General features: G+C 40.4%; 1 protein-coding gene and 1 long non-coding RNA gene across 6 annotated transcripts in view; one reads left to right on the top strand and one right to left on the bottom strand.

Annotated features, from left to right (window-relative positions):
* The window catches only part of FOXP2 (forkhead box P2), a 557,737-nt gene extending 536,443 nt beyond the window's left edge, over positions 1-21,294 (bottom strand). For 3 of the 5 annotated variants that reach the window (XM_041727433.1, XM_041727435.1, XM_041727432.1), the window contains exon 1: positions 20,953-21,294. The gene's annotated coding sequence lies outside the window, so the exon portion shown is untranslated. Of the gene's footprint in view, positions 1-5,087; positions 5,170-19,736; positions 20,901-20,952 lie in introns of those variants that run through there. The other 2 variants (XM_041727434.1, XM_041727437.1) reach the window with 2 other exon arrangements.
* Positions 21,295-45,462: 24,168 nt separating this feature from the next.
* On the top strand, positions 45,463-50,197 carry LOC121475121. Its single transcript, XR_005983625.1, has 3 exons — positions 45,463-45,548; positions 46,634-46,749; positions 50,153-50,197. It is a non-coding gene; the product is annotated as an uncharacterized LOC121475121 (long non-coding RNA).
* Positions 50,198-72,089: the final 21,892 nt, after the last annotated feature.

Below are 72,089 nucleotides of genomic sequence, written 5' to 3'. Positions count from 1 at the left end.
CGAGGGTCATCTTTTTTTTTTTTTTTAAGATTTTATTTATTCATTCATGAGAGACACAGAGAGAGGCAGAGACACAGGCAGAGGGAGAAGCAAGCTCCGTCCAGGGAGCCTGATGTGGGACTCGATCCTGGGACCCCAGGGTCACGACTTGAGCCAAGACCTGAGCCAAAGGCAGACATTCAACCACTGAGCCACCCAGGTGCCCCTCCACAGTCATCAGTGAAGAGAGGGCATCTACTGTCTGTCAGTAACTATGTGGGGATCTTTACAAATATTATTTTTAACTCATACAAATAACACCATTAGATAGAATTTTCACCCATATTTTACAGATGAGAAATTTAAGTTCAGAGATCAAATAATTTGCCCAAGATCACACAGCCAGCATGTGGCTGAGCCTAGGATTTGCTCTCCATCTGCCTAATGCCGAGCCCTCCTCTTGCCATGGTGTCAAACCCACATCTCAGTTGACAAATATTCCTGCTGGGCCTCCACTGTGTGCACCCATGCTACAAAGAACCACAAAAGGAATAGAAGACATTGCTTTAGCCCTCCATGCAGTTACCATCTAACAGGCATTCTGAAGATTCAGATGCCCAATCTATGAGAAGTAGTGTGGTATACACAGAGGAAAGAGCACCTGTCTAGGGAAAGGAACAGGACTCACTCTGGGCTTCACCATTTAGTGGCTACATAACCTTGAATAAATAAGAATTGCTAGTGTTTTCTCATCTGCAGGGATCTTGTAATATAATATCTGCCTTAATTATCTTACAGAATTAGTTTAATGATCCAATTAGATAATATAAGAACCTTATTAGCTATAAAATGTTTTGCAAATATGAAATGCTAGTACTGCTATTCAAGTGTCCATGGTCGGGTCATTACAGAACTTTGGATAGATATCTGGATTCAGCAATAAAAAGATTAGCAGACCCACTTTGTTTCCCCATGTTTTTGTTTTGCTTTGTTCTTGCTTGTTAAGAGAGTTCATGCTCTAAAAGTAGAGGATTAACCAACTGGTTTTTGCCCTCAATCCCTGCCCTGCCCAGGCAGTCCAGCTAGCTGTATTCTGAAGATGGCATCTGTGACCACACCACTTTCCCTCGCTACGGCTGCATGCCACGCATGCTTACTGCTAGGCAAAAGGTAAGGTAGCTCTGTTTCCCTCTCCTTCTCCCTTTGCCTCCTTTTCCATCATCTTCATCAGCCATCTTACACATCGAGAACACCACACTCAAGAGTCTAGCCCACCCTCAAACCCAAAGCTGTGCCTCAAATTACAAACTCTTGCTCTCTGTCAACTGTATGAGAAGACCCATTTCCTGAGGGAAACTGGGAAGAACTAGGTTCAGAAACCAGGTGATTAAGACATTCTCTGAGGAGGTAGAGAATTTGCAAAACAAACAAACAAACAAAAAAACAGCCTTTAACTGGCTGGGATGTTTCACGAACTAGGTTAGGCTGTACCAACCACAAACATTTAAAATAAATATGCTAAATTAATTCTCTATATTCAATACAGCATTAGAACACAATTTCCTATCAACTTTCCCATTGCAAATTAATCAATATTTAGAACATTTCTCTTTCTGCGGTAAGAATTATTCCCAAACCAAAGAGCCAACTGACAAACTTTGGAAGGCTGATTACACTTCAAATACTTTTTTTTTTTTTAATTTTTATTTATTTATGATAGTCACAGAGAGACAGAGAGAGAGGCAGAGACACATAGGCAGAGGGAGAAACAGGCTCCATGCACCGGGAGCCCGACGTGGGATTCGATCCCGGGTCTCCAGGATCGCGCCCTGGGCCAAAGGCAAGCGCCAAACCACTGCACCACCCAGGGATCCCCACTTCAAATACTTTTGATTAAAAAAGACTTACTGAGATACTTTAGAAAATCTTCATTTTATTTTCTGTAATTTTAAATCAACCACTATGATAATGCATAACTTGAGCTCAGTAAAGAGAAAAACCAAAAACTTTAACTGAAATGTCACAGAAACAACTTACACACAACTCGACAAACCAGTATCTCAGGCTTTAAACACACACAAAACCACCTCTGTCTATATTTTTCTCTCTCTCTTTCTCCTTTCCACATCACTTGTCTCTTATTTTAAAGGAAGCTAATAATATTCTCTCCTTTCTACAATTTGTTTTCTATATGTGATATTGAAGTTTTTTAGATTAGTAACAAACTCAAAATGCTCACTGGATCAATAAAAATACTGGAAGTAAAAATTTGTTAGGTTTTTTAAGATTATTAATTTATTCTCATAGGAGTTAAGTTATATATTTTATATTCTAAATCAACTGGATTTCTGATGACCAGTGAAATTTGGGTTTTATTTCAATTCCCTATTTTCCCTAAAAAATGCTTTAGAAATGCCATGTAATATTTTACTCTGGTGTTTCGAAAAGTGTGGTGTTCATACCACCTTATTAAATTTCATGTTTTCTGGGACGCGTGGATGCCTCAGGAGTTAAGCATCTGCCTTTGGATCAGGATGTGATTCCGGGTCCTGGGATCAAGTCCCACATCAGGTTCCCTATGAGGAGCTTGCTTCTCCCTCTGCCTGTGTCTCTGCTTCTCTCTCTGTGTCTCTCATGAATACATAAAGTCTTTTTTTTAAAGATTATTTATTTATTTATTTATTTATTTATTTATTTATTTATTTATTCATGAGAGACAGAGAGAGAGAGAGAGGCAGAGACACAGGCAGAGGGAGAAGCAGGTTCCATGCAGGGAGACTGACGTGGTACTTGATCCTGGGTCTCCAGGATCACACCCTGGGCTGAAGGTGGCACTAAACCGCTGAGCCACCCGGGCTGCCCTAAAAAGAAAATTCATATTTTCTAAAAATGCAAACTCCTGGCCCGTCTCCAGAGCTACTAATGAATTAGAGCAATCCAGGTTAGGCCTGGAAATAAGCATTTTAATAATTTTCCCCAAATAATTCTTATAACCAGCAAATTATCACAGATGAATTTTTCACCTATTTCTACTTAATATTTTCCCTCAACAGCATCATCTGTAACATTTTATAAACTATGTTAAAACATTAGATCTCTTTAAATAAATGTTTCTATCTTCTAGCAGTAAAGATAATTTCTTCAACTAATAATATATCTAGCTTGGTTTGTCGTAATTTTCATAGATATTTTCCAAAGGAGAATTCAACTGCCACATCAAAAAACTCTAAATTTGGGATCCCTGGGTGGCGCAGCGGTTTGGCCCCTGCCTTTGGCCCAGGGCACAATCCTTGAGACCCGGGATCAAATCCCACATCAGGCTCCCAGTGCACGGAGCCTGCTTCTCCCTCTGCCTGTGTCTCTGCCTCTCTCTCTCTCTGTGACTATCATAAATAAAAAAAAAAAATTAAAAAAAAACCTCTAAATTTACTTTGACTTTTACTACTACATATTGAAATTAAAATTAAGAACTAGTTAAAATGACTAAAAGTTCTTGTTGAAAATGCGATTAAAAGCAACAAATAACAGTATGGGCTCTTTACAGAAATAAGGGCTACAAATAGACATATTAATAGGTTTCAATTAAGTCTTTCTTCAATTTATATCACCTATGTCATCAAACAATAGTTTTTTTTTTTTTTACCTCTAGTTGTATATCCTCCTTCACTATTAACATTTTCAAAAAAATAAAAAGAGCACTTGGCTCCCTGAGGAAGACCAGAACAGTTCATTAGTGATGCATATCTCAGCAGCCCCCATACCTGACTGCATTAGGTCTTTTTGCACTTTCTGTTTTTTAGGTCACACAAATACTGTAAGTAATGTAATGAAACCACAGGCTTGTCTGTATTTTCTCATACAGCCAAACCCTGACTCATAAATATTTCATTTATTGTTGTCTTAACTCTAACAGAGATTGGCCTGTATTTTTCTTGCTTTATTTGAAACCTCTCTCTTCTGAAAGTGATTTTGATGATGACTTTGGTAAAGTAACACATACTACAATGTAAGGACTCTTGCTCAATACAATGGTAGCCACCTAGGCCAATGAACCAAAAATGTTTAATACTCAGATATATAAAATTCATATAATTCTAAACTAAAATATTTCACGAGAAAATTCAATATTATATGACAAGAGGTATGTTTTCTGAGGTTTAAAATGATAAGAAAAGAGTTCACCTAAGTACCTGATGTCAAAAAAAAAAAAAAAAAGGAAAATTCAAGATGAGTTCACAGGGAAAAGTTAAGAGGAATGGGTATTGTAAGTTAGGTGGGCATCAAAAAATCACAAATTGCTTATTCAAAACATTGAACAGTGGAAGCAAAAAAGGATTAAAAGTCCAAGGGGGAAAAAAAAACAGAAATGCTATTGTTCAAAATACAAATCTTTCATATGATAAGGTAACAAATGCTACCTCAAAACAGGCCTCCTGTCAAAAAGAGAGAGATATATTCTGAAGAGGAGAAAAAGAGTCTAGTTAGCTGAGTATCGTGGATTTGCCCACAGCAAGAAGAAAGAACATCAAGGAAAAGAACTATTCCTCATTCTTAGTCTTTTCATCCATCTCCCCATCTCCTCCAGCTGAGACTATATAATCTACAAAGTTTACATTAAAAATAAGAACAGAAACATTCCCCAAGACAGACTTGGCAAGATTGGCTTCAGTTAACTTAAAAAATATAAATAAAGAAATACCAGAACACATAAACAGAAAAACCTAGCTACAGGGTCACCGTAAGCAAATACAGTAGGAAATCCTCTTGACGCAAAGGCGCCTGAGCAAACCTAGTTAAACAGCCATCCGACTGCTGGAGAGCACTGATGTGACCAGTTTTCAAACTTCCCGTCCCAGCCAGGCACGTCCCTCATCTAATTGTACCGTGGGCCTCTGGTCTACCCATATCCTCACTCGCCAGCATGCATAAGAAGCTCTGAGTTGTGTCAAAGCTTTGACTCCTACTTAAAGTTGCCTCTGCTAGTTGTGATGCTTCAAGACTCTTCCACCTGTCTGGGGACCTTCCTGACATCTTTGTTTTGCCCTGACCTCTGGAAAACTCACGTGAAAGACATTTTTGGTTCATTACCTAGACCTCTGATGACTTACCTGATCATTGCACTTTATTCTCCAGATTTATACTGTGATATTCACAATGACAAAAGTTGTCAATTACTGGCAGGCAGATAATTTCTTCTCTCTGAAGGCTTAAGGAGCAATGAGGAGAATTACTACTTTGGCCTTAATAGCAGTAAAAAAGGGCAGAACTCTCATGAAAGAATTTGTCACAGATTTCTTAGAAGTCCGTGCCATTTTTAAGCTCATAATTCCAAGCCAGCGAACAAATGTGGATTTTAGTAACAGAAGTAAAAAAGGTATGTCTATATTTATACGAATATTTGTGTGTGTGTGTGTATGTGTGTGTGCTTGTGGCAAAATATATTCTGCTGGTTAAAAGCAGCTGACTGACTGATTTGGGATGATCTGTGAGGTAAGGATGGTTCTTATAGTTTTCAGTGAATAAAAATAAAAAAGTAATATTTTGTGAATATGAAAATTATATGAAACGCAAACTTTAGTGTCCATAAACACAGCTACCTTCATTCATTTAGGTCTTGTCCATAGCTGCTTCTAAGCTACAATGGCAGAGCTGAATAGCTGTGGTGGAGACCTATGGCCCACTGAACCGATATTTACTATCTAGCCCTTTACAGAAAACATGTGCCAACCCCTAATATATGATGGCTTGGCATGAAACTCCAAAATAAAAAATGGCCTGGGATAAATATCTATGAAATTATGAATAACTGAAAGCGAAATTATGATCCCGTGGCTAGCCTGAGAAGGCACTAAAAAGAAAAAAATTAGAAAGTAGCTTTAAAAAATCACAGTTACACGGGGATTATTTGACCTCAAAAGCAGTATCACACGGCAAGGAATAGTATAGAAACATGACTCAAAGCCTTAATAAATACTTAAAATGGGATGAAACAATCTCCTCCTCCCCCCACAAAAATCTAAGAACACTTCAAGATCTCATTTAGGTGTGGGCAAAAATATTAAAGAAGACACGAGCCTACTGTTTGGTGACAATGGTATAACAGATAACTGAGATGAATCTTAGGTGGTTTTTACATTCTCCACCAAAAAGGAAAGTGTTGAAACTGAAATGGAAAATCAAATTAATAAGAAAAATCAAAGCTCAGGAATTAATAACAGAACAATGAAACACTTTAAGTGCAAGTGTGCATGACCAATGGATTACAGTCTCAGGGTATTAAAAGTAAATGTTATAACAGAAAGATAGCTGATAACCTGGAAGCGTTACAAACAACAGGAGGGCAGACATGATACAAAAGAGGGGTAGATGCGGTTTTATTTTTTTAAGGTAAAGGATTCTAGAAAATGAAGATCAGTGATCTTGACATTATTCCTCAACAACATTCTAGAACAGGTTACTAAACAGATGGTTTGTGAGCACTTAAATTAAAAAAAAAAAAAAAACCTGCCATGGATTTGTTAAAAATAAGCCATGCCAAACCTTGTTTCCTTTTCTGACATGCTACTAGATGAGCGAATCAAAGAAATGCAAAAGCTGTATAATAGCTGGACCAAGAAAAGTAGAGAGAAAAGTCTCTCATGGCCAACTTGGGGTATGGCCACGTACTATTTGTGTAACTTTGGGGAAATTTCTTAACATCTGGGATGAGAGGCAAATTTCATGGGTCTCTCGTGTGTCTGCATGTTTTGTGAGCAAAGGCACTGGCAGCTTTTTCTCTAGACTGTCTTTCCACAAATGTTTGTACAGCAAATAGCCTTTGAAGACAGAAATAGTATCTCCCTATGGAACAAAGGGAAAGTTTACTTACAGCCTGCTATAAAAGATCTGGGTTCCTAAACTTGGCATTCCTTATCAGTGATACAACTCACTGAGTGTGCAGCAGGACTCTGAGCCACTCTATAGGACTCCTGTGGGTCTGGGGGACAGGGAGCAGGAAACCAAAAAGAAACAAGAAGCTCACACTGCTTGCTGCACCGGGGGCAATAAAGTCCAATGTCTCTGACCCCAGTCTTGTGTCTTCCACAAGCATCCACAAAGCAGTGGGAGCTACTACTTTGTTAGCTTGCAAGCAGGGTGAAATTTCAGACCCTTTGCAACTCAGCTTGCCATTTGCAAGTGGGGAAATAACAGTACCTCCTTATAAAGGTATTATGAAGGTTAAATGAATTAATGCACCAGATTGCTTAGAAAATTCCTATTCAAACCACCTACTCAATGAATGCTACTACCCATTATTAATTTCAAATGTATACAGGTAGGTAAACAACTACATCCAAAGGATTAACGACAGGCAAAGAATCTACGTTCACTAACTTCAGTAAAGCTCCGTTCTTAACTCTATTCTGCTCAATATATTTATAAATAACTGAACAGAGAGATAGAAATGTATTAATCAAATTATGGGTGACACAGTCTAACAGAGAATAGGATCAGGATTTTGTTTAGATCCTGACATGCTGAGTAAACTGTGAAAGAAGAATTTAAGAGACATACAAATTCCATTTTTAAAATAAACTATTCAAATTGTATATTCATAGCAACTCATATAAATTACAATTTGAGTAAAAAATGTAACATGACTAAAAAATGAATTGCTATTAGGTTAAAGGGAAAAAATGGAGATAAATTTTCAAGGTGTTCTGTGGATGAGGCTGCACTCTTGGTGTGGTATTTAGCTCTGGGTACATTTTATTTTTTTAAATTTTTTTAAAGAAAGTTTATTTATTTATTTATTCATTCATGAGAGACACACACAGAGAGGCAGAGACACAGGCAGAGGGAGAAGCAGGCTCCATGCAGGGAGCCTGACATGGGACTCGATCCCGGGTCTCCAGGATCAGGCCCTGGGCTGAAGGCAGGCACTGAACCGCTGAGCCACCCGGGGCTGCCCTCTAGGTACATTTTAAAGGGGAACTCTGGCAAACAGAAGCAATCCAGAGGAGAGTTATCAGAACTGTGAAGAGTGAAATAAATCCATATAGTATATAAAGGAAAAAAAACCTCTGACTTCTTTAGCTTGAAAAGGAAAGATTTATTGGAAGTGAAAACTTTCAGACATCTACAAAGTTATCAATGTGAAACACTCTTTGTAAACTCAAAGGGTAGAGCTAGAATAAGGCAGAACTTCCTCACAATTAAATTTTTTTCAAATGTTGGATGTTAAGATAACAAATTTTTCATTCATGCAAGTTTTTGAAAGCCACTAGCCAGGGTTATGGCCATGGTGATTACCTCCTTCACATTCGGATGTCTTTCGACTGCTCAATTCTTGTGTATTAAAAAGCCAACCCACTGGAAGTTTCTCCAGGCTTCTTGTCTGTTGTCACTCCTATCTTTTACTCCTGGTTTCTGTTCCCTTTCAGTCCAGCCACCCGTTCAAACTGACAATTTGTTCTTAGCAGCTCACCTGACTCTGATTTACCTCTTTGATTATTGCCTTTCCATACACTGCAGCCCACAGGCAATCTGACAGAGGCTCCGGGATAAGAAACCCTAGCCCCATCTCCCATGTGGCTTGGATGGGAGAATGGAAAATTAATTTCATGATCTCAAAGGCTCTTTTCATTTCTCGGGTTCTTCTCTTCTTCTTACCTCTTTTCCCATTTACAGAGATTGGTAAATGGTAAGTGAGGAATAAACAAGTAAATGAATGAATAAATGAAAAATATTATTCAACAATTGACGATAAGCTTCTTTCTTCTTTAAGAACTGGCTACCTGAATGAGTCTTATATGCTCCAAACAGATGACAAGGAGGAAAGAGACATGAACAGTAAATGAGCAGGAATGAGGGAAGAGAACTATGGTAAAGACCCCAAATTAATTTTTAGAAATGATTAACCAGTAAAGCCTCTTCTGTATAAGTCATGCCAATTTATAAGGTGAAATAAAATTTGAGGCTATATAAAAATATATTTGAATGGAAAAATGAGAGAATTCCAAACTTCTAAGAAATTATGACAGGAACAAGCAACTGCATTATTGCAGAGGAAAAAAAATGATACGCCACAACAATATAAATGAATCTCAAAAGCATTATGCTAAGTGAAAGCAGCCTAAAACTCCGAAGGCTACGCACCGTATGATTCTATTTAAGAGAAACTTGAACGTGGTATATGTATACCATGGAATATTATTCAGCCATAGGAAGGGAAAATACCCTGCCGTTTACAGATGGATCTTGAGTGCATCATGCTAAGTGAGATAAGTCAGACAAAATCAATTACTGTATGATATCACTATGTGGAATCTAAAAAAGTCACACATAAAAAACAGCAAGTAAAATGGTGGTTACCAGGGGTAGGGGTTAGCAATTAAGACTGACTTAATTTAAGGGTGCAAACTTGAAACTTGCTTGTATATAAGTCATAGAGGTCTAATATATAACGAATATAGACAATATGGTACCACAATTATGCAACATAATAAATATTGCTTCAATGGCAACCATGTTATCGTATATAAAAGTATCAAAGGAACACACTAAATGCCATAAATTTATAAAGCATAAAAACCTGCCTCCCCCCAAAAAAGAGAGAGAGAGAGAGACTTGAAAGGACAAAACTATAGGGCAAGAAAATAGATCAGCAGTTATCAGGGTCTGGAGGATTAGAGGAGGAGGTGACTAAAAACAACATGTAAACATTTTGTACCATGATGGGACTATTCTATATCTTAACTGTGGTGGTGATTACACAATTATATGTGCTTGTCAAGATTTACAGGACTTTACACTAAAAAGGGTGAATTTTAGCACATATAAATTATCTTTAATAAAAAAATGGAATGAAATTAAAGAGCTTAAAACAACTTTATAAAGAGGAGCAATTAAAATATGGTTTGTGACATTAAATAGACACAATAAAAGAGGAAATTACCAGAATCATTCCTATAATATAGTAACCACTATATTACTTTTTTAAAAAGATTTGTTTGAGACAGGGAGAGGGAGGGAGAGAGAGAGCACTTGCGAACAGTAGGGAGGGGCAGAGGGAGAGGGAAAGAATCCCAAGCAGACTCCCCACGGGGCACGGAGCTGGCTGTGGTGCTCAATGTCATGACCCTGAGATCATGGCCTGAGCCGAAATCAAGAGTTAGAAGCTCAACCAACTGAACCACCTAGGTATCCCCCAACACATTGTTTTAAAACGAAATGTCAAACGTATAGCCAAATACATTTTTAAAAAGAATCAAATATATTTTTACTATCTCGTGACTAGTTAACATGTAAAAATGAAACTATTCATTCCTATTCCATGTCTTAAATATCTTCTCATAAGAAACATAATCCTAGAAATAAGAAATGAACGTTAAATATTTTTCTTAGTTATGTCCCTCTGCCTATGTCTCTGCCTCTCTCTCTCTCTGACTGTCATAAATAAATTAAATATTAAAAAAATTTTAAAAAAATATTTTTCTTAGTTATGTATTCATAGCTTGTTACCATATATTCTCTTTCATTGTGCATCTGCACTTAAAATCTGATCTTATACAGTCAGAAAAACAAGTTGTCTCTCAAGATGAAAACAAAACTTATAATAACAATGTTCCTTTAATACAGCAATATGACTCGGCATGTACTCAGTCATATTTTAGAACCTGGCATTGTTAGAGCCCAGCGGAAATGATATATTTTCAGGATACAATTAAATGGATATCAAAGAGAACAAATTTGTAAAATCAAATACCAATTAGATGTAACAAATCACACTGCCTTTCTTCTGTTTGTGGAAGAGTATGAGTAATAGCCATGTAGGGTGAGGGACAGTTTGACATTTATGAAAATTACAAAAGAGCAAAGAATTAGAAGGATAACTTAAAAGTATACTTTTCTGGAAGCAAATATTATAAATTGATCGAAATTATGGATTTGACGTTATTTTATCTGGGACAACACAAAGTTAGGCTGTTCAATGGATTCTATTTTTAGTTACAGGAATATACATACATCCTCTATAACATATGACAAGGTAAGATGCATTGGAATGTGCATGTTTGCAAGCTTACAGCACTGCTAAAAACACCCACAACTTCCAATCTCTTACCTTCTGAGAAGAACTCTTGGCTGCTGTTCTCCTTGTCTGTCTGCATAAAGACAAACCTTGACTGCCACAAGAAAAGCAGCCAGAGGAAAGAAAGAGACCAGACTTTTCATGATGGGACGGCACACTTCACAGGGTGTGTACACTTGGTATGACTGTATGTGCTGCACATCTGGGGGATGGGGCACAAAGCAGGGAAGGAATGATCTAGATGAGGCTCTAAAAACTTTTTAGCAGTATCCAGGAGAAGAAGAAAGATGCCTCAAGAGATTTGGGGCAAAACTTCCTATGTGGCACACTGTATAAAACCGTGTCACTCCCTTTAAGCCAAACTACAGCAAAGATATGTAGTATTCCTATAGCTGGGAGTTGTTTTTCCTTTAATGCAGCACAATGCATAGGCTGGACCATGTGGCAGCCCAACATTTTATGTGGGTTCTAAAAATGTATGTCTGCGTGTGTGAAGTCCATCAAAAAAGGGGAGCTCTAATTTTAAAAGACAAAGTTTATCAAACAGCTTATCCAACTCCACATTTTATTTCTGGATTGGTGACACCTCGAGCTAAATATATGAATGAGCACAGGACCAAAGCAAAATTGTGAAGAAATTAATATTTTGGAAAGTTGATAATACGTACTTCAGGGGAGAGAATGCCAGGTGGTTATTCATTCTTCTTAACCCAAACGTGATCAACCCCATGTGCACTCTATCTTCTCTGCTTGCTTCAGTGTGCTGGTTAAACAAGGGGAGGCTCTATTCCCGACAGAGGAGAGGAGTGGTGTGAAAATACCCAGCAGGCTAAGATAATAGGAGAAAAATACTTTTGAATTTTAACTGAGTCCCCCTGAGCTGCATAAGCAGAGTTCTTTGCGGTAATTTTTGTTAGTTTTAATTGTTTCTGTTTTACGACGGTAAAGCAAAAACAGTTTGTTTTCATTTTATGAACTATCTTTTTCTTCCATTCATTCATTTATGTGTGTGTTTATGGCAGTAATAAGAGGACACGTCCATAGCTTCCAATTTGGTTCTGGTATCTCAAAAAAGAGTTCAACTGAAAATAACATAAAACTAATCCAGGCTCTTTTTTAATTTTGGAGGAAATAACCTACCCAACATCACACAATAGTTACAGACAGACCGAGTACCAGAATGAAAGTCCCCTGACACTTAACACAGAACTCTGCATAATAAACCAAACTGGCTTTTCTATTAGCTATAATAATAATTATACTTTCCAGAAGGATCCATCTTCATTCACATTCAAACACGAATTATTATTACCAAAGAAGTGCTTTAATACAAAGTTTCCGACTCAGAACAAGGGAAGGAGAATACATTGGGATAGCCAGGTGGCCATATGGAGGGCACTGGGTGTCTAAGGAGCCAAGGAAGAGTAGCAGAAGATGTAAGTTAGTAATTTTTTAAAAAGGGAAAAGTGGGGTAATTATGTAATAAAAGCCCACTTTGCCTTGTTTCACAGTTTTCCAAGGGCTACACATTCACTGATGGTATAATAGAATATCAGAGTGATTTTGAAAGATTTCATAATTCAGTCCAGAGGAGGGAAGAGGGAAAAAGAGAAATGAGAAGGGAGGCAAAGAAGAGAGCCCTCCTCCCTTATTATCAATAGAAAAGATTACAGACTCCTTTCTTTATTCTCAAGGTATTTAAAATAAAATTACTGAGCAAGTTAGTGCATATTTCAAAAATGGACATAATATGTGAGAGGGAGATCTACAGAGCATTAGGTTTATAAGAAAATAATCAATGGGGATTGAAGAGTGTACTTGTCGTCATGAGCACCAGGTGATGCATGGAAGTGTTGAATCACTATATCGTACATCTGAAACTACTATTACACTGTTAGCTAAATGTAAATTAAATAAAAACTTAAAAAGAAAATAATCTATTTGCCTGATGTCTTATGGAGAGTTGTATCACCTAGTCATACCCTAGTTATAGGTATCCGAAAGCAATGTGAGTAAGCTCAAGAATGAGATTTTAAATTTGGAGAGATGGACCTTCCATCAAATGCCAAATCCTCCATCTGCTCTGTTTAAGGATAGATACTGAAAGAATGAGACACAAGGAAAGTTGTAAACTTATGGGGTATGTGCTAACACAAAGAAGGAAAGCCATCTAACTCTAAAGATTTTCAGAAGAGACTTTGGCTTAACCAATTCCCGCCCCCCCATCTTCCCCAAAGACAATCCCAGAAATAATTGGTACCGATGCGGCATTTGTAGCCTTTGGAAATACCTGTGGACTCTACTTATGCTATTCAGATTAAGATATAATTATGAAATATATGATTGTTATTTTGACTGTAGTAAGCATTAATACATTGAAGCCCTCAACTACTGAGCATTTGTTCTTGTCCAGACGATAAACATCCATTCACACCTTTCAAAAGTTAAGTGCAATACTGTGTCTCAGATCGGAATAAAAAAGAGATACAAAATATTGAACTTGAAGTATATCCACCTGAGAGCAGAGCCATATCTTGGTCAATACAGGAGTGAACAGTTTTCCTAAACGTGAGACGGTATAAAGTGTCAGGTGAAAATAATGTCACCCCAAAAGTGAGGCAATGATATAGAGAGAAATAATTTGTTGGACCTCCAACAACTCAACTCATTCATTCTTTCATTTAGTTTTAGAGCTTCTACCTAATACAAGGCACTATTCTAAGCTTTGGGTAGAACAATGAACAGAACCAAATCCCTGGCTCCATGGAATATACGTTCTCATCAGGACAACAGGTGATAAATAAATAAACAACTTTTTCAAATGTCAGTTGATGATGGGGCTGTGGGGGTGGGGTGGATTGTTACAAAGCAAGATCTGGGAGATTTTTTGTTTGCTTTGTTGTTGTTGTTGTTTTAAATACAGGACAGTGAGAGAAGTCTTCTCTAATAAGGACATGTTTGAGCAGAGGCATGAAAACCGTGAAGATACCCGGAGGTAGAGCATTTCAGATGGAGAACACAGAGGAGAAGCTCTGAGCTGGGAATCCGCTTCTCTTGTTTTGAGAAATATCAAGGAAGCCAGCATGGCCAGAGTTGACTGAAGAAGAGGAAAAGGTTAGGAAAGAACGTCGGATAGGTAACAGGGGTCAAAAAACATGGACTTATGTAAGGTCTTTGTCTTTTATTCTCAGAGACATAGAAGCTGTTGGAAGATTTATAGAGAAGAGTGACATAATCACTTATTTTTAAAAGATCGCTCTGCTGTGTCGAGAACAAACTGTGGAGCCCAGAGAGAGAAGAGGGGGGATAAATAGCTGCTGGAACAGCTCAAGGAGGAGATGATGGTCCATCTGATCAGACTGGTAGCAGTGATGGTATTAACTAGATGTATAAAGCAAGATTCCGTGGGGGAGGGCGGGGGAGGGGGACACTTAGCTAAACTAAGGCAGACCAAGAGAGGGGAAAAAATTTGAAGACAAAAAAGAAAGTAAAGAGTGCGCTAGAGGCATACAGATATAGATCACCAAATCCTGGAACATAACTTTGGGTGAAGTAATGGTGAGGAATAGTTCTTAAGGATGTTGGGGAGCTTTTTTTTTAAATGAGATGATTTTATGACAGTCTACATATGCTAAGATGTTAAGCTATTTGGATTAGTGTACTATAAGTTTCTCCTCGCTATCTGCCAGTGAGAAATTTTATAAATGCTTTCTCTGAAATATGTCTACCACTGATTTTTTTCCTACCCCCTAAAATACACTTTAAGAAAGTTTGTTATTTTCCTAAATCGAGAAAAAGTTGCAAAATGATGGCTGTAGTTGTGTACACGTACCAAAATGATACAAAACTAAAATAATACAAAACACTTGCACAGAAGATGCCATTATAAAAGTTGAAAAGAAAGAAATGAATATCACAAGAACTTTACACTATTTCTAGTAGCATGCCTTATTTGAGGAATTCAAAGTTAATTTCCTTAACTTCCTTAAAAAAAAAAAAAACGTGTAACACTCTCATGGTATGAATCTTTTAGGCTTATGGTAGATCTTTAAAAAGAAACACTAGAAACTTAAATAAATTTTAAATCAACATTATCTTCCACAGAGTATATTTTAAGCCTTCCAAGATAGAAATCAAGAGAAATTAAAGAACATTAATAAACTAAAAATGCTGAGAGCTTTTAAACCCCCGAGGATTCATCTGCTTCACAGCAATGCACTTTTACTACATTTAAATTTTATTTGCTTTTGCTAATAAAAATAATTTGCCATAGAGAAAGGAAAGAAGATGTATTTATCAATATAATGGGAAGGTATGTTCTAGAGATTCTTGGTCGACTGTAGGAAGAGGGGGGTATACAACTGAATGAGAAACTGAATTAAATTGGTAGAGTATAGGTCCAAGAACACGTGTCTTTTTTTTTTTTAAGATTTTATTTATTTATTTGAGAGAGACAGAGAGAGAGAGAGTGCGCATGTGAGCACAAGCAGAGGGGAAGGGAGAGGAGGAGCAGAGGGAGAAGCAGATTCCCCTCTGAGCAGGGAGCCGGATGCGGGACTCGACCCCCCCGGGGACCCGGGGATCATGACCTGAGCCAAAGGCAGACACTCAACAGACTGAGCCACCCGGGCACCCCAAGAACACATATTTCAAATATCAAGGAATTTAAAAGGTTGAACGTGGGCCTGCATAGATATTTTTATGGAGAAAATGCATTTTAAATAAAATTTTAGATAAAATTATATCAGTTGAGGTAATTTAGAATTTCAGTTGTTCATAGAAAGCAAGTTGGACAGGTAATGAAATACAAGAAAGATAAACAAAGTTCGTAATTACAAAATGAAAAAGTATTAGGATCCAAAGCTGCAAAACATTAAAATATAATGTAGCTTTGAAAATGAAATGGGGGTGGTATACTTCATTTTTGAGCCCTGATACTCTTAATTTGACTGCTTGGCAAAAAACTCATGTAGTTAAACACAAATTCCCAGGCACTTCAATTATAAATTGAGATTATGCTCCTAAGAATTAGAACAATACTTAATAATACTTAATAACAGCAAATTACTACAGCATCTATATAGAGAAAAATGGTTTTAACATATCCGAAAATAAGTCACCACATATATACAGGTTTATTTTTTCACACTAACATTAATAGTGTTGGAACATAATGAATCTAAAATTTCTTTAGGGACCTCTCTTCAGCATCTCAAAGTTCTAACATTAACCTTTTAATTAGTCTTTACATTTCACCAAAGTTTCTCTCTTTTTTGCTTCTTTTGTCTAGAAAATTGGGGGGGGGGTATGGATAAAAACACTGAGCAGAGCAAAAGAGTATGCACAAAAATATATCAGAGGTAAGGACAAGGCAAAAGTAATTAGCAAACAGAAATAAGCATCAATTTATTTTAACTGGTAAGAATACACACAAGGAAAGAATATTCTACTATATGAGAATTTAGATAATTTAATAACAATGAATCTTCATAGGACCAATGCTGAGCTTAAGAAAAAAAAAAAGGAATGGCATTTTTAAACAACCCCCCAAATTATGCTTAGGTAGAGTGCTGAAAGAAATATTAATGGGGTCCACTTGCAGGTTCTGATAAACAAATGACGAAGCTAAAGTTCTGGAACAAATGCATAAAAAAGCAATGAAAAGGACTTAAGCCCCATGAAGGGGAAATAACAACAACAACAACATCAACAACAACAACACAACCACAACAACAACTCTAGGAACCTAAAGTATTTTACTTGATAAAGACTATGGAAGTGATATGACTGGAGGCCAAGTATATTAAGAGATAGACAGTTGGATCTAAGAAAATATTTATGTCATCCGAAGAAGAACCGAACTAAAGCAAACTATGGCATAAAACATTTGATTTAGGCATTCGATTCTCTGGGGATCCTAAGCCTTGGAATATGTTTAAGGAAAGTTGCAAGTACCTGGATCACTTTCTCAGACCCTTAAGAAAATGCAACAGTCAGTCTGGGCTAAGTGGGTCTGATCAAGTTTGTTAGAACACTGTGAATCAGGGGGTGCACATCAGTAAGGTTACTTTGCAAATCTGTGTAAATCTTAGGCTCTCGCTGGCCCTGATTTAAGACACAGGTTTTCTTTATTCAAAGGGTGGTATGAATCTGGGAACTGGTTAGAACATTTGGGATCCATTCATCTATCACTAAGAGTACTTACTGCCGTCTATCACAAAGTTAAAGAAAAAAAAGAAAAGAAAATAGTCTGAGTGTGCCAAGAATTAGTATTCAGTAATTGTAACGAAATTGTTATTATTTCTGAATTCAACTGGCGATTTGCAATTTTGTCTAGCAACAATCATGTCAAGAGAACTTCTCAGTGACACTGTCTTCTTACAAGTCAATGGCTTCTTTCTGATTTAATTTAGAGAGGCAGAGAATACGTGACCACTTCCTCCACTCTGCTTTCTATCAGTATTATAACTGAGAGCTGATGTACCCTGAGACGATCAACACAGAAATAGACAAGGGTGATGAGGCACAGCCAGCTATAAATCCTTAAAAATACCACAAATAATATGCCCTTTATGTAATTGAGTTCCGTATGCCTCACATTTTCTCTTGAAATAAAAATGTCTGGTAAATTTGTCTGGCTATGTTCATTACACTGTTATATGCCCTATGAGTCTCAGTCAAACCATGAAGTTATTTTCACATATTTAAATATACTTTTCATAAAGTATAATTCTAATAGCTAGTTGGTCTGTGTTTTTAAATTCTTGCAGGTACGAAGGAATAGAACTTCTCATTACAGGCTATCTGTAAATTTGATGTTCACCTTTTCCCCCTATTTTTATGGTGTGGCATATACAACAATCCCCCCCCCACACACACACACACACTTAGGTTTCTAGAATATTACAGGGATTTATTTTATTTGTAAAAGCAAAACCACCGAACGATCATCAGTGCAAAGAAATAAAACTTCGGTGACAGCTTACTTAGACACAACCATTAATAAATCTATTCATGTCATAATGTGATTAAAGGTCTCCTTCCACCCAGACTATGAATTCTGTGAAAACAATATTCAATTCTAAAATTTCCATCACTCTGAATGCCAAAATATAAGTTGGGAAATTCTGAAAAACTGTTAAAAACAGTTAAAAATAATTGCTATTTGTAGGTAATTCCCTTTGAGTTTTCTAGTATCCATTGTAGTGCGATGGTAACACACTAATAATCTATGCATAAAAAGAAAGCATGTATTGCACTGCTTAACCTGAATGATAAAAAGTATCGTCTTAGAAATTCTTGTACTTAAGAGTGAACTTTACGATGATTCTTTAAAATTGAGAGTCCTCTCTCCCTTACCTACAGGGATGTACCATCAAGTTTCCAGTCTCCTCTTTAAAAGTTAGTGGCTTAATCACAATCAAATATTTCTTTCACTTGGTCTGGGGTAGCAACGAAATAGTGGGGTTCTGAAGCAAGTGCTGAATTAAACGATCACTGAACATGGGTCTAGTTAAGTAATAAAAATTGAAGGAAGGAAGGGAGGGAGGGAGGAGAGAGAGGGAAGGGAGGGAGGGGAGGGAGGGGAGGGATGGAGGGTGGGAGGAAGGAAGGAAAGAGACAGGACTTTAAAAACAAAAAAAAACCTTCAAAACTGAAATGAAATTTCACGACCCTCACGGTCACCGTGTACATAACTCTACACCCGCTTTATCGACGGCAGACACAGATACATCAAGGCTGTATATTAACTGCTCAACGCTGCTAAACAAACGCTACACTTTAGAATCCCAGCACCCTGAGCTCATACGTGTCCACGACTCACAGCGACAGAAAAGACAAACAGGCCCCTTGACAGCTTAGACCGTTCCCCGAGGTCCGCCAGGCTGCGCGACCCAGGGGCGAGCGAGCCTCCGCGAGCTCCTCTCCGCCGGCGAGTTGACCTCCCTCCAGCACGACTCGCTGGTAAACCCGCCCCTCCCGTCCCGGCGGCTCGGCCGGACCGTCTGAGTTAGGAGCGCGCGCAAAGATGTGCCTTCCAGGCAAACTTTTGTTTCCTAAAAGTTAATCTCTCCAAATACTTCCAGTTGGAAAGCGTCCACTTCAGCTACTTGGCACCCAGGGCGTCACTTTCTCCCCTCGGCTTACCTGCTCCTACTTAATCATCCTTCCAGGTCGGCTCTGGGCAGCTCGGGGAGGCGGCTCTGTGAGCGCTCCCGAATCCGCGAGCACCAGGTAGGGACGCATCCTACGCGCTCCCACGGGTCTCTCACTCCCTCTCCCTCCGGGGCCGTCCTCAGCAGCGCTCACCCGGGCTCACCCGGGCAGGCCGGGACGCCTGCCCACCTGGGCGCAAACCGTCCTCGAGGAATGATCCTCCAGATCGGGGGGCTGAGCGGATTTCCACATGTGGTTTGAGCAAGTGGGGGCGGGGGGGGCTGCAGCGCTGCAGGGAGCAGCTGTCCGGCGAGTGCTCTAAGTCTGTTGGTTAAACACGCGGAATCAACAAGCCCACAGATGGGTCCAGGTCCTCGGGGATCCCGGAGTCCGAGGAGCCCCCTAAGCAGCCGTCCCTACCGCCTGCAAAACTCGCACCGGTTGCGCCCTCGGAAGCCCCAGACTCGCACGCGTCCCTCCTCCTCGGTGTCTCCCCCACCCCGCGCCAGGTGCCCCGAGGCAGACTTACCCCAGGGGTCGCAGAGTCGGGAGAGGAGGGCAACTTTGGCTGCCCCCGCTCCGCACAGGCCCCAAGCCCTCGGCCAGCCGGGCTCCGAGGCGGCGCCCGCGCGCGGGTCGGGGTGTCTGGGCGCGTCCCGGCCTGCGGGGCGGGGAGAGGCGCGCGGGAGCCGCGCGGGTGGAGCGCGCGCCCGGCCACCCAGGGGGTCCCGCCGAGCCGCCGGCGCACCGGAGCCGCGGGGAGCGCGCAGGGCCCCGGGGACCCCAGCAGCCCCGTCCCCCGCCCGCAGGTACGGGGCCCCCAGGTGCCCGCGCCCCTCCCACCCTCCCTCCCTCCCTCCGTCCCTCCAGGCCGGGGAGCCGCGAGTTCACTCCAAACCCACCCACAGAGTGAGGACACCTTCCCCCAAAGCCCAGGGCAAGTGAGACGCGCCGAGATCCCGGAGCATCCCCGGGGGCCAGGACTTTCCTGGCTCGGGAGACAGGAGTGTCCCGGGAACGCGTCTGGTTCCCAGAGAAGTACTTCTCCGAGGACCGCTGCGGCGCCCAACTTAGAGACGCAGGGGCGGGCGGCGTGCACTTGCCCAACCGAGTAAATAAAGGTCAGCAGTTGGATCAATAAAGTGTGTGCTTCCAAGCGCCAGATGTTTTTACTGTTGCTTCCCTTCCCGGGCGGGGGGGCGGGGGGATGGGATGGGAGAGGGAGGGAAGCGGGGGGGGGGGGAGGGAGGCAAAGGAAGAGACAACAAACAATAAAAATAAAAGGAGTCAACAAACACACATCTGGTGTTTCGACACACCATTTCCTCCGGCCGCGGTCTCTCCGGACGAGGCGGTATTTTGCATATTCAAGACTAAAAATCACCCGGGAGCCAAGGGCAGGCTCCCCGTCGTCGACTCTCCCTTCCTTACCCCCCCCCCCTCCGTGCACACCAACACCCCCCCCCCCCCGGGCCCGCTCCCAATCACAATGCAAAAAAGAACAACAAGTGGTGATGCTGGGTCCGGAAGGCGACCCCGACGCGGAGCCGAAATTTGACACATGTCACGCCCGCCCCGCCGCACCGAGCGCTGCTGCTGGGGCCAAACTTTGCCGCCGCCGCCGCCGCCGCGGGAGGAGCGCGCCCGCCGCAGAGTTAAAGTCGCCGCCCGGCCCGGCGCGGAGGTGGCCGGGACGGGGCGGGGTGCGGGGGCGCCGCGCGCCACAGTGAGGCCAAGAAACTTACCGCGACCTGGGACGCCGGGCCCGCGTCCCGGGAGGTGGCACCCGCCGCGCCGAGGCAGGAGCCCCCAAACCACACACACACCCACGAGCGAGTCCCGGCAGCTGCCGCCGCGAGTGTGCGCGCGCGCGCGTGTGTGTGTGTGTGTGTGCGCGTGTGCGTGCAGGGGGGCGGCGGTGCGCGCCCTGGGGGAGGGGGGGGGCCCGGAGGACGCCGCAGCCGGCGGACGCGGCCGCCGCATAAATACCCGGGCCGGGCGCTCGCGGGGCTGGAGCCGGGGCGCAGCGGCCGCCGCGGAGCTGCACGCGCCGGCGTGTCTCGCGCTTTCTCGGAGGCTCGCGCTGTCTCGCGCTGCCGCTCCCCACCCCCACCCCCACCCCGCCCCCCCGCCCGGATCTGTGTGCGGGTCCGTACGTGTGTCTCTGGGTGTGAGTGTGTGCGCCGGCGGGCGCGCGCTCCGGGCCGCGCGCGCGCGTGTTGTTGGCGCTGCGCACTGCACACACGCGGCGCGCGGGGCCGCCTCTCCTGCGGGGGGCGCCGCCGAGGACTCCCGAAGTGCGGCTGGGCCGCTTGTTTGTTTTGTTTCACTTTGCCTTGTTGGTGCTGGTGGTCGGCGTCGTTCCCCCCAAAGTGCTTTTGGAAGCGGCCGGCCGGAATGCCTGGCGCGCGCGCCCCCAGCTCCCCCCGGCGCCCCCAACTTCTCGGCGGGAGGCGGGGCGGGGACGTCGCCGGGCTCCGCGGCGGAGCCTCCTGGCTGACGTCAGGTCCACCTGCTCTGTAAACAAGGCGCCCGAGAACTTGTTTGTTCGGCGCCAGGCCTCCCGCCACCCCCGCCGTCCTCCCCACCTCCAGCTCCGCCTCCTCCCGCCCGGCCCAGACGGCGCGGCGAGGGAGGGGGCGGGGAGGGAGCGGAGAACAAAACCGTATGCTGTACTGGCAGAGCCGAGTTGTGTCTGCTGCTTCTTGGCAGTCCCCAAAGTACGTCCCTCTCAGCAGACGGAGCTGCTGGCAAATGAAACAGGGGATTCCACGTGAAGTGCAGAAAGCCTCGAAGGGATGCAAAGCCCTCGGGGGCAGGGAGTGAAAAGTGCGCGGCGGTCGGGGCGGGAGGCCCGCGCGGCGTTCAGGGGCTCCCGGGGCTGCGGGGAGGCCGGGGGCTCCGTGCGTCCCTCCTCATTGTGGTCGGGGCTCCTGCCTCCCGGGGGCCCGGGGGGCCCGGGGCTTCCGCGCCGCCGCTCGGCCCGGGTCACCGGCCGGGGCGGGGCTTGGGAGGACGGGGCCCGCCGAGCCGGGACTTGCAGGGCGCGAGGCTTTGCAGACGGGCCCTGCGAGCGCCCGAGGGCGGCCGCGGGGCCCGGCAGGAGGGCGGGGAAGGCCCTGCCCGCGTCCGCTCCGCGCGCACTTCAAAGCCACCCGCGGCGCCGCCGAGGGATGCGCGGGCGCGGCCTCCGGGTCCCCGGCGCCCGCGGGTGGAGCGTGACCCCGGGGGGGACCCCCCGCCCGCCTCCCCCTGCCGGGCGCCCCGCGAGGCGTCCCGTTCCGGAGGGCGCGGAAACTTTCTCCCCAACGGCCGCCGCCGAGAGGCCGTGGCGCGCGGGGCGCGGGGCGCGGGGAGGGCGGCGGGGACCGGGGACGGGCGAGCCGCGCCAACTTGTCCGCGGAGGGTCCCTTGGCTCCGAGAGCCGCGCGCCCTTTCTGTAAAGCGCAGCGGCGAGCTCACGCGCACGCTGGCACCCGGGGAGGAGCCCTTCCCTCCAGTCCCTCCAGCGCCCGCAGGCCTCCCGGGGAGGAGGCGGCCCGGGCCCCGCGTCCCTAAACGCAGCGTCCGCTCCTCCGGGGGAACCGATGGAGCCTCCAAGGCCCCGGGGCCCCGGGGGACCAGGAGCCAGGGGGGGAGCTGGACTCTGAACTGCGGGGCCCTCCCGTGGGCCTCCAGACCCCAGGTGGCCCCGCAGGGCCCTGTGGGTGACCTGCGTTCTCACTCTTTTTTCATAAAAAAAAAAAAAAAAAATTTTGTCTTTTCCGAACAGCAGGCTGCAGAGTGGACAAGTAACCCAGGTTTTTGTGTTTTATTTTCCACCCTCCACCCCCGTCCCCCAAGATGGGAGCAGTCCCGAAAAAAGAAAGAAAAAAATCCCAAAACGCGAGACCCGCAGGGCCCTGCCTCGCCCTCCCGACTCGCTGGGGATCAGTTCAGGTGAAGGGGTTTGCGTGTGGGCTTCGCGGACGGGGCCCAGGCTGAAGCGGGCTCTCGGAATTGGCCTGCGACTGGTTTTGGACGGGAAAGGAGCGAACGGCGTCGCGGTCCCGGGAGGGCCGGGCTGAGCCTTCCCGCCAGGTTTGCCCCCGGGGGGCAGGCAGGTCCCCGAGCCCCGCTGCGCCCCGTCCCCCGCGCGCCCAGGCCCAGCCCGTCGGCCCTGCGCGGTGTGTCCCCCGGGGTCCCTGGGACCCGAGCGCGCCGAGGCCCTTCCCGGAGCGGGGACAAGTTCAAGTCCCCAACGCGGCGCAGGAGGAGGGTCAGGCTCCCCCGCCGCGGAGAGGCGCGGGTTGGGTTACGCCTCTCACTTTTCTGTACCCAGAGCCACGTTTTGGGTGAGATTCGCAGCCTCTGACGTTTGTGTCTCGTGAGTACGAGTAGCCGGGAGCCAAGAGGTGCAGAAGCAGATGTCTGTGTGTCTGTGTGTCTGTCTGTCGGAGCGCCTCTTCCCACCTGGGCCGCGCGCCCTCGCCGAGCGCCCGGGCCGAGCGCGGCTGAGCCCGCAGCCCCCCCTCCTCCCCCGGGGTGGGGTGGGGGGGACCCCGCTTAACTTCGCCCCATTATCTCGTCTCCTGCTGCCATTTCCCGGGCCACCAACCCTCCTTCCCGCAGGGAAGACGCCCCGCGCCTCGAGAAAGCGGGTCCCCCCCGCGGAGCCCGAGCCTGCAGCCAATGGGCTGGGCCCGGGTTCGAGAGGTGAGAGTTCAGGCCCGGGGCTCGCCGCTCGGGCCGGGCGCTCGCCTCCCCCTCCCCCTCCCCGGTCCCCCCGGCCCCGCCGGCCTCCCCCCTCCCCGGCCCCCGGCCCCCGCCCCAGGCCGCGCTGCAGACGCGGCCCGGCTACCGGGGGCTGCCACGGTGGCGCGTACTTTGCTGATGGGTGGTCATAAAATATATTTATTTGCAGTTCCTTTGCCTCGCCCGGCACCCCCGCCCCGCGCGGCCCGAACACTGCGGGCTTTGTTCGCCGCCGGAGCCCGAGCCCGAGCCCGAGCCCGAGCCCGAGCCCGAGCCGGCCGGGGGCTCCGCGCCCCGCGCGCACACACGCCAAAAAGTTGAAGCGTAATAATGGGAAAACCGGGTTTCCGCGGCCGAGGGAAACGCCGACAGGGCGAGCAGCGAACGAATAGTTTCCTGTTGCACGAGCCACCGGGCGGCCCGCGGGGTCCTGGCCGCCCTGCAACGACCCCCTCGCGGGCTGCCCGAGCGGGGGAGGCCGGGCCGCGACCCCGGGGCGCCGCGCACGGTGCAGCCGCAGCTCCCGCCTCCCGCGCAGCGCAGCCGGCGCCCCCGCACCCCCCCGGGGCGGCTCCAGGGGCAGGTGGGACGGGCCCCCCCACCCCGGCCCCCGCACGACGCTCCCCGACTGCACCTCGAAGTTCCCTCCCGAGCGCGTAATGATCGGTTTCAAGTTTATTTCCCGGGGAAACCGCAAATCAACAAATTCCGAGCCGCTGCCCCCCTCGCGGTGCGGGCGAAAGATGAATTCGTTTGCGGGGGGTCTCCGCGGGCGCCTCGCGCGTGGAACACGCGTCCCACGTGGGGGCAGGCGAGGCCGGGGCCGCGGGGAGCCGCGTGCGCCCGTGGCACGTGCGGGAGGTGCCGGCTCCACGCGTCGCCCCGGTGGGCCGCTTAGGTTTGTGCTTATTTGTTGCAAAAATACGATTATTCGCACACGGGCGGAGGGGGGGGACCGGTTTCTCCAAAACTTTCGGTTAAACAATTGCATTTTCCCCCCCGCTTTAGAGCCTTTGCACTGGTGTCCTTGTGACTAAATACCCCAACCAGGCTGATGGGAGACCGGCGCTGGGAGAAAGGGGTGGGGGCACGTGTGATTAAATTAAATTTTCCCCGTTGGCGATACCATCTCCAAAGTTGTACCACTCGCTTCAAATGGCTTGAAACAAAAGTCGCCTTTAAACGCAAGGTAGAAAAAAAAATTTTTTTTTTCCTTTCACGCAACTGGAACGGGCAAGTATCCGATTCCTATTTTTGCCCCGTTCTCCACAGTTTTCTGAAGACGAGCAAATAAACAGACTCCTTTCAGGCATTCTCCTATCACCACTCTCCTCCCAGGCACATTTTAGGAAAAAGAGAAAATTCTAGTTTCACGGAAGTCAAATCAAGGGTAATCTGTGTTACAAAGTCAAATTGAATGGAGAGGTTGCAAAATTGGTGGAGTTACACCACCATCTGTCGTTAAGCTTCGGGACTACAAAATTTGGGACCTGTAATAAATCTTAATGAGCTTTCCCAACTTTCTTTAAAAAAAAAAAAAAAAAAAAAAAAGATAACGGGCAATGCTCTTCGTATTTTTGTAACATATACACTAAATTAACTTGAATCCTAGAGCAACATACATGCGTTCGTGTATTCATGCTTCCACCGAGATTCTCTAGTCCTCTCATCTTCAGAAGAAGAAAAAATAAATACCCCACATCTGCCGGCCTCCAGAATAAAGCCTTTTCAAATCGGCTGTGGACTGCAGGTTTCCATCACCCCTTGCTTCTAGGAGGCTGCTGGTAGAAAAGATGGGGCCTCCAATACAGGCCCCTGCCCCCCATGTCCTGGAGCCAATAATAGACTTTTAATTCTCTCTTGAATTTAACCTAGTTCTTTGTTAGTATAGCTACTCTTGAAACATTAGAAAAACAGCCTGTCTCTGCTAAGAGGTTGGCTGTGAGCATCTTTGAGAATTGTGGAAAGACAGCGTCAGGTTCCAGTTCTGGTTAATACTGTTGCAAAGACAAAGATCAATTGCTCTGGGATAAAATCTTGCCAGGGAAGGCTTTATCCAAATGAATATAGAAAAGGGACAACTACTGGAGAAAGGATTCTAATGCTGACCCCAAAGCCTCTATCAAGCGAGGAGGACTCTATCTTCTTCATGCGACACTGTGGTGGTACAGCTTATATATATTAGACCAATTTTCTTAGGGATCTTAAAATATCTATCTATGTATAAGGTGGCACCCCTCTCCATGTTAGAGACTTGATTACCAAATTTCTATTTTCCAGAAAATAATTAATTAAAAAAATTTAAAGAATGTAACAGCTTGCTTATGTTGATAAGGCATTCCCTGGAAATAACCATACTAAAGTGAATCATACTAAAGTATATCTGATCAACCCTGAGCCACACAAATAACAATTTCATATGGCTCAGATTAATAGGACCTGGAGTTTTTTGAGACGTGACCTATCTCTGTAAGGGTAAGTGTAGCCAAATTGTCAAATCCCTGATGTTTTCTTCCCTACATATTGATTTAAATATGTTGAGTTGCTTGATGCGAGAACCTTTTGCTTGATGATGCTTCTACTGTTAAATTAGTCTCAGGTTTGTATGTCTCTGAGTTACAGTGAAATTTGAGACCGGAAGGGAACTTCAAAATACTCTCGTCCAGTCCCTTCATTTTAAAAATCATAAAGCAAAGATTCAGAGATGACAGCAAGATTATGCGGCTCATTAGTAAAACTGATAATTATTATTGAACTATTTCATATGTCTAGACATACAATCATCCTCCTTCTTTGTACTCCACAAAAGGCATTTTTGTCACACACCTCCATCTCTTTACATTTTCTTCACATCCATCGAAACTGATACGGCTCAGTGATGGCAATACCTTTGGATGTCGGTACAGTATTAAAGATGGTTAACTGTCATGTCATGTCCACTGTAATACACAGGAGGGGAAAAAAAAGTCTGATGACTTGTTTCTCTTGAAAGTCAATTAAAGTCTGCAAGATTTCTTCAATAGTGTAAAGAGGTTCATCACTGTTGATTGCAAGTGTTCATTATAGAAAAACTGATGGCAAGAGGTGCTAACACAAACCACGGTTTATGATGTTTTTCAGGGTTAATGATCTTCAGGGACTCCTAGGGGGCGAAACCCATAATCTCAGTAGCAGCTTGTCTTCACTACACTCAAGAAATAAAGGCTAACACGAGGCTGTGAGACAAAATATAACATTGATTTTTTTTAAAGCTATGAACAAAAATGAACTATATCAAGATCCTGCATCAGTGTAGATTTTTATTTTGGTTTAATAACCATATGGCTCCAGTAGCCATGGTAGTTTACCCAAAGAACGTATTGAAGTGGTTAATTGTAACAAATCATATAAAAGTTCAGACATCTGCCCTCTTCCCCTTCCCTTATGCTTCTCTTTTCTTCTCATTCTCCTGTTTCTTTCCCCTTCTTTTTCCTCCCTTTGCCATCATCTACATCACCATCCTCACAATGAGAACTTCCAAAATGCCCCACAGATATTTATCTCCTAAGCTCCGGATGGGTTTAATCAATTGCTTATTGATGGCACGGTATGAATTGTGAAAGGGTACCAATTTGCCCTCTCTTTCCTTGGCCAGCTACTCCTCATGCACCTGGTTAACAGTTAATAGCCCCTCCATCCAACCCGTTACTGAAGCCAAGAAAACCCAAGTGCTACCTCCTCCGTGTCCTCACAATCTACGTGCTACCTCCTCCGTGTCCTCACAATCTACGTGCTACCTCCTCCGTGTCCTCACAATCTACGCATTAGGTTTCATTCATTGTCACCTCTTTGATCGCCCATGGTCCTCTCCCATCCGTTCCCATGGTGTTGTTGCCTTACTTCAAGCCTTCACCACTTCTCACTTGGTCATTGATAACTTCTTCATCGCCTTCCCTACTTTCAGTTTCTCTTCATTTCAGTTAGGTTCCTCACTGCTTTCTAGAACACATCTGAAACACGTCACTTAGAATTTAGGCCAAGCTTCCCTGTAGCCGGTAGAGTTGAATCTTAAGTTCTATGGTCCTATATAGCAAATATGTCTAGCAAATATGAGATATTTAATCATCTTCCTTGGAATGAATGAATGAATGTCATGCCCCAGACAAATGCATTTTAGATGTTAAATATATTCTCTCAGAACATTGTCAGATATATTTTTAGCTGTGTATCATTTTCAGCAGATCTTTTCGTCTATTTTGTACCCAATCATCTGGCTAAAATAGTTATAACTGAAGATTTTCATTATTTTTTCATACGAAAGAACTGAGCAGATAGATATAAAAGTATATTCAGTCTGGCATTCCAATTCCCAACTGCATTATATAATGACTCAACAAATATTTATATACTAAGCACTGTGGTTGGTATTCCAAGAATTAAAGATGTATATGATTCGGTCCCTGCCCAGAACGTACACTCTAGTGAGAACTAAAAGATATATAAGTGGATTACTTCAATAAAACATGAATTTCATGCAGCATAAGATAGAGGTATATCCGGGACATGATGAGACCAGGGAAAATATTTCTTAAGGCTAACAGTTCTTGTTTATTTTTTTTTGTTTGTGACTATAACTTTAAAAAAAGATCTAAGAATACATCTTTTATTTTTTTAAGTTTCCATTTAAATTCCAGTTAGTTAACATACAGTGTAATATCAGTTTCAGGTATACGACATACTGATGCAACACTCCCATCTGTCACCCTGTGCTCATCACAGCAAGTGCACTCCTCAATCCCCTCAATCCCCTTTCACCATTCCCCCCACCACCGACCTCCCCTCTGGTAACCATCAGTTTGTTCTCTATAGTTAGGAGTCTGTATCTTGGTTTACCTCTCTCTCTCTTTATACATCTTTTAATCCAAAAATTAAAATTTACCAAATAGAAGCCTCAGAAAACTTACAATATTTGGGTAAAAGCATGAAGTTGTGGGGGGAAAAAAAAAGTTCGATCGTGGGTTTAAGGACTGTGAGGAAGTATGAGGCAGTTCCCTGAATTATCTCATGTTACATAGGAACACGCTTTTATAAAAAAATTACTTCTAATTTGTCCTGATTTCACCACAGGAAAATAACTTCATAATAGACAGGAACTGAAAAAAAAAAAAAGTAAGAGAACATAAATGTTCTCAGTTTAGGGAGAGAGTCACATGTCTTCCTCTCAGCAGCCCCTCTGACTCTCAGACTAGGAAAGCAGTTACCCTGGCCCATAGGGTCCCCTAGGGACAGTCATAGGATATTGCATTCTCCAATCTCTTTTTCCCATGCCAATCATCTTTTTTTCCCCCTACCCCATCAAGGCATACTGGTTCTGTGCTATTTCTCCCTTGTATACACTATTCCCAATTCAGTAAATATAACATTAGGCCATACTTTCTCAGTTACATTACCTCCACTCTAAATTTCTTCCTTTTTTCCCTTTTCTGATTCTTTTTCATTTAACTCCGGAAAAGGTTCCTCACTAATTCTTTCTCTCTTTCTCTTTCTCCCACTCTTCCCAGAAAACACACACACACACACACACACACACACACACACACACACACACAATCATGGTTGCTATGTTTCAGAGCAGAGCTAGTAATGTAAAAAGTCAAGAAATGGGGAAACTAACATGAAAATAGAAAAAAAAATTAAAAACTAGTCCTATTAGCTTCTAAAACCTCCAAGTCCCCAGATAAAGGAGCAGTAAAATACTCTTAAGCCCCTCTGTGAGTTAAATTGATACGATCCAATTGGAAAGCAATTTGGCAACTTGTGTTACAGCTTTTTAAATTAGTCCCTAAGCTAGATTGCAATCCAAAAGAAATTATCTGAAATGCAGATGGAAAAGCTTCATGCAAAAGCTGTAGCTGTTTATCATAGAATTATTTACAATAGTGCATATTTAGAAATGATTGTAGTCAACAATATATAATATAGTCTAACCACTAAAATATTATCATGGGGTGTTTTAATAACATGTAAAATGCTTTTGTTATATGGTGGAACAATAGTATATAAAAAACGTATAAAAAAAAAAGACCAGAAAGAAACGTACCACTGCGATACCCCTCAAACAGGCCCACAATCATCTCTACCTCTTGATGGTGACACACTTATGTAGTCCCCTTCCACATGGTTCCAGGGTCCATCTATATGGCACAGGTGATAGTATATCACTTCTGAGCTTGGGTTATAAAGGACTGTGTGGCTTCTGTCTAGGGTTTTGGATCTGTCTCTTAGATCACTTGCTCGGGCAAGCTGCCATGTTGTGAGCAGCTCTGTGGAGAGGCCAACATGGTGAGGAAGTGCTGTCTCCGGGCAACAGCCAGGGAAGAACTGAGGCCTGCCAACAACCATGTGAGTGAACTTGGAAGCAAATCCTTTTTTCCCAATTGAGTCTCCTTATGATGACTGCACCCTGGTCATCAGCTTGATTCCAACATCATGAGAGAATCTGAGAATCACTCAGGCAAACCACTTCTTGATTTCTGACCTTCAGAAACTATGAACTAAAATATGTTTGGCAATTCAAAGCCTTTAAGTTTTGGGGGGGGGGTAATTTGTTACACAGTGATAGCTAACTGTACAAACATGATGAGAAAGGTTATATGTAAGTAGTGGAATTTCAGGTGATTTATTTTTTCCTTTCTGCTTTCATATTTTCAAATCCTCTGCAATAAAAACATGTTATAACTGGAAAAAATTAAATAATTTTAAATAACTATTTCACCTTTTATATTTGAAAAGACAGTGCCCTAGAGTGCTTTATGGAATTGCCCCAAATTTAGTACCCCCGATCAATATCCTCTAATAAAACTGGATTTATCTCAAGTATAACTTAAAGATAAAATCACATTTCAACTTTACTTTTTAAAATTTACCCAGTAGAGTCACATTCTACATTTTGTTAATACAAATAAATATCACATAAAAATATGTACATTTCATGAACTAGCAGGGTATCTGAACACCATTTACAACATTGTTTCTGAAAAAAGACATTCCAGGATTAGACAAAGCTTTTACAACATAATGTATTTTAACCTGGCATCTTCCTATATATGTCAATCAAAAAATCATATAGGTAAAAGACCTTTTCTGTTTTGATGATATATAACAGGAAAACCGCTAAAGTATTTTTCAGTCTTGCTCCAGGTAAATGAATAAAAACAAACTATGAACTGATAAAGTAAAACTAGATTCTCACTTTATATTTAATCATAAGAAACAACCATTGTCTCTTGAGGTTTTCCTAATTAGGTTATAGCACAGTTACAGTAGTTGAGTAGAGGAGGTCAAATCAAGTTCTAAATTAGTTTAGCAAAAATTAGCAAGTCAATAAGTGTGTTTTCATTGAATTACAATAAACATGCTAAAACAAATGGATTTCCTGATCTGTTAATAATAATGCCTTCTGTCTTCATATTATAAAAATCCGAAATAACACTTTTTATGCTCAGCTGATTTCTTAAAAAAAAACTAAGTCATGGAAAACCATACAAAGCCATTTCTGGATCCTGATAATATTTTATGTACAATCAATTTTTATAGTATCTAGATTGCCTTGTGAATTTAAAGTTGATACAATAGGTATTTAAAATAGTTTTCATGACATAGGAATATATACTCAGTATGTTAATTATTTAGTTTTTTGGGTTATATTCTCAAGTAACTTGAACACCAAGTGCATTGTTGAGTTTACTTCAAGAAACTGTTATATAGAATATTATCACTGGGTTCATGATCATAAATAAATATGGTTCCTCTCATAAGAATATATCGTATGTACTAGACAGATAAATTTCTGCTAAGGTAAGATTTCATTTCCCTATCCAAAGATTCTCACATTTTCTGACTTATTTTTTGAAGTTAAAAAATCTTTTCATTACTTCTATGATCCTTTGTCCATCGTGTTGTTGATTCATCTTCTATAACAATCCTCTTTTCCACCTCCTCACTAAATTCTGTGAATCAGGATCAAAGACAAAGATGTCTGAACTGGTGAAAGAAATGTATGATATTTTAACCAATTGAAGAAAACTCATTGATACCTTCCATGGTTTTTTCAAATAACTAGGTCATTAAGGATCATAAATCATAAAGTATCTTTGCTAGAAAAAAAATTGAGTATCTGTTAAGCAAAAATCCATGTTCATTAGTCCATAATCCTATATGCAATCAAGTTCAGGTAATTTATTTTTAGATAAGAGATACAAAAACTCTACGTTAGGACATAATAATATTGGAGAAAGGACACTCTAAAATAAACCACTAAAGGCAATCTGACCTCTAAAATATGGTATTAAGATGAGCTCTACCTCGCAGATTTTAGCAGGGAAATGTGGTGAACAAATGTAAAACTTTCAAAGGAGAGGAAGTTCATACAGCTGTTTGACTGTGGGAATTAGATAACCTGCCGTCATAAAATATAGACCCTTTTACTTCCTGAATTCAATTCAGTTCAATTCCAGCAAATATTTATTGAGTCCACATTGTTTGTCTGTCAATATTTAATATCTTAGAATCATAATCTTTGGGTTAGATGGGGGCTTCGGGGTCATCTAATCCAAGATTCTTCCTAAAGAATTTGGGTATGGATTTTTGTAAGAAGTGGTGTTTCTTGGAGTCTTTTCATTAAAAGTAGTCAGGAAATAGAGTCGAGAGGTGACAGGCTGCCCAACCTGTTTCCAAAAATTCTTGCATGTCAGAGTAAATGTCCTCAGTGCTTTTCTTGACTGCATATTGACCAGTTTACATCCTGAAACTTGTAGCCAACACTGAAGCTAGCTATACTTATTTCTTGGAATATTGCCCTTCCTGCTCCCCCTGCCCTTCAGGCAAAAGTAGACTTCCACCCGTCTTCTTCCTCAACGCTGACTTCTTCCTAAATGTTTATAATAGAGCTAACTCTTGATCCCTCTAGAAGAATCTTGGGTCAAACTTCCCTTAGGGGACCTTGCTCTTGCATTGCCTCCTCATTATTGGCCTTGGATAGAGGATAAGGTAGACCTTATGGTTATCTTGCTTAGCAACCATCCTTTATACTGATTCTCCTGAGAACTCTAGTTCTGCTATAATCAGGTTCAGCAAGGATTTGATGCCTCAGAAATTTTTTTTTTTTTTTTTTTTTTTTTTTTTTTTTTTTTTTTTTTTATGATAGGCACACAGTGAGAGAGAGAGAGAGGCAGAGACACAGGCAGAGGGAGAAGCAGGCTCCATGCACCGGGAGCCCGACGTGGGATTCGATCCCGGGTCTCCAGGATCGCGCCCTGGGCCAAAGGCAGGCGCCAAACCGCTGCGCCACCCAGGGATCCCCAGAAAAATTTTTCTAATGTCAAGAGCTAACTCAGCTGGAAGAGAAAACAAGTGCCATGCACACTTACTAGAACAAGCTTACTGATCCTGTTCTCTTCTCCAGCGAAACCTCAGGAAGTGCTTCCTTGAGAACATTCTGGGCTGCAGGGGTGTTTCCTTACCTTGCTCATTCTGTGAGCAGTGCCTGTTTCTAGGGCACTCCTGGCAAGAGCAGATCTTGAGGTGAATAAATAAGACAATCAGGTACATTTGTTTCTCCACACAATGCCTTAGCCATGAAGCATAAAATGAGGTCTAAGAGGCTTGTAAGAAGAAAGCTGTGTGTGGAGATTTGGTGGAACAGGCTCAGTTAAAAGCATTTCAGGTGAATCCTGTCTTTACCATTCATAGGCATTGAACAGAATAGGTGTCACTATAATTTTGCCGACTAGAGACCTACATTTCTAAAATACAAACTGGAAAAAGCACGTAAGAAGAGACATAATTGAACATATTCATTGTTTTTTGGATGATGATATAAACAAAAATAATTTTACCATGAAAAATAGTTCACCTCAATTAGAGAGATTTGAGATTGCCCTATAATCGCTACTAAAAATGTACTGAAAAAAGTACTCATTAGTTGACTTGATGCTGCAATTTTTCAAATCACATAAGGAAAGTATGTTATTAATACATTTTCATTTTTCTTGTGTGTAGTATGACGTTTTCTACAGTAAAAATAAATCTATTTTCAGTTTTTGATTACTGATTCTGGTTTTGATAGTTTTCTGATTTTCAAAAAAAGGTAATAAACTTATAGGTGTTTAATTTATTAATAGGTAAATGATAACATGGTTAATTTGGGTAATACTTATTTAAAGTAACTTGGTTACTTATCAGATAAGTCCTTTTTAGGCTAGGTTTTGATGGTTTCATTTATTTACAAAGTAAATTGGAAAAGCATCCAGAAAAGGGAGGGTTATTACTTGGACAAAAGCACATGTATATACTAAACTGATAGCCGCTTATACTAAAAATCAATTTGTAAATTGGACTTTATCAAAACTTTAAAAAAACTTTTGCTCTGTGAAAGAACCTGTTTAAGAAGGTTGAAGAGACAAGCTATGGACTAGGAAAAAATATTGGCAAGCCACATATGTGACAAAAGAATTTGTGTCAGAACATATAAAGGACTCTCAAAACTCAAGAATAAAAAAAAGAGAGAGAGAGAACAGTTCAATTAGAAAATAGGCAAAAGACATGAGACATTAAAGAAGATACCCAAATGGCAAATAAGCGCATGAAAAGATGCTTAACATTTCTAGTTATCTCACACCTATTAGAACTGATAAAATTAAAAAAAAATAAAGGAAATGTCAAGTGCCAGCAAGGATGTGGAGAGGAATGCCTGGGTGGCTCAGGGGTTTCGAGACTGCCTTTGGCCCAGGGATCTTCCTGGAGTCCCGGGATTGAGTCCTGCATCGGGCTCCCTGCATGGAGCCTGCTTCTCCCTCTGCCTGTGTCTCTGCCTCTCTCTCTCTCTCTCTCTTTCTCTGTCTCTCTGTGTCTTTCATGAATAAATAAATAAAATCTTTTAAAAAAAAGGGATATGGAGAAACTGGCACTTTCATACATCGTTAGTGGGATTGTAAAAATGGTACAGCCACTCTGGAAAAGAGTATGGCAGTTTCTTAAAAAAACCAACTATACACTAATACAACCAGCAATTGCATTCATTACTGTGCATTTATCCCAGAGAAATTAAAATTTAGGTCCACCAAAAGCCTATACAAGAATTTTCATAGAAGTTGCATTTTTAATGTTCTAAAACTTGAAACAACCAAAATATCCATCAATGACTTGGTGATTAAAAACTGTTGTACATCTGTAACATGGATCTCAAGAAACAAAAAGGAATGAGCAACTGATACATACAACAACTTGCTTGGATCAAGGGCATTTGGCTGAGTGCAAAAAACCAATCTCAAAGGTCGCCTGCTGTAGGACTCCACTTATATAACATTCTCAAAATAACCAAATTGTGGAGATAAGGAACAGATTAATGGATTCCAGGGGTTAAGACCCTGGAGTTGGTATGACTCCAGGGTTAGGGAGTTAGTATGACTACAAAGGAAAGATCATCACTGTGATGGAACCATTCTATGTCTTGTGTGGTGGATACACAAATACACGCGTAACAACATGTCATAGAACTGTATACACACATTGTAACACAAACCCGTGTCAGCTTCCTGGTTTCAGTGTTAAAATATAGTTCGATAAGGTGTAACCATTGTGGGGGACTGGATGAAGAGTACATAGAACCTTTCTGTATTATTTTTTAATGTTCCTGTAGCAATATAATTCTTTTAAAATTAAAAGTTTAAAAAATGTGTATAACTGACACAGAAAGCCAAGGATTACAGGAGGAGATAATGGATTGTAATAAAGCCAGCAGAGAGAGCTGCTGGCACAGACTGCAACAATCTATTTAGGTCCCTGGATGGTATTCAAGAAAAAAAAAAAAAAAACCTTCTCTTTCCTTATTAAGGAAGTTATGCTTATTTCTTGATGTCTAAGCAAATTACAGATAAATTTTTCTTGTTCTAGAACTTCATGTGAATTGACTTATATGTCTTTTAGGTCTGGCTTCTTTCACTAGGATAATGATTTTATGTGCATCCACATTATATGTATCAATAGTTCATTCCTTTTTATTGCCAAGTGGTATTCTACTGAACAGATGTACTACAATGTCTTATTCACTTACCAATGACTATTTGGGTTGCTTCCAATTTTTGGAGGTTAGGGCTCTCCGAATTTTTCATTCTTCAAACAGTTGTGCTTATGTTACACTGTATAAAAAGCAAAACAAGGGCAGCGCGGGTGGCTCAGCGGTTTAGCACCGCCTTCAGCCCAGGGTGTGATCCTGGGGTCCCAGGATCGAGTCCCACGTCGGGCTCCCTGCATGGAGCTGCTTCTCCCTATGTCTCTCTCTCTCTCTTTTTCCTCTCTCTGTGTCTCTTATGAATAAATAAAATCTTAAAAACAAAAACAAAATGAAAGACCACCAGCAGCAACAACTGTAATAACAAAACTCAAAGCAAAAAGAGAACCCTTGTGTCATTCAGGAATTTGTTTGCTTTTAAGCAATAGCTTATTTGAACAATAATGGTTTAAACCGTAAGGGCATTATTATGCCTTAAGAAATCTGAAGATGCATACTTCAGGGTTGGTCCAGGGACTTAAACATGTTATCAAGTGACCCAGATAAGTTTTTTTTTTTTCTATCAACATGGGTGTGTTAATTCTTCACTTTACATTTGTGACCTGACGCTTGCAAAAAAAAACTCCAGGCCTTACATTCAAAGCAAGAAAAGGGGGGACAGGCCAGTTTCAGAATGTTCTCTCTCATGCCTTTTTATAAGAAAGAAAGCTTTGCCAAAGCTCCCCAGCAGACATCCCCTCATGTCTCATTGCTCTGAACTATGCTACCACGAGCTCAAGAACAGCTGGGAAAGAGGCAAAATTTTAATGATTGGCTTCCCTGAAACAATCACATTTCATCACTTGGGGCTGAGTCCATTGCCAAGTGAGACAAATTAGGGTTCTGTTAGAAAATAGATTAAAAGGAATGGCTGATAGATATGGAACGAATACTGTTTGCCACAATACCTTCCCTTGAGCTTATTAATTTACATTTCTTTATCATTTGAGGTCTCTTTTGACTTCTATCTTCTCAGGTAGTTGTAAAGCAAAGCACTTTTTCCAGTGGCACTGTGACGACTATATGCCATGTTACCAGAACATGATGAATTTTTACTCATTTGTTTGGTTTTAAAACAGATTGTAGATGAAAAAAAATGTCTACATTTGGGGCAAAATATAATTCTCTAAATATTTTTCCCTCTAGTTGTGATGTCTTGTCCATATTGAAGAGATGCTCTAGAAATAGAAAGATTCCATCTCAACTTCACTCTATCCCAGGAAGAAATGTTCCCAGTCCTCTGTTCAACTTTTCCATACTTTTTAGACCAACCATTCTTGATATAACTCAAAATCATATATTTAATGTGTACCAGCTGTATAAGAGTAACCTTGAATTTAAGATATGATAGACTAAAAAGAAAAGCTTTTATCACAACTTCCTATGTACATTTTCATCAACTCATATGGTGCACATCTGGGCCTTTGATAGCTATGTGTTAAAAAAAAACTGATAGACTCAAAATTAATTTTAAAATCCTGTGTTTTTCTCAATTCCAGTCATTTCAAAAGATAAATATTATTAACATAATCATAAAGCTACCTGTGAAAGTAATTTGAAGATAGTGATAAAGGCACATTCTTAGAATCTAAATGCTCTATATTAAAAAACATAATAACCTTATTGAAAAAGAAGACAGAAGGAAACTAACAATTATTGAACACTTAAGATATTCCAAGCAGTAAGCTTGGTGCTTTGTACACTGCCTTTGATTTAGTCCTTCCCAAATATCTGTGAACTAGATCTTATTTGCCATTTCCAAATGAGAAAACCAAGCCTCACAGAAAGTTAAGTAATTTGTCTTAGGTCACGTTAAAAAAAATAAATTCAGTCGTATGGATTTATTATCCAGGTTTTAAAAACTAATAAAGGATGGGCAACCAACCAACTAATCAAAAATCTCAGACAAGCCAAATCAATGCAAACATTGATAATATCAGAGAACTCTTTATTTATGTTGGACAAATGAAAAATAGAATTCAGGAAACCCAAGAAAACATAAAATCTGAATGTTAAAAATTCTCCCACTTCATCATCACTGCCATCGGTAGCAAGCAGTTTTTAGTGACCTAATCTCTACCAATGTTCATTTTTATTCCACTGAAGCACATGCCAGATGGATGTAGAAAGGGCTAATTGAAGAAGATTTGTTCAATAATCAGGCAATTAAAATGGGCAGGAAAAATACAGAGTACCAGAAAAGCAATGTGAAAAATTCACTAGACTTTGAATCCAGTGAAAATGTAAAACGAATCTAAAACAAAAATGTCATACAATTTGGGCAGAGAAAGCACTTGAAGAAGAATCATCAAAGGATTTAACCCCAGTGAATTTTATGAGACACTGTCAGGCAAAAAGGAACTGTGATAAAAGAAGAGACAATAAGAGTGAGAAAAAGGGTGAGGGGGAGTGAGAGTATATGTTGGAAAAAAAAAGAAGAAAGGGACTGGGCTGTGTGTATAATAATGGAAAAATGAAGCTTTTTCCTTACAGATGGTGATCAGCGGCCAGAGCCTTGAACACAAAGAAAGGAAGGGATGATGCAATTATAACAGAAAGTTATTGGATGGATGAGAAAGCCTCACTGTGGTCAGAGTAACAGGAGGGCAAAGTCACCTTGGCAGAGGCCTTTACCCCAGTGCACAGCCAAGGAGCAGGTCTCTGCTTTGCAAATTGAACAGCAAGTAACTCTGGACAGAAATCGGTGTGTGTGTGTGTGTGTGTGTGTGTGTGTGCGTGCGCGCGTGTGTCTGTGTGTGTTGGGGTGGGGGATGAGGGTATCTTAAGGCATAAGAGAAATAGGACACATTTTCTTGAAAACTGAATTTTATCATCTGGTAAATAACTGAAATATTATTGCTAATCATCTCATGCTTTAGAATGTAAAATTCAATTTTTTAAAGTGAATTATTTTTCCCAGCTTCACTGATAGATGATTGACACATAACATTGTATTAGTTGAAGGTGTACAGCAAATCGATTTGATACACTTATATGTTGCAATGATCACCACTGAGGGTGAGTTAAGATTTCTATCATCTCACATAATTATTTTATTATTTATGGTGAGAACACTTAAAATTTACTCTCTTAGCAACTTTCAAATATGTAATAGAATATTATTAACTATAGCTTCCATGCTGTACGTTATGTCCCCATGACTTACTTATAACTGGAATTTTGTACCTCTTGACCCATTTTTCCCACTGCCTACCTCACCTCTGGCAACCACCAATCTGTATCTGTATCTATTATCATCCATTGACACTTAGGATGTTTCCATATCTTGGCTATTTGCAAATAATGCTGCATTGAACATGAGAGTGCGTGTATCTTTTCAAGTTAGTGTTTTTGTTTCCTTTGGACAGATATGCAGAAGTTGAATTGCTGGGTCATATGGTAGTTCCATTTTTAACTTTTGGAGGAGCCTCCATACTGTTTTCCATATGGTTGCACTGATTTACATTCCCACCAACAGCACACAAGGATTCCTTTTTCTCCACATCCTTACCAACACTTGTTATTCCTTACATTATGGACATTTTCACAATATTAATTCTTCTGATCCATGAACACAGGATAGCTTTCCAGTTATTTGTGTCTTCAATTTCTTTTACCAAAGTCTTATGGTTTTTCATGTACAGATTAAATTTATTCCTAAGTATTTTTTTTTTAATGCTGTGGTGAATGGAGTTGCATAGTCAAAGAAATTAGCACTCTCTCCCATGGTAACGGAACAGGTTTGAGATCTGGAGAACATCCATCCATCCATCTGGCCATTCGTTCGTTCATTCATTCATTGGACACAAACTTTTATGACTGAAAACAAATATGATCTCACACATAAGATATTGACTTATATGTATTAAAACCCAAATAGGTTGGGTAGGAATCACTATTGTGTTCAAAATTCTCCTATAGCTCTGCCTAGATGCAGGGTGAAATCTAAAATCTTCTCCTTAGCACAAAAATCCATTGCATCTGCTGCTTCCACCTCTGGTCAGGGTTTGCCCTTTCTATGCCTTGTCCCTTCTTCCTACCTTCATGCTCAGGCTTTTCCTCTTCACTATTACTGTCCTACAGTTGCACGTGGTGTCTCCTTTGCCTAGATTGCACTCTCTCCTGGCCAACCTGGGGGAAGGTTTGATTATTCCTCCCCAGCGCCCACTGCACTTTGTTTACATTCCATTAAGCAAAATATCTCCATGTCTTTCTCTGAATAGTTTTCTCTTCACTAGATTCTAAGCCTCTTTAGAGCAAGGATCAATTCCTGTTGTTTCTCTAGTGGCCTCATAGATTGTATATCCTATATGGGCTGAACCTAATAAATATGTATTGAATAAATGCATTCTAATGAATGAATGAGGCCATTTAATACTATATTTCAATATAGACATGGGATAAAATTTATTAAATGAAGCCTATTGCAGAAAAAAACCACAATTCATTGAAAACTTTGTACTGAAAGAAGATTCATATGTACTGAAAGAAGATTCAGGTTTTAAAAAAAAAGTTACGTAAGTATTAATGATATGCCACATTTTGGTCCAGAATGTTTTGAAGAACATTTAAAAAATTTGAAGCAGCAGAACTTTTTCCTTCAAATCAAATCCCACTGAGAAGTGTAAACAAATGAGATCAAAGAATGCAAGCTTCTTAAATGCGTGTAGATGTGGCTGTTTTAGGGATCCAGAGAGCTCTCCTATCGGGAAAAGCAAATGAGAGATGCACTGTCAAAGGTACAGAATATGAAGATCTTACTTTTACATGAACTTTTCAGTTGATAGAGTGCTTTGATACGTGTTACTTGAGCCTCAAAACAACATTGCTGAGGTTGCCAGGCAGAGTAGACATTACCCCAATTAACTAAATCAAAGAAGGTAAAGGAACTCTCCCAAATCTTGCCAAGAATTGCCCTTGCCGGTTATATATTGTAGCTACTCATTTAAACCAGACCCACGGACTCCACGTAGGATGTATCCTCTGGCATACAGTTTCCATTTGAACACACACATACACTCACGCACACACACAAATGTCATTATAACCCTGGGAAGCTCCCAGTGACGTCCCTCAAGTTGCGTATCCTCTGGACTTCCAGTTCTCTTTGTTCTTTGCCCTGTTGGCATGAAGTATGCTCAAACTACCGTAAGAGGGACTGCTGTCTTGTTGACTCTAGGGCAACAGCATTTTTATGCAGGTGGGTTTGTGGGGTTTTTTTTTGTATTTTTGTTTTTTGTTTTGTTTTTTTTTTAATTTTTTGGTAAGTTTTATACAGGCTCAGGCCATATGCTAAAATCTAGTGTGGCCACGCCCCATGCCAAACAAGGACACTTTTGTCAGTTATGACATTGATTACTTCCTAGACACTGAAAGCAAAGGCCAGACCTTCGGGCAATACCAAATTCTTTACCCCACGGGCCACAACCAGCCTTTGGCCAAGGCTCTCTTACAACAAAACAATTACGTTTGTCTGAACGTCCACATTTGATATAGCATTTATGGCAGACACAGCAATATTATCATCATAAATATGCCTAACATTTGGGGGAGACAGTGTGGGGGTAGGGATAGATTTTAAGAAAAAGTGAATCTGGGCAGCCCGGGTGGCTCAGCGGTTTAGTGCCGCCTTCAGCCCAGGGCGTGATCCTGGAGACCCGAGATCGAGTCCCAGGTCAGGCTCCCTGCATGGAGCCTGCTTCTCCCTCTGCCTCTCTCTCTCTCTCTCTCTCTGTGTCTCTCATGAATAAATAATAATAAAAAAATGAATCCATCCTCTAAAGCTATTACATAAATCTTCATATTTTTGTCCTTTGATCTATCACTATTTGTATCTTTTGATAAATTTGTGAGGAACCGTTTAGGGTAGTTAAGTAACTGTTGGTTAGCTAAATGCAGTTCTCTCTCAGGCGAATCATTTCCCACCAGTATTACATCTCAAGGAGGCTTTAGCTGGTCTTCCAATACACTTGACAGTCAATCTAAGTATTATAATCCTACCAACAATGCCAGTGTCACAGTTACACAGTGAAAAAAGGTGTCAAGAGGTATTAGCACATTACTAGATTACTACTTAGTCATTAGCAATTAGTCCAGTCCCTCATTGTACTGTATGACCCAAATGTCTCCCGGAGAGGTGCCGCTCGGGTTTGCAGGCTTCCATTCAACCTTATAAGATTCCCAAAGCAGAAGTGGCTTCAGCCTTTCAGATACTTGGCACAATTAAATTAAGAGATGATATCATCTCTTGCTATGAGCCTTTTGATGAGGCAATGCAATATAGGATTTTCCTCACTGAATAATCCATTTGTTCATTCTTCTACCCTTATATTCTTCCTTCTGTACATGTATATCTAAGTGGGTTATTTTTTAAAGATTTTATTTATTTATTATGAGAGACGCAGAGAGAGGGAGAGAGAGGCAGAGACACAGGCAGAGGGAGAAGCAGGCTCCCTGAGGGGAGCCTGATGCAGGACTCGATCCCAGGCCCCTGGGATCACGCCCTGAGCTGAAGGCAGACCCTCAACCACTGAGCCACCCAGAAGTCCCTATAACTAAGTGTTTCGCCTTTGGAAGGGATGTTAGGTGCAGCCGCTGTGCCAGTCCAGATTGCAGTAGCAACACTAGCCTGGCAAGTACCTCCTGCTCAGCCCACTTCTGTTCACATAGAGTGAACACAGAACTAGTGGACTATGGTGACCACTGGATGATGTAGCCGCCTTGACTGTCAACCCAGGTTTGCCAGGTGGGATAAAGGCACAATATACCTCATCAGGCCTTAGGAATTCTGACAGAAGCTTTAAAAGGTAGAGTTCCAGTTTCTTACTTAGGGATCATCCTTCGTCCCAGCACCCACAGTGACAGCCCTGTTACTACTGCATCTGGTTGGAAAAGGGAAAGTTGAGGTGCTGTGGGGGGAAATGAGAAAAGTATAGTCATCCCAATACCCTCCCCCCAGGGGAAGGATTGTACGGTCACACTAGTATCCTCCCCCACCTCCCCTTCCTCAGATCCTTTGGAACAGCTGTGGAATCTATCTCCCGGGGATCCTCTTCCAGCCCTCCCTCATAGTGAGTGTGAGCACACACTTGGGAATGTGTGTAAGCCTGCCCTTCATGTCTAGTTCCACTTCGGTTTGGGAACCTGCCATTAAAGTGGCCAAGCAGATAACAAATATTTCACTTATCCTTTCTAATCCTCTATCAAACCATTACTTGAAGGATGACATTTTTTTTAGCCTGTCGTTGGACATTTATGGGCTGTAAAGTGTGCTGCTTGGTCTGAAGAAATGTGACTCAGTCCAAAATGGTGCAGCATTTTCTGTTCCAGTCCCTTTATATATTAATCCGATGATTTGCATCTGCCACCAGGTAGCCCAGTTCAGAATAGGTGTCTGTTCCTGTCAGGGTCCATTTGTAGCCTCCAGGGACTATTGGCATTAGTCTGACTGGACACTTACGTGCTGGGTTCTCCCTGGAGCATCTGCACCATCATCCTTTGTGGTCTCTGTCTTGCTGTGAGACAGAACAATTCTTATTGGCATTTTGTGCCTCAGCAGGTATCTAGATTCAGTCCATCTATGCATTGCTGAACGTCCCCAAAGTCCATCATTTTATAAGCCCAGGTAAGTACCTCAAGGGAGCACACTGGAATATCTGCTTCCTGGTTCCCATCACCTGCCTATCTCAGAAGGCATTCTTCTGTTGGGCACCTCCACGGCCTACCTAAATGCATCCCTTACATTCCCAGTGTCAGAAAGAGTCTCATCCCACCAGAGGCAGGAGCTGAAAATAGATCAGCAGTTTTTTGGGAGACTTGATGTGTCTGTGGCACACTGTTAAAGGTCCCCTAAGCAACACTTAAAATGCACCAGTGATGATAAATTTTACTCGCTATGGATTACGTAAAAGTGTAGCAAGGTGGTTCTCAAACTTCACCAAAATCATGTGCACAGATTCTGATTTAGTAGGTCTGCCGTGCAAACAGAATCTGCAAGTCTAAGTTCCCAGGGGATGCTGATGATGCTGGGCTGCAGACCACTCTCTGAGAACCATTATAGCACATGGTTTTAGAAATCATCTATTTATGTCTCTTTCCCTGCTGGAAGGCAAGCTTTTCAATTGCAGGGACAGTTTTATTCATCAAGATGCTCCCATGAACTAACAGAGCATTTAAGAAGAAATAAATATTTGTTGATTTAATGAATGGTAATGTTTCCTGCATTATGCTACTTATACTGCTTCTATTGGTAAAATCACATGCATATTTGAGGATGGCAATATGACTTTATTTTTCATACATGAAGTGTTAGTCTCTTATTATTAGTATAAATATTAATAGTAGGACATTATTTTATTATACTTTAATAATTTCAACATGATACATTGCTAATAGTCTTTGCAAAAACGTTTTTGCTAAATCATTAGATATATGTGTGTGTGTATGTGTGTGTGCTTGTGCTGGGATTAGAATACTATTTTTCTTTTATTATACGTGAATTGACGATATAAAATTGTTACATGAAATATTTGGCAGCTGTATACCTTGCAGGCAAAATTAATGAAAAAGAAAAATTTATAGAATCTAGGCTAATTTGAAAGTGTGATGAAACATGTCCTCACAAATTAAAGTTTGGAGAGTGGTAGGAAGTACAAAAAATGCATTGATAGTCTTTCTGAAGATTTCCCCCCATTCTCTCTTCTGCTCATTAATTGTTAAATTAATATTCATTTGGATTCTGGTTGGCCTCTTTAATGCCAGGTTCCCAAACTCAAGTGGAACTAAAGGCAAACTACCTTAATTTTCCCTCTTTTACATCACTCTTAAAGTTTTTAGACTAGCACTACTAATTCTAAGAAATTAGCAAACCAACTTACCCTGGGCCATGATTCAGTCCAATCTCATTAGCTAAGTGAGGCCCAACCTCAGTGTTGCTCTGCTCGTCTTACTTTGAATATGTAATTAAGACGGCCAGTGAAGGCAAAACTGTGGTTGAAGGTAAAGCAGAACTTCCGTGTGCAATAATCAGAAACTCCGGCAACCAGGATTATTTAACCTTACAAAACAGAACTTAAGTAAATAAAATCAAAATTTAATTAAATAAAAAATTGAATAAAATCATGAAAGGTGCAGCAAAAGCTGATAAGTCTCTCTCCACCCCTCTTTTTTCAGGAGACTCCAGGACTCATGATCCTGAGCTCAAGACCTGAGCCCAAGACCTGAGCTGAGATCAAGAATCCGATGCCTAGCTGACTGAGCCACACAGGAGTCCCGGATTAGTCTCTCGTTTGAACCAATTCAGCAACATATTGCAAATAGTCACTGGAGGATATTAATGGTCCACACATTTAAAACCAATAAAAAGATAATGTATCAATATAGCACAAAATCAAACTATGAAATTCTTAACCACTGAACATTTAGTGTTCAAGTCTATGGTTAGATTTTTTAAATTATTTTAAAAATCATTTTTAGTTTGAAGTAAAAACTCACAACAGATTGAAAACTAAGATTTAAAGGGTATGTGTTAAGTTTTGTCTACTCCAAAGAACTAGTTACTAAACTGAAGACATTACGACTTTTTGATAATTTTACCTAAGGTGGAAAAACCCATCATTACTGATAGATAAAAGCAATGTGAAATGTGAAATATCCTGGGTATGTCCTGTTTGAGGACATGTTTACCAAAAAAAGTCAAAACAAAAACCCTTGATATTACAAAATATTTTTTTTCATTCTTGCTGGGTCTCCAATATTTAGACCTGATTTCACTAGGTAATTACAACATTGGAAAATGAAAACCATACCAGAATTGGGAAGGTGTTTTGCAATCTGGTCCTAGTCAAAACTGTGAAGTAGGTGCAGTTTTTCTTTGGGGCTAGCCCACTTCCCTTTGGTGTCTAATACAGTAGTCTCATTCTGTTTCAGGGTTTCTCACTTATGGAACAGGCTTCCAAATCCTACAGGGACCAGATCTCTAATAGGTGATGATTTGCTAATCCTGTGAAGTAAACTGTGCTGATGTGTGCAGTTCCTACCAATTGGATAGGGTGCTGGAGACTATGCCTTCCTAACTCAGCTAGTGAAAACTGCAGCCTCTGACGATTGTAGGAGCCCTTGGGGGCGACTTTCCACACGGTGCAGTGATCTCGCCCAAGTACCTCTTCAGTAATGGTTCAGCAATGGGAAGTCTCCTACTTCACCAGGTGGAGCATTTTCAGATGTTAAACAGTTCTGTTTTATATTAAGCCAGAACCAAGAAGGATTAGGGTGTCAAAGGAAAGAACATTAACTTCGGAGAAGGTCCAAGGCCAAATTCCAGCATCACCATTCACTATCTGTATGAATCTGAGTGTGTGTGTGTGTGTGTGTGTGTGTGTGTGTAACTTCTTGGAACTCAATGCTCTGATAAAAAGGAATAAAAGAAAAAATATCGAAAGAATCATAACAATATTAAGTATTTGTAAAACAGCATACAGTTCTGGGTAAATAGTGAAAATTCAATACACATTAATTTTATCTTTTCTCTTATTATTCCTTGTCTAGTTCTTCCTATGTGAAACATAGATTTGTTCTGTTCCTTTTATTTTGTGACAACTTTCCAGATATCTAAACCTACATGTCATGCTTCTCCTTGGATCTTGTGGTGCAGTCCAGAAAGTCCTTTGCTATTCTTTATATGGCATCTTCCTCCAACCCTTCACTATCTTATTTCTTTTGTGTAAGTGCATTCTATTTTATAAACGTCTTTATAGAATTATGATGCCTATAATTTGGGATGATTCTGTTAAAAATGAGTTAAGTAGAATAATTTTTGAATTGTTAACTTGTTTTCTGTTCACGACATCATCTTATCTTCTCAGTCCCTTTGCTGAGCTTTGTAGCACCTTATCATTATCAGAAATATTTTCAGGCAGCCTGAGTGGCTCAGCAGTTTAGCACCTGCCTTCAGCCCAGGGCGTGATCCTGGAGTCCCGGGATCGAGTTCCATATCGGGCTCCCTGCATGGAGCCTGCTCCCTCTGCCTGTGTCTCTGTCTCTCTCTCTCTATCTCTGTCTCCCAAGAATACATAAATAAAATCTTTTTTTAAAAAAAGGAAATATTTTCTTCATTAGTTAGCTAATTAATTAATTCAACAAATACATGTGTGCTTATTATTTCTCTCTCCTATTTGAATGTAAGTCTCATGATAGCAGGGCTCTAATCTGCCTTCCTTACCCTTATCCACCATTGAGAGAATTCTTCTCCAACTGCCAGCTCTGATCAACAAATACAAGAGAAATTTCCCACATCCTCGAATGCCAGAGGAAAGTATAGCTATGGCCACGTGTTGTTTTTGTGAAATGGAGACTGAAAAACAAAACAGAACAAAAACATGTAGAAAAGTACTTTATAATTTAATGAGGTCACTGTTCAAGGTATTAAGGGGATGATTGAGTATATAACAGTCTATGAGAATTTAAAATATCGGTTAAAATATTTTTGGTATTTGTTATTTTAAAATCAGGCTTAAAAATTGCAAAATGACTTAAAAATGACTTCAGTGAAAATCTATTCTTCTGTTACACATAGAAATAAAACTTCCCAATCAAATATTAGTCATACATTAAAACAATGTGTAGCATAAAAAAAAAACAACAACAACCCAAAGAAGTGGCTCTAAAGTATTGATTAAAGAAAATATATTCTTGGCAGGAATCATCTGACCATGATTTCCATGTTTGCAAATGAAATGGGCTAATGGGGAAAGGAAATAAAAGGTAAACTTTTAATTTAAAAAATTACATCAAAGTTTTATAGGCTAAGGACTAGTTTAGTCCAGGGGTAGCCAAGTCAAATTGTCTAAAGGTTTTTGGAGGAAATGGAATTGAGAAACTCAGCCCATCCCAGGGCAAATGGGGAGGGCACACTCCATGTAGGTGGCATAGGCAATGCTTGGTGTCAGGGTACTGTGCCAAGGAATATAGACTTGGTGTTGCCCGGTCTTCTGACTTTTAAAGAGAGGCTATAAATCCATATTTTTACCTTAACCTCTTAGTACTTAAACACTGGCAAAATATATCAAATGTAAAATAAGTCACTGTATTCTCCCCAGTGTTCAAAATATGGAAACTACAACAACAATGGACTATAATTATACATCAGATTGGCAGGAAAAAACACCTAAAATTGGTAAATTTTAGAGTTTGAGAGCACAGAGAAAACTATGCAGTGTCATCACATTGTTGCTGAAAGTGCGAAGAATAAAAGTTTTCAGAAGCTGAGTGGTAGGTGTCAACATTTAGAAAACATGTTTATATGTATATATAGTATGCACATATACATATACACAGAATGATGTACGTATATACGTATTACACCATATGTAGCACGCATATGTATGTGTGTATAGTGTACACTCTTAGACTAAGATTCTAGGAATCTTTTTCATAGAAAGACGCTATTGTGTGTACAGCAGTCATAGTACTAGAAGGTCACTTTCAGATTTACAATAGCAAAAGAAAAGTGACATTTGTCGAGTAGTTAAGGAATTCAGTAAATGTGTTGCATCTAAATTATGAAATGTCAGACAACAGCTGAAAAAAATGTGGAAGATTTATGAGCAAAGTGTAATATAATTATTAAAAAACAATATTGGAAGAATGAGTATAGTATAGTTATGAATACATTTTGTTCATAATACATTTTGTTCATTCATAGTTATGAATGATATTTCTGTGTGTGCATACGTATGTGTGTTCAATATATAAAGGGGTTAAAATAGAAGAGTGGGCATAGTACAATTGAGTTTTCAAAAAATATTTCTATGTGTATGTGTGTTAGTTCTTAGCAACGGGACTGGAAGGGCATACAAGAAAATCTTAACATATGTTGTCCTTCAGATGAGAACTCAGAATGGGGAAGTGAGAGGTGACTTTGATCTTTTATGTCTCTTGCTTAAATATTTTTCAGTGAGGATATATTCATGAATTGTTACACAAATAAAAGGAATAGATAAAATAAAATGAAATGAAGCCAGTAAAATGGAGTTTTTATAGTGATGAAAAACAAAGCATTACCTGTTGGTTAAAAATAATAATTACTGATATGAAAGCTATGCTATTAAATACAGAGCTCTATATTGGAATGATTATTTTTAAAGGTTTGTTTGTGTATTAATTTGAGAGAGATGGAGAGAGAGTGCGGGGGGAGGGCAGAGGGAAACCCAAGTGGACTCTGACTCGATCTCAGTCTGAGATCACAACCCAAGCGGAAACCGACTCGGATGCTTAACCGACTCCATGACCCAGGTGCCCCTATATTGAAATGATTTAAAGTACACGCTCCCTTCTCTGTCTGGGCTCAAATCTAAGAGTTAGCTGTGTGACTTTGCCCAAGATTTGTGTATATAACAAATCCCTACTATAGCATATTACAAATAGTAATAGGTAATGGAGGTAAGTAAGATGCTGAGTGAGGTTTCTGGTACACTGAGTAAATTTTCTAAAAGTATTAGCCATTATTCTTATTCCTTGGAAATTAAAATTGTGAAACCAAATTAAGAGGATTTGCTCTAGCCATATCTAGACACATTTTTAATGATATATTTTAAATAAAAATTCATGTTATTTTGTAGCAGGTCAACAACGGTGCCAGCTCTATGGCTATGTGAAAATTATATATTCAAGATGATATGTTTGTGGAATTCCCCCTTTTCCTTATAGCAGCTGTCTTAGTATTAGGTAGTTCTCTACATTACAGGCAGAATCTAGGAGTGAAGCGTATAGTCTGTTTTGGAGACTACTGACTTTGCAGCAGAAGAAATTTCATCAGTTGCTTCCATGCATTTTTATAGACATGCAACCTATTACCTCTAATAATGCAGCTCTAGAGAGAGGTCACTGGTCATTGAAACCAATACTCACTATTGGTTTTCTTGTCAGCTTTATGAGGGAAACAGATGACACCCAAACTGAAGCCTAAGGGCCCATCACCTGGGTATCTTAACAAACATTAGGCGGAAGAGCTCAAGGATGTATTTTGTGGGTACAACATTTCCATCACTCCTGGAGAAGCAACTGCTGAAAGACCATTTTGGCTGAACATAATCAGAAAACCAAATATGAACCTATTTTTGATTCAGGAAAGAAAACCACAAGTGATGACAGATACTGGAAAAAGAGATCGGCAAAGCAAGTGAAACAGAAGGGACTCCAGAGAAGATCTAGAGCTCTTTGGCTGTACGGTAACTTAAAAGACTTAACAACCAAAATTTATTAAAATAAACATTGCTTTTGTTTACACAAAAATTTATTTCTGTCTTAACGTTCTAATATTGTAAAAGTCATTCTCACTGGCTGTTAAAAATACCTGTTTACTATCGCCACTCCTGATTAAAGAAAACATCATTCAGTTATAATTAAAGGAAATGTGTCTGCATTCACATGTCATTTTTCTTACTGTGGTTTCCCTGGCCATTATTTTGTTTTTTTGCTTTTTTGTTTTTTTGGCCATTATTTTGAAACGTATTTTTTTTAATTGGTAAATGTAGAGCCTTTTAATTAACTAATTAATTAACTAAGTTTGGAAGTAGGAAAGCACGAGTCTTTCCCAGATATGCTAGATTCTGATCCGGGGAATATATCCAAATTGACCTGATTTTCTTTTTTCAGGATGTTGAAGAAATTGGAAATGCATGCCTCTGGAAGAGGCACAAATAGAACACCTGCTAAGCCCTTGTTTTCTTCTAATCAGTAGTTTCTGATGGAGAAAATTACATACACACACCATATGTAGGTATTATGTATTGAAAGTATTCAAGATAATGTATTTTCACTTACCCATATTGAATTTAGTTCTCGTATTTTTTAGTTGCTTGAAGTACAGGCAAGTTTATTACCTTGAGATAGTTTTGTCTTTCTTTTAGATTCTACAAAAGCAAAAACTTATTTGGAACAATACTGATGATTCCATTAAAAACCTTGCCATTCAATAGTATTGTTTTATATTTGTTACGATTATCCACTTAATAACTGTATTTATAGAACTGCTGCAGTGTCTTGCAGTCTCTGATATAGTATCTTAATCACACTCAACATTCAATAAACATTTGCTGAATGATAATCACAAGGGACTGTGGTACGTAAAAACTGTGGTTTTATGCTATGATGTCACTTTCATTTTTCTTTTTTTTTAATTTAAAAGATTTTATTTATTTATTCATGAGACACACACAGAGAGAGGCAGACATAGGCAGAGAGAGAGCAGGCCCCATGCAGGAGCCCGATGTGGGACTCAATCCCAGGTCTCCAGGATCACGCCCTGGGCTGAAGGCAGGTGCTCAACTGCTGAGCCACCCAGGGATCCCTAATTTTCATTTTTCATGTGATTTTTGTAACAGACACCTATTGCTAGACTATCACTTCCGTCAGTCGACAAAACTGAAATGACCCCGTGTTCTGCTAGTCCCTGTCTACCTTCCTACACAAATAAACACTATTTGTCGGATCTGAATTAAGGACCCACATTCTCAAGGAAATTCGGGGTCGTGAAGAATGACATAGGTGCTCTGGCAAGAGAGGCTTCTCCCCACCCACACCTGTAAATCTCCCCTGTAATACACTTCTTTTCAAGCCGGAAAATGAGATTGAATGGAAGAGCCTGGGACCTCGAACTTGGAGTTCATCATCCCGCCTAGGACAACCTGGTACATTCCTTAAGCTGCCAGGATAGGGAATGAGGCCGTGGTCGTATGACTTACTTCCAAGTCCTGGGCCTCGGGGAGCTTTATAAATGAAAATGAACCCCTAGGATGCCTGTTGGAAGCCAGAGCTATGCACAGAGCATCCGTACAATGTGCTCTGTGTGGCTGGCATTGCTAAACAGACAAGCTGTCATATTCTGTACTAGCTGAACATTCCAGCGCTTTTCCTCTGTCAGCCAAGGTAGAGGACATGGCAGTAGTCAAACCTTGAGGTGACAAAGACCTACAGCAGTGTGGTGAGCCCTGTATTACAGAGGGAGTTCACAGGCGTGGGTGGGGAGAAGCGCCTCCTGCCCCAGCACCTGTGTCATACTCCAGAAGCATCCTTGGACCCAGAACAGCACTACTGAAGTAAAGGCACACTCTGTAATGACAGGGACTGACTCTCCGTAGAACCAGATCCTACATACACGCACACACAAATCTCTAGAAAGGGCCGTCTTAAATATTCCTAAATAAATTTTTTTTTAAAAAAATGAGTATTTCTAACACTGCCATCGTTTAGTGGAAAAAACCGAGTAACATATTTTGAAATCCAACAAATAATGTTACCATGAGTTTATTAAACAGGCTACGTGAATACATTTGGACTTGCTAAAAAGGAATAATAGGAAGTTTTATTTATTTAGAAAAAAAATCGTAGTCTTCTGTGCTTAATTCTAAAAAGGGAGCAAATAATTCGTTTTTGATTTTTGTAAGTTATAGGCAAAGAAAGAAAGAATGACAGGCCTTAGATGGCCTGTGGATGGGTTTAATGATACAATCTATGAATTATGGCTATTTGGTGCCACCTAGTGGCAGAGGACTTTTAAAATCCGTTTAAGTTAACCTCAGCTTTTAGAACATTTGTAACGAAAAATAATTTATGGATGGCTGGATTGTCATCGATGTGATATAAAAATTAAGACAAAATTTATTTGGAAATCCTAGATATTAACTAAGATCGCCTCTTGCTCCCAACACTGGAGAGATTTTAGTTTGACTGATAAAAAGTGCTTTATGAGTAAAAGCTATCTAGGGTTGACAGTGTTTAACTCTATTTATTTTTATTTTTATTTTTATTATTTTTTTTTGTTGGGTAGGCTTGTTGGTTTCTAAAGGCAAGGCTATATAGCTAGGATTTGCATAAACTTAGAGATGCTAGACCATCTCAGAATTAATTATCATTAATTGTGATATTACCAACATAATTTTAAAAGGTATAATCATGCCATTTTGTGGGCAAAGTGGAACCTTATAGCATATAGAAGGCTTGAAAGTGCCAGATAAATTTTTTTTTTCAGATTTCAGGAATGATGGAGATTTCGATTTTAGTGGTCATATCAACATAGCCTCCTGACCAAGACACCTTTTTATAGAGAACCTATTCTACTCACAGCATCCAGAAGGAGTAGATGCACATCCTTGGGGTCTAGTTGATTGGACCTGAATGGACACTGGGAAGAAATTGAAATATTCTGATTCTCCCTTGTGATCATTCATTCTGGGAGCACAGAGGAGCTTAATCAAATGAACAAAGGTAAAGCTTTAATGTGAAGAGTCATGACAAGCCAAAGATGAGGCCAATACAGTGGAACATTAAAGCCATTTTCAAGTCATGGAATCCACATAGAAACAGAATAAGCCAGTCTTTAGAGAAAGCAGAACAGTAGGGCTACATGCAGGGAAAATTGATCATGAGGGACCGTATATATTAGAAGAGAAAAGAGGGATCTTAATTTTTGAGTTCAGTTCCAGCCTTCCTGTGCTCAAGCTTCAACCCTTTAAAAAAAATTTTTTTTTGGTCCTTTCTTGTCCCTGATAATACCTTCAAAAAACTTCCTTCTTACTTGACCTAGGAGTTTTTGATCTTTTCAACCAAATGATCCCACACTATAAAGTTTGGTGAAATATACTTCATCAAATTGGGAATGACGTCTTTCCTTAAAACGTCCATAAATATCAGATGCCACCAGGAAATTATAGAATGTTTGAGTGAAATTCTAATTCTACACTGAATTTATACATCTTTAACTGTGGTTTTGATAATATTTTAAGATGTGTACTATCCTCCTGTATTTTCTTTTTCCTTCCTACCATTCACCAAGTGCCTACCTTGTTGCCTCGTAGGAGAGGTATGGGGTGAATGTACCACTGTTGCTGGCTTGGGTTTCCAGAAGCCCTAGGCTGGGCTGTGTTTGTAAGGGGGTGTGGGGTTAGGATTTTATGAAACATGACGTGTGAAAGACTTTTCTAATCTAGAAAAATGTTACTACTGAAAGTGGAGAAGAAAGAGGCTTGTAGGTCGTCCCCTGAAGACAGAAAGGGCAGGCAGTTCAGTCCTGCTTTTTTGAAAGTTGTGCTGTGGGAGGGGATGGGTCAGGGTGATAGGACTCCAGGAAGAAAGAGCTGTATGATAATAGTCTAGGCAGAGGTGGCCACATGCAGCCAAGAAAGTCTTCCTGCCTCCATTATACCTCAAAAGAACCAGCAAAGGGCTCTGGGATGTGCAGGGCCATGTGGCCGAGCCAAAAGCCCTGTGATGATGACAAGGGCCAAATGGACCCCTTCCTGGCCGCCTTGCTCCTGTGTAAGAACCTAGGACTGTTCTCCCATGCTGGACTGGTTCCAGGAAGGGCTGAGGTAATATCTTCAAGATTTAAGCAGAATGGGGGCTAGGAGCTAGAAATGAAGTCGTTCTGCAAAACAATAATTCTTGGATTCTTCGGTGCATGAGCCGAGATTCCACAGAATAATTCTAAAATACAAAGGGCTCTCTTCCTATTTCACATTGACCAACATCTACTTTCATTTTGCAAACATGTTAGGGGGTATCTCCAAACACTAGCTGCTTTAACACCAACCAAGTGTTGATTAAACACATACCAATTCCCGGATTGCATCCCAGATGTGCCACTTTCCCAGAGTCCGGGCTCAGGGGGAAATTGTTTAAAGGAAGTGCCCCAGACTTTCTGGATTCTAACCAGCCTGGGAACCAACAGTCTTGCTGAGTGTCGCCTTTCACTCCGTGGTTAAGTCAGTCTTTACTATTGAAGCCTCTTTTGGTTAAGTACAGTTCATTTGGAGCACTTTTTATACAAGAGAGGAAAAATTATTTTCAACAAATTTACTTTAAAATCACTGTGTAAACCATGCATTCATAATCCCAGTTATTACAGGTAACGGTTATATGGCTACATGGACTTCTTGACATAAAATACTTTCTGAACTAGAGAAAAACCATCTGAGACATGAAGCAGAGCAGATGTAGATTTCTCCTCAGTGGTGAGCTTTTCCTTCCAGCCCATCACTGACCTTGTTCCAACCTTGAGATTTGAATGCCAGGAAAGAGCATTGGGTGTTATTCGCGGTTCCAGCACCTCCTACCGCTTACCTTTGAGTGTTGTAGGTAAGAATTGGATGGCACGGATGATTTGAGGGCTACTACAGGATCAAGCATATCTTTGATACATTTTTTTTTCCCCAGAAGGGCACGTTAGGAAAAGAAAGATGGAGAAAGGAGATAAACTAGCAAAACTATTGGCTCATGGAATATAAACTAAAAGTAGAACATGAGAACTCTTTTTAGGGCCAAGGGACTGGAGTGGGTTAGTCCTAATATGAGTCACCATCCTGGCAGGGTGGGTGGTTGCTGCTGACAGTGATCTCAGAGTGCCCCCCTCCCAGCCCAGGCACAACCAAGACTGACTTAATACAGAACACGGGTAGCAGATGGGGACAGAGTTCAGTCTTTCGAAGTTTTGCTTCTAACCACAGGGTCTGGGTCTTCTCACTCTGTATTTATAATATCTATAAGGTATCCCATGAAAGTCTACTGAATGAAACGGAATATAGGAGCCCTCAGGAGAGCTCATTTTATTGAGAATTACTTAGGCACTTGAGATACAGAGATGAAAAATCTAGTTTCTGCCCTCAAAACGAACATCACTCAAAGCCTCCCATCTAACTTTATGCATATCGTGCCAGCGTGATTGGCAAAGTACAGCGAAAGACCACTAAGCCAACTTGAGGGTTTTGGGAAAGTCTTTGGATAAGGAGGCAAAGAGAAGTGAGTGTTGGCATTGATATGGAAGAGAATGGGAGATGCACCTACACAAGGCGTCTATAGGACATGGGTCCTACAGGCACAGTGTGGAATTCTGACCCTGACTGGGTGAGGGACACTCAAGCCAGTGCGGGTGACAAACGAGGGCTCAAAGCACGGGTAATAAAAATGCGAAGATGGATCTAAGAAGAATTGAGAAGGCAAAACTTGTAGACTTTAGTTGGTTGGGTATTGGGGGGAGGGAGGTCTCTTAGGATGTCTCCTGATTCTGCCTTAGAGAGACAGGAAGTACCTAAGGCAAGAGGGAGATTTCAGGCAAAGACAAGGAGGCATCTTAGATAAATTTCGTGCAAGGTGTCTAAGGGACATTTATTTGCCTACAAGAGCAAGGAACTGGATTCAGAGGTCTAAAGTTCTAAATAGATGTCAGGGCCTCAGATACACATTTGGAGATTTTAAGCATAAGTAAAAAACACGAGGATGGATTTGTTCAAAGAAGTTTAGAATGAGGACAGCAGTGGCTAAAGGGGCAATGCCTCAGTTTACAGCAAAGTAGCTGCAGGCTGAGAGGTCCCACACTTGCCTGCAAGGGTAACTCATGATTCTCTTGGGCGCTGTTGGGTGACATGGCCTTGGTCTGTACTTGGTCATGGTCTGCCTGCTTCTCCTGAACTCACTGGCCCCCCATGCACCCTCAGGTTGCCTGTACTGGTCTAGACTTTTAGACTCCTGGACTGAGTCTTGGCTTGTTTGGCTCCATGGCACTAATTCTCTACCTGTCCAAACACAGGCTTCAGTCTGTTGACTTTCTAGAAGTGGTTGGAATTCCCACCCAGGCTTCCCTGACAAACACAGGGAAGGACACATGGTGGACTGTATTGTTTTGTAAACTTTTTTTTTTTAATTAGTAGGGTCAGTGATTCAAATGAGCTCTAACAGGTGAGACATGAATCAGGGCTGTTGTTATTAAAGCCAAGCGAATGTCCCAGAATGATGCTTTCTTAGGTGCCCCCTTATCCCTGCAGCAGCTCCTTAAGCATCTCCTCAGAACTGTTAGAGGGTAAACAGAAAGCACTTTCTGAAAACAAGGGTTTAAACTCTGATTCTGTAGCTCAAAGGTTATTTGTCTTTGGACAGATTGCTCAGTTCTTCTGAGCCTTATATTCCTGGGCTATAAAATATAATTATTACGTGGGCTTGTTAGCATCAGATGAGATAATGTGTCAGTGCAAAACTCAAAAGGGCATAGGAGTCTCAATAAAAGTTCATTTTTCCTCCTTTCACCATATCTAGGCCCCAGTTGGACAATTTATAGAATCAAAATAAAATCATGGAGTCTTATAGCAGGAAAGTCTTTGGCTCTGGCCAAAATGTCCACATCAGGTGGCCAGTTAGTAACTGCCCGAGGATTACAGAGACTGGGAGCGTTGTGCTCATGCGTGGTGGATTCTGTTTTACCAATGTAGCCTCAGACTGAGGCCAATATCTGACCCGTTATTCTGAATTTCATTTTTCAGAACAATACATGTAATGTCAGTTACTCAAAATTTAAAGCCAGATCACCAAGTGCTGTGTACATTGCAATACCATTTTGGTTAAAAGTCATAGAAGTGGGGGCACCCAGTTGGCTAAGCATCTGCCATTGGCTCAGGGTTCTGGGCTTCCTGCTCAGAGAGGAGCCTGCCCTCTTCCTCTCCCCCTGGACAAGCCCTGGCTCGTGCTCTCTGTCTCTAAAGTAAGTACAAATAATCTTTTTTAAAAAGTTGTATAAACATGCTCCCATATGTATGAATGCATGTAGACGGACATCTGTAGGATTTATATAAAAATTTACTAGTGACTGTGCATTAGAGAAACACTTGATAAAAAAAACTCTATATTAAATGCTTTCCCCCCTTTAATTAGTATGTGCTTCAAAGTTATGATCTTCTTACCTCTTTTTCTTCTTTTTTTAGTGTCGAGCCTCATACCTATTTTTAAAGACAGATAAGGGAGATGTTCTCTGTATTCCGCACCAGCGTGTGCACGTGCGCACAGACATGCACACCTGGAATCAGGGGGATGAAATGATTTTCTAGGAGTGACTTTCTGAGTTTTGTTAGGAACAGTGGAACAGGAATTAGCCTCAGATTTTCTCTTTTTCTTTTTTTTTCATTGTTTTTGTCGATGTTTAGTCTAAATGTTATAGTTCCTCAGCTCTATTGCTTTTGACATAATGCTCAGACTTCTTATCATTCAGGTCATTTTGCTCCAAATGCATTCCTGACTGTTAATTTACTAATTAAATTGAGGTATATACAAATAAAATAATAAAATAAAATAAAATAAAATAAAATAAGGTATATAGAAGTGTGTGTAATATTCAGGTATAATCTTAAAAACACGTAATGGAATGTATTACCTTCCTTGATTAGAACATTATGCATTTATTAAACCAAGATATAATACTCTTATTAAATACTCATGCATTTCAGCTAATTAGTATTTTATATTCCCATTATGAATGTAATATATGTTCCCTGTGAGACATTTGATAAGTATAGAAAAAATAATTTTTAAAAATTACTCGTATATCCCTCATAGTTTGTCTACCCAAAAATAACTTCTCTGAATCTTTTGTGCCTTTTCCTACCAAAAAGGAAGCTGTTTGGGGCAGGATTTTCATTTGTTTTGTTTGGTTCTCATTTTGCGCCTAGATTAGTACCTGGAATATATTAGGAGGCATTTAATTAAAATTTGTGGAAGGAGCAGATAATATATGTATATACATTTATATTTTTGAGTATATAAGAGAATCAGTAAAATTTTGTACCTTCCCTTTTTTTAGTTCATATTAAGTTATTTAAAGCATTTGCATTTTTATGTTATAACAAAAACTTTCTAACTACCGTCATGATTCATAAGGCTCATGGAGTGAATATGTTGACTTTTTTTGGACATTGCAGTACTTTTCACATTTTGTTGCAATGACAAATAATGCTGCTGCAAACATCTCTTTGCACATATTTTCATATTTTTTGAGAAATATCTTGTGTATATTTTTTCAAAGTGAAATTATTGATCCAAAGATGCGAATAGTTCAAAATAAACACTCTTCTTCCCTCCCTTCTCTGTTACTCAGATTTTGAGTACATGTTGAATGTGTGTCCATTTCTTTTTGTCATTGAACTTCCACTTTTGTTTTGTTTTGTTTTTTTCACTTCGAACTCTACATATTCACCAATTCACGCATGTTAGGTGTGTTGTTCAGGCAGGTACGAATGCCTGGGACTTCCCAGCCTATGACTACCTGTCTTCTCACTGCCCAGCAGCAATCACTTCTTTCTCTCTGGTCAGAATTAAGAAGCAGTTCCATTTTGCTTCTACTACCTTCTGAGAGATGAAATTGTCAGCAAGACAAGTCAAGATTTTGTCTGATGCTCAGCTTTTTAGTGTAATGAGATTTCTAGCAGATGTCTTTATAGTGAAAGTGCCCCCATTACTGTTACATCTTTTCTCCGTGACAGATTTTTAATCTGTGTTAGGAAAGCAGTGCCCATGTCTTTTGTTGAACTGGGCAGTCAGTCATGGGCTCTTCTACTGTGATCCTTCAGTTTCTCTTTCTCCAGATGGCTTTCGTCTTTCCCTGTCTGTAGATGTCAGTATAGAAGCCATCCTTGTTAAAAACAAAGCATAAACATTTTCCATAAAAACAAGAACACAATGCATAGTTAGGCCTGTCTTAGAGGTTGTATACACCAACTATGGAAAGCCTAGAAAATGATGAAAAGTTTAAAGAAGAAACCACCAAATAACCCATAATCCCACAATTTAAAGATGGTACTTGTTAATATTTTGCCATAATTCTTCTAGATTTTTTTTCTGTATATGAGTATGTGTGTGGTAGATGTTACTGGAATGGGATTGTATGTTTAACTCTTATTCTGAGATTATATTTGGTATTATATTATAAGCACTTTTTTGACTTTAAAACATTTTTGGGGAAAAAAAAGGTTAGTCCAATGATTATGTAAATTTCATCTTGGAAATAGGTTACAGCTAATTTAATCATGTTTCTGCATTTTTCCCCTTTTGTTTCAATTTGTCGCTAATAAAGACAACTCACCCACAAACATCTCAGTAAGTAAATCTTCGTCTACACAACTGCGGTGGTTTCCCACCGACAGATCCCTCCATGTGGATTTGCCTGGAGAATGTGCCAGCATTGCTTTAGGCTGTGTCCGTGGGATCCTGTATTCCTGCACCCTTGCCCACACTCAGCTTTTGTTATTTTTGTTCATTTTACAGATGAGATTGAAGTCTTATAGTTTTAAATCTTATTAGACTATTAATGAGGATAAACTCCTCTTTCAGGCCATTTTTTCTTCTTCCTTCATTGGAGATTTGCTACCCCACGTAGCAACTCGCTGTGTCTTTCTGCTGTTCAAATCTTTTTTTGAACAATTTGATAGTTTTTAAGTTGACTTTTATTTTAGCACATCAATTCATGCAGAGTTTAAGAAGTCAAGTTGAATTGTAAGGTTTATCGCCACCAACAGCAGTCCTCAGCTCACTCCTACGTGTCATCAACTCCACTTGATCACGGCATCCTTGTCTTTTAGCTGTGTCACCTTCTACTGTCTTCCATATTTCCAAATCACTGAGACAGCTATTTCAAGTATTTACAATTCAGATATTATTGACTTGTTCTTATGAAGTTAGCTATCTTATACACTCCCCACCAACACCTACTTCCTCTCCACCCCACCTTTCAAATATAGTTATAACACGATTTTTGGCTAGAATCAGTAATTGAGGTTTTCACTCATATGGCTATACACATGTTGCTTAGAGTTGATCACGTTTCTTACAAGTTCCAATTTCCAATTTTGTTTTTGTTTAGTTTCAAATCGTTCATCGTTAACTTATTCTCAAGTCATCTGGAACTATAAGACTCTTGTCAATATGATCAAACACACCAGATAATTTTTTTCTTCCTTCTCTCGATGGCATCCTTTGGGAGACCTTCTGGTCTCCTGCTCCCACTGAAATATTCTCTCTAATCCTGCTGCATGTTTTCACCCAAAGCTCCTTTTGTCTCCCTCTTGCCTTGGATTCCATGTTTCTTTTTTGGCTGACTCCCTTCAGCAAGAGGAAACTGTATAGGATATGCAATTTTTGTGATCTTCCATATTGCTTAATTTACTCTTATATTTGAGAATAGTTTGTTTTTTAATACAATGTTTATTAGAAATAATATCCACCCAGAATTTTTTTTTTTAGAAAGGCCCCGTTGTGCTCTAACTTCCAGGGTTGCTACTGAGAAGTCTGACATGTTTCTGTCTTTCATATTCCACCTGTACTTTCTCTCTACCGGTAAGTTCTTAAATCTTCATTTTACTCCCAGTGTTCTGATATTTCATCTTTTATTTTTGGTAGGGTAAATCAGCCACCCCCTCAGCTATTCCTGGCATTCTGTGTCTTTAATGTCTCCAGAAAGTAAACCTCCTGTGTTCTTCTGGGTGGGGAAAGAGCAGTCACTTTCCTTGGAGGGGTTGCTGCAAGGAGAAGGAGTGGTTTCTTCTGAATTTTATTCATTAATTTGTTGATTCATTCACTTATTTGTTCATTCATTTTTGCATTCAACAAACACTTATTAAATACTGAAAATGTGGCAAGCATGGCACCTGGCAATATAGGGAGACATGTTTTTTCCTCTCAAGAAGGGTCTAGTCTGGTTCCTTTTACCTTTTACTAGCATTCTGATTATGTGTTTTCAGTACTTTTACTTAAGTATTAAATCCTAATATATCTCTATGCTTTGATGCTCATTTTGATTTTACTCCAACCACTTGGTGTATCTTATTTTTTCCATAATCTGATTTAACAAACACTTCTTAGTAGCACACTGTGCACCTTCAGTGCTTGGGGTCAGGGATACATAGCAGAAGAAGGATGAAATCTCTGCCTGTACATTGCTCTCTGGCTCTCTCTATTTGCCTCTCCATGCTTCAGAATCTGAGAAAACTCTGAAAGAGATTTCCTTTCCTCTAGGGCCCCTGAAAGTGAGCCGAGAACAAATCTCTTCTTTTTCTAGATTCATAATGTTGGATGGGGTTTTGTTACCTCAGTCCTCTCCAATTCCAGGACTCCATCTCAGGGGGTCCTTTATTCCTCCTCCTTCCCTGATCAGATGTATATGGAGTATGGTCGTGGTGCTCAGAAGGTGGAATTAATGATGGGTGCTACTGAAATAAAAAAGAAAAACAAAAATTTCCTTAGATGATGTTGATGAAACTTGAAAAGGCAAAAATTTGACAACTTAGCTCTCTGTTCCCCCTTGAGATAATGAAGGTCAGGTTCAGTCATGACAATGGGCCGTGTCCCAGGGCAAAAAAGAAGAGGGAAAAAGCACATGGATCAATGAAACTCCATTTTTCTCTCTCAGTCACTCTCTCCTCTCCTTGGGCAGCAGAATTAAAAAACGCCTTGCCAATGACTTGGCCTGCTCTGACCTTTGCAACACTACCACAATGTCCCTGATTCTTGCATTTTCATTCTTTCTTACATGGGCATAAGTTTGGGGGATTCTTGAATTCTTCTACTTGTCTACCAAAATTTAGAATGTTTTCTCAGATAATTCTTTTGTGTATGTGTTTCCAAGGAATATTTGAGTTAGGATGATCTCATAACACAATCTGTGATCATCTCTAAACCAAAGAATCAGGACAGAATATATTCATTTTCATCACAATTCATACAATAGACATTTAAAATAATTTATTTATACCTGCCAACATTTTTATTTCTTCTAGCTTATTTCTTTTTAATAGGGTTAACTGTTCAGGTAATTTATAATTTCATATTTCTCTGTAAATGAATTACATGATTTATTAAATCATACTTAACACCAACACTCATACTTTCAATATCATTTTCGACTTTAGTCTTTTAAAATCCCCTTTTCATCATGGATCTATGATGAGTTCTTTAGAAAATAACACAAAAATGCAAAAGAGGACACAAGTAAATGCCACTTCACAGTTGTGAACACTGATACATATTTTGCATGTTATGCTCTTGCCAATTTTTGATGGGAAAAGTTTATAGATTTTGTAAGTTTTTAAACAAAGAAATGCTCTTTGAAATTTTGAACTTAAGACATGTTTTTAAAAAATGGACTTTATATAATAGTTAAAGAATTTTATGTAAGGTGAAATAGGAGGGATGAGACAACTTCAAAAATTCTTTACAAATTTAGATATGACTTCTGATTTTTACTTAATATTTTAAAATACCTAATTATACAGTATGATAGTAATGGTTCTGTATTCCATAAAATGTTAAATATCTAAAATGTTAGCAGGTATGTGATGATAGTACAAACATAGGGAAATGACTTTTGTTTTGTTTTTGTATTACCTAAAACTTCAGCCAGATAATCTTATCAGCTGCATTAGGCAGTAGTGCTTGCCCAGAGATTCTCAAACATCAGTGCTTTCAATGTAACTTAACATGGTTATAAGACTAAGTTTAGAATCTATTTTTAAACAGTAAACGTCTGTTATAGTCCTTCTTTATAGCTCCATATATTCTCCCCACACTTGCTTTGCTAAGAAAGTCCTAGATACTTAGCCACTGTTTCTTTGTTGGATTACTATTTATTCATTTACTCCAGTCATTTTAAAGTAGTAAATGTTCTCCAATGAATGAGACCTATTTATTTCACACTTCCTTCTATTATATTTTTAGTAACAAATGTTACTTTAGTAACCAGTTACATTGATGAATGTGATCTTAAATGCGGCCAATATTGAGTCACTAATATTGTTTCCCATGTTTTCTGGAATCCATGATGCTAAAGATCATGATCTACTTCATTACCAATTCTTTCCTATGTGATTAAGCTACCACCTTCAATTATTTTGCCTGTTTCTACAAGCCTTTCCAATGTCCCAAACCTTCATTTTTTTATTTAGAATTATTTAGAAATATGAGAAATATTTAAATAATCATACTCTACTGATCATTTTATGCCTTCGTCAACCTTTCTCAAACCGTTTCCTCAGATGGATGGTGACTTTTAAAATTCAGTTTGGCACCTGCATTCATGTGTTCCAGTTGGTGTTTCATTAACACATTATAATCTTGAAAATGTTTTCTGGTTGATTATCTTTGGGAAATACCGTTACATTTTAGTACCATAGTATGTATACTGGTTAGGATTCTTGTGGTTGAAAGTTAGCAGAAAACAACTTGATTCAGTTTAAGCAAAACAAAGCAATTTATTAAGTGGAGGTATGATTTTCTCAAAGACTCCAAGGATAGGAAGGGGCTAAAACTTGGAACTGGAATATTGTTAAGAACTTGGTTTTCTTGGCTTTGCTTTTCCCCTTTTGTGACTCTTTCCTTCTCCTCTTTCTAGCCTCTCCTCTTCTCCATCCTCCCGACCCCCACAACACCTTCTCCTCTTTCTTTTTCTCTGTTGGCTTCTTCTATTTCTTTATTCACAGGGAAGAATTTTGCCAAGCCGTATCTCCTGAGTATTTGAGTTCCAATTGCATTCATACACAGGACTGTTCCCTGGTTCTCAGTTCTGGCTTCAAATTACCAGAAGTATCTGACTTGTCCAACTTGGATGAGGTGACACTTCTGATCCAATTATCGATAGCCAGGAAGGCCCAGGGTACAAATGTACAAATATGGCTGTCAAGGGCTCACTTTATAAAATGGTGATCAGGTCCAAGAAAAAGAATGGGGCATTTTGGGTTGAAAACCTGAAGGGTTATGGTAATATACTGCAATATAGCAATTTCTGAATTGCTATATTTTAATTTAAATTAAATTAATTTTAATTTTTTCCACCATATCCAAATGTCACCATTATTTCTTTGAGTCTCCAGAAAACATTTAGGTTATGGTGATAGGTCAAGTTAAAATCAACCCTAATTTTCATTAGTTTGTAGGAAAGTTATTCACTTCTTAATTTAAAAGTAAATAGTTACCATGAGTTAATAATATATGTTAAGCATTTAGAATAATGCCTGGCACACGGTAAGCACCCTTTAAGTGTTTGCTTTTATTCTTATATCCTAATGTTTATTTATTCATTATGTGTTTCTTATGTGCCAGAAAATATACTAAAGGTTGGGGATATAATGTTGCATAAGACTCTGGGTTTTTTTTTTTCTACCTTCAAGGAGTTCAGTTTAAAATATATCTAGAAATATGACAATTAAGCTTTTGCCCTAAGGGATTTAAGTAAAATACATCAGACTTTATAATTGGTGATAGATACGTTATTTGCAGTGTAAGATGTGACTAAACCTTGTAAATGAAGCAAGATTTACCTTTGATGCCTCTCACATCATCTTTCTGCATGCTGCTTTCTTTTCAGATCTTCCTGACTCTCAGTACTAATTATTTGTGACTCCAAAGTTGCACACACAGGACTTGTTTTCTGCCTACCCCATTAGGAGCTGAACCTTTACAGAAAGCTTCTCTCTTTCCTGTAGATGTTGTGTCTCATTTTCTAATTGCCTGGATAAATCACTGACTAAAAATGGTTGGAAAAGGTATTTTGAATTTTAAAGTGTTGGGGTCCATTGCCCACTCTTCCACGTATTGGATCTGGTGGGATATGGGGGAGAAGAAGGTGGAAGAGTCTATCTGAGAATAGATGATGTCAGAGAATTGAGCCAGAAGCTCAAGTGGTGAACTTGAGAGAAGAAAAACAGATGTACGTCAAATCACGTGCTGGATCCAGGTGTCAAATTGATGAGTGTTACAGAGGAGAGCCCTGGAGCAGGAGTTAGATTTCCTAAACAAGTCGAGCCGAGGTGAACACTGGTTTAGGTGGGAGAGTATGATGAGCACAAGGAGGACTGAATATATGCCTGCCCAAGACTGAATTGAAAACCTCTCAATGCTCTTCTGTGTCCTTTTAGAACTTAAAGGCATTTTGCTAGACAAGTGGCTATGCTACCTGAATTTAGACACTTTCAAAAGGATAAGAAGAGGCCTACGCTGCAAAACTTTGGTTAAGAGTGGATGTGATAGTTTACAAGAGGGCCTCCACTCTGGAAGGGCAAACATTTGTTGACAAGGCAGCTAGAGTTCCTTGCTTCATGATGCATTATGCGTTTTCTACCTTCTAATCCATGGTTATTCTCTCTGTGACCCTGTCTCCTGATCTAATTCTTCTCTACTTTGTTGTTCATAAATGCTTGTCTTCTGCGTGTTTCCCTAACTCGATACGCTTCCATTAGAAGCTTCTCGTGATTTACATACCTCCATGAAGTGATGATGCCTGTATACATACATCCCTCACTGACCCAGTTTGTTTCAGAGTCCTGCATCGGTGTGACGTGCACTTCAAATAGATATTCCACATGCACTTCAGATAGGAAATGTATAAAAGTGAATGTGTTCGTGTCTTTCCGACCTTCCATCTTAAGCTAAATCTCAGTCAACTAACAACAACAACAAAATCTTCATGTTATTTCATCTTAATGAACACTAACACTGGCTATCCAAATCCAACATTAGCAATTTTATATTTCTCCTTCTTCCTCACTACTTATGTATGATAAATAGCCCACTCAAGAAATATCCCCTAGATATTTTCTCAGATCTGTATCTTATCTCCATTCCTGCTTCCCTGTTACAGTTTCCTTAGATAAGGCCCTAATAATTTATTACCTTAAATTTATGTAATGTTTAATACATATGAATATATAGCATCCATGTAAGTTACAAAATCTAATAATAAATCAACAACCACAAACCTATGCCCAACGTAAGAATTATATCACTACCAACATTTTTGAAGTTATCTGTGTTTTTTTTTAATCTGTGTTTTTTTCCCTAACCCCATCCATATACCTCTCTACCTTCATAGAGAGTATCTATTACCCTGAATTGTGTGCTGATCATTTCCAATTTTTAATAGTTTAAAAAATCACATATGCAGTCATAAATGATGCTTGTCTTCTGAGTGTTTCCCTAACTCGATATGCTTCCATTAGAAGCTTCTCGTGATTTACATACCTCCATGAAGTGATGATGTTTACTTTTGCTTGTTTTGAACTTTAAAGCACTTTGCTCTATGTATCTAGTCTTCTACTACTTGGTTTTTCACTCAAAATTATCCTTTTATGACTTATTCATGTGTGTGGAGATCTGGTTCCTTCTTTTTCACTGCTATATAATCTTCTATTATGGAATATGTGACAATGCATTTATCATATTCTTAAGAACATTAGAATTGTTTCTAGATTTCTGCTATTACAAAAACCATTGCTACGAATCTTCTTATACATTTTATTTAAGGCTCACACCCCAAAATTTCTTCATATGGCTTAAGAGTGAAATGGCTTCATTTAAATGATAGTGCCTATTATTTTCCAAAATAGTTGTATCAACTTACCACTGTATCTTTCCCAAACCTCATGTTACTCAACATATTAATTTTGTAAGTCCAGTGCTCTAAATGCTATGTAATTTTAAAAATTTGCATATTACATATATTTTAATGATGTTGACTACCTTTTCATATGATGGGCTTTTACTGCTCCTTTTTATGAAATATCATTTTTTCAGTTGCTACTTATCCGTTGGGTTGCTGGTCCTTTTTCTTATTATGTAGTTTGTCTTTTTACTTTCCTTGTGATGTCTTTCGGTGACCAGTCATTTTTTATTTTAATGTGGTGAAGTTCAACAATAATTCTTGTTAGGGAGGCATGTTTTATGTTTTTGTTAGGATATCCTTGACCACGTTAATTTTACAAAGACGTCCTATATTTTATTTTAGAAATTGTAAAAATTTGGCTATGACATTTTTTTCAGGAATTACCTTTTATTGGGGTGCCTAGGTGGCTCAGTTGTCTAAGTGGCTGCCTTCAGCTCAGGTCATGATCTTGGGGTCCTGCGATGGAGCCTCATGTTGGGCTCCCTGTTTGTCCTTCTCCCTTTGCCCCACCCCCTACTCTTGCTCTAGTTCTCTCTGTGTGTTAAATAAATAAAGTCTTAAAAAAAAAAAAGAATTACCTTTTCTTTATAAGGTGAAGTAGGGATAGTTTCATCATATAGATAACCATATGGATAACCCAACAGTGTTTTTAAGAGTAATACATATTTCCCTAGTGATCTGCAATGGCCCTCTCCCATATATTAAATCTCCTTATGTGTCTGAATCTATTTTTGGGCTTTTTCTTCTGTTTCATTAAGTTGTATATCCTGGTATCTTTTACTTACCATGTCTTAGTAATAAGCCCTAATATATGGTATCTTCCTCTTCTTCTTAAAAAATGCCTTGGTTATTCTTGCGTTCTTTGATGTTCATTTTAGAATTGCCATGTCAAGTTCTACAAAATACCCTGGAATTGAAAATGAAATTGCATAGGTTATACAGGTCAATTGCAGTGGTGACAGGTACCATTAGGTTATCAATTCCTCCTATTCATTAACATGATAGAGCTTTCATTAAGCCTGCTTTATCCTGTTCCAATAAAGTTTTATAATTTTCTCCATACAAATCTTGCATATATTTTGAGCCTCTATAGGTTATTGTCTATCCTATTTTAATAGCTTCCTAAATAGTTTCCTATTTTAATTCCTTAAATCCATCCTTTCTACTGCCTTTTATGATATTTTTATAACATTTAAATCTGTTATATTTATAGGCACAGAAGAACGTGTGATGTTTCAAGTTAAGAACCATGTTACCAAAGGCTATCTACACAACAATCCCTTTTTGGGCAAATTGCATATTTTAATATATATTCATGCAGGAAAATGTCTAGAACGAGGAACACAAAATAAGAAATGTTAAGAGTAATGATTTCTGAGCATGGTGATTCAGGATGCTTGTTTATCTATTTGTTTACTTAGTTTTAAGATTATTCATTTTTGAGAGAGAGAGTAGGAGCAGGGGGAGGGGCAGAGGGAGAAGCAGACTTCCCACTGAGCAGGGAGCCTGACCTGGGGTTTGATTCCAGACTCCAAGATTATGACCTGAGCCAAAGGCAGACACTTAACTGACTGAACCATCCAGGTGCCCCTTCAGGGAGCTTGTTTAAAAATCACTTTATTATTTTGTAAGAACACACTACAGGCTTGAGCACCACACACATACACACCGTATGTATAAATTACATGTAATAATACATCATGGTCTTCATCTTGCTTATTATTCCTCTTCACTAAGAAAGACCAAAACCTTCAGTTAGGACAATGTGTATCCTGATCCTGTTCTGATTTTCTTCTGCTCCCCTGTCACTGTTGAGTGTCTCTCAGTGTGACATTTGCCTTGCTGGCTGCTGCTTCTTAGCTTCTGTCCCCAATTGCCTAAACCTCACACATTAATCATGGAGTCTTTTTTTATGTACCATATTCCACTTAACCAACTCTCTTTCTGCATTCAAAAATAAATGAAGTGTGCAAGAGTTCATATATACAGAATGGTGAAATACGTAACATAAAATGGCATGTGTACCCTCCATTAAGCTAAGAAATAAAACATTGCAAATACAGTTATAAATTCTGTGTGTATTCTTCTCTGCTCACACCCCCTCACTCACCTCCTAGATCTCCTCGTTAGCAATATACTGAAAATGATGCTGATTTGCACAGTTATTTATATCATAGCTAGATTGTACGGGTCCCCAAATGAAAATACAATATTTAGCTTCATTGATAACTGATATCATATGGTATCTAATTCTCTGCAATTTGCTTCTTTTCCCCTCAACACTTTGCTTGTTAGATTATTTCCTGCTGGTACTTAAAGTAAGAGTGCACTTAGGATATAGCATAATACTATTCATTTTTGCATAGTATTTAACTATCTCACATTTAATCAGTTCTCCCCTTGATGGGCTTTTAAGTTGCTTCTATTTTTTTACTTTTATAAATAATAGTCCTGAAACATTCTTGTACCTGTCTCCTTGTGTTCACTTATAAGAGTTTCTCTAGAGTACAGGCCTAGGAATGGAATTTCTGGGTTGTAGGGTATGTGTACCTTCTACTGCACCCATTTTTGTCAAATTTCTCTCCAAAGTTTTATACCTAATTACATTCTCACTGATGGTATGGGATAGTTCCCATTGCTCCATGCCCTTTCTAGCTCTTCTTATCAGATTGTTTCCTGATCTGATGAGTGTGAAATGGTGTTTCACTGAGGTTTAGTTCTGCATTTTCTTCAAACTGAGCTTCTTTTCAGATATTTATTGGCTATTTGGGTTTCTGCTTATGTCTATTTTCTTATTTTTGTACTATTAATACATATTACATTCTTTTTTTTAAAGATTTTATTTATTTATTCATGACAGACATACAGAGAGAGAGAGAGAGAGAGAGAGAGAGGCAGAGACACAGGCAGAGGGAGAAGCAGGCTCCATGCAGGGAGCCCGACATGGGACTGGATCCCAGGTCTCCAGGATCACGCCCTGGGCTGAAGGTGGGGCTAAACCGCTGGGCCACTGGGGCTGCCCACATTCTTAGTAAAAATAACAGTGAAGGAAAAATGCAAGTAGAATCATGTTAACTTTCTCTACCATCCCCAGACTTTCTCCCTGCCACCCCCAAGTCCGTGAGCCTGATCAAACCATCACACCTTCCCTGACCTGTGCTCTGCCTCCTTTCATTTGGTCCTCTGTTTATGCATTTCCCTCTGCTTGACTGAGCCTCCAAAAACTCTTTCAAAATGCCCCTTCTTGGTGTTTCTGTAGATCTGCTCTTTTAACGTATGAGGCACATTACATTAAAATGACTTATTTTCAGAATTATCCCATTCTTGGCTTTCCCACCTTCCTGCAGTGGGCTTTAATCTCCAGGCATCAGGGGTCAAATGTAACCAGCTTTTGCATTCCCAGAGCTCATCACAGTGCTGGACATGCATTGAATTTACCTCTATGGAGAGGTGACTAGGATCCTAGGAAAAAAGCGTGCCAGCCGCACAGTTGCTCCTTCGTGACACAGCAAGGAATCTGTGAGCAGATGCCATTTAGTGATGCTACTGAAAAGGGTAATGCTGAGTAGTTATACTATTCATAGAACTAAGATTGGTCTAGGGCAGTGGTTCTCAGGCCCGGCTACACATTAAAATCACCTGGGAACTTTTAAAAATACTAACATCTGAGTTCTACCTCTGGAGATTCACATTTAATTGGTCACGGGTACATCCTTAGAATTGGGAGTTTGAAAAGATTCCCAGGTGATTCTAATGTGACCACAGTTGTTTTTTGTTTTTTTTTTTTTTTAACAGCTGCTGTTCTCAGGGCACATGATTAGAGTTGGCTACAAGGGCGGCTATTGGTAGCTGTCAAAAGCAAGGGAAAGGCCCAGAGGGGCTGCAGCTGGGACCATCATCCAGCGAGACAGAGGAATTGGGCCAGAAATCCATGGCTACCAAAGGGACCTGCTGCCACCAGGTGGTCAGACCTCATTCACATGGCACTGTCTCTAGACTGGGGGGACCAAGGCACCAAGGTTTCTCATCCTCTTTTCTGTTCTAAGGAATAACACACAGCAATGAGGCAGATGAGAAAATCACATGCCTTTTCTGGTGGCAGTTTATCCTGAGACTCAGAGATGATCTGGAGGGTTATTTGAAACAATAAAAAAGAATTTAAATCCTAAGTCAACCTTCAGCTGTCCAAAGAGAGTGGATGAATTTGAGGAAAGTGAAGTACATTGAATGCAGGTTGAGTTGAATGTTTAACACATTCTTTTTATATATATATATATATATAGTAGTCAAGATTTTTTTAATAATAAATTTATTTTTTATTGGTGTTCAATTTGCCAACATACAGAAATGTTTAGCACATTCTTCAATAAATTTCATCTAGTCATGAAATATTCTCTTCTCCGCCATCTCTAGGCCTGTGTCCTTACCTAACAGATGGAGGGGGAGAGGGGTGTGCTTTATTGTAAGGAAGGTGGCAGTCACTTTGTTGTTCTCATATATTGCTGAGTAATCACCCCAGAAATGGAAAGTCTTAATAACGGCAGTTTATTATTCTCTCTCATGGTTCTGCAGGTTGATGAGCTCACCTGGGTGGTTCTCAGTTGGACTCTCCTGGGGGATACCTGGGCTTCAGGCAGCTGGAAGCGAGGGCTGGCATCTCTGAAAGGCCTACTGGGCTGGGTATTCAGATGGCTCCCTCACCTGCCCGCTGCTGGCTGTCAGGAGGGAGCTCAGAGGGGGCTGCTGATAGAAATGCCAACACATGGCCTCTCCAGGGGACCTCGTCTTCTGACAGCATGGCGGCTGAGTTCTGAGAGGGAGAG

The sequence above is a fragment of the Vulpes lagopus genome, chromosome 13, assembly GCF_018345385.1.
Source record: "Vulpes lagopus strain Blue_001 chromosome 13, ASM1834538v1, whole genome shotgun sequence".
In the NCBI taxonomy this organism is placed as follows: Eukaryota; Metazoa; Chordata; class Mammalia; order Carnivora; family Canidae; genus Vulpes; species Vulpes lagopus.
The sequence above is the reverse complement of the archived record's forward strand: the minus strand, read 5'-3'. Positions and strand labels throughout refer to the sequence as shown.